At 35.6% G+C, this 72,089-nt stretch overlaps 1 pseudogene; it reads right to left on the bottom strand.

The window, feature by feature from the left end:
* Window positions 1-43,676: 43,676 nt before the first annotated feature.
* LOC110658881 (PP2A regulatory subunit TAP46-like) lies at window positions 43,677-48,221 on the bottom strand (annotated as a pseudogene).
* Window positions 48,222-72,089: the final 23,868 nt, after the last annotated feature.

Genomic DNA, 72,089 nt, shown 5'->3' with positions numbered 1-72,089 from the left:
TTGGATATTTAATTTAGGAAAGTGAAGTTATAATTGATTATGATTATTATGGTTCTAGGAGAAATCTTGAAGAATAACAAGCTCAAGGTTGGTTTCAAAAAAGTTAGTGCTTATTTATGCATATATCTCTCTTATTCCATGTTAGGGACTTAAAATGAGTATGAAAGTGTAAATTAAATGAAATAAAACTTATGTGTATGTACACCATGGAATTCGGCAGCCCTATGGAAGGGATAAGGTTGATTGTTTTGATGGGCTTAGAATGGACTAGAGATGATGTTTAAAGTATATATATATGGATAATGAATTAGTGTGTTTAACTAAGGTATGTTGTGTGAATTTGAAATGGGGAATTAGGGTTTTGGAGAGAAACTTAGACTTTGCTTATGTAATGGTGAATTAATATTCTAATGGTCAATTAGTGACCATTTGAGGTAAGTTGACCATAATTTGGAGTGAATTATAGCATGATAAACTGATTTGGTATGCTACTTAGTGAGAGCAGCAGGTGTGGCTGTGAGTCCAGCCTGTTTGGACAGCCATAACTTTGGCTGTGTAGGTTCAATTGGTGTTTGGCCAATTGGACATGAAACTAGACACATAATGGCACAACTTTGGTGAAGAAACCATGCCCATAAGACCAAACCAAGTGGACCAAAAACTTGCCTCAATCCGGATGTCCTGCAACCAGTTTCTGCAGAATGACCAAATGAACAGTGATTGTTCATTTGGCCATAACTCAGTGTAGAATGGCCCAATTGACCTGAAATTTTACCAGAAACAAGCTGAGATATAGACCAACAACTTTCATGAAGGAACCTACCCCAAATTATGACCAGAACCTATTCAACAAGAGAGTGGAAGTTACTGTTTACTGCACTGTAGATATGGTCAGTTCTGAAATTTTTCAATCCGGCCAGTTGTGGTTTTTGGACCATAACTTGAGCTACAAAACTCCAAATGGAGTGATTCAAAAAAAGAAATTCAACTAGACAAAATAAGGAACAACTTTCATGTTTATCATTTTCCCAAATTCCCACTGCAACAGCAACTAATGGAACAGTAAATTTGGGTATAAAAACTGAAAATTTTGCTCCATAAATTTTAAGCTTAGAAATGATATTGTTAACCAATACCAACAAATTTTGAATGCGAAATGTGGTATGTTGGGAGTATTAAAACCAATGTACCTATTGTCTATGCAAAAGTCAACATTTTAGTTGACTAATGAAATGAATAGTAATATTCAAACTTGAAATTCAAAAATTGTGAAACTTAAAAGTGCAAAATGCCCTAGTAGGCCTAATGTGATTGGTTTGGATAGGTTGGCATGCCAATAGGGTTTTGATAGCAGTACTGCGTATGATGTATGGCTTCATTGCCATTCTGTGATGTGATAGCCTATGGCTATACTGATTATGATGTTTTACTTGAATTTATGCCTTATTGCTCTTATGGCTTATTAGCCATTCTGTTTGCACACCGAGAGACACATTGTGACCGATGGTGTGACAGCCCGAGGTACCTGGTACCCAGTACTAGTTTACCCGTTTATCCAGTCCGGTCAATTTGTATAGGTTACTTGGACATGAAAAAGTATAACTGTAATTGAACTGATTATTAAAGAAAATACGAAAATTAAATATCAGGAATGATTACAATAAAATACAAAGAAGCTCAAGATCATGAAGAAAATAATTAACAAAATGCATGAAGAAGTTAATATCATAAAACATAATTAGCCCTCGACTAAACAATAAGTTAGTAATTATTCATTTCTTATGAACACAATAGCTAGGAAATTATTATTTTTATTTGCATATTATATTTTCTTGTATTATTGGCACCACTAAGCTTTATGCTTAGCGCGTCGCTTTTGCAACGCGTAGGTACTGAAGATTTGGACAGAGGGCCCAGTAGACCACAGATTGGGTAAGGCCGTTCACAGTTCTGCATAGTGTCCGTGTCACCTCACAGACTACAGTGCATTGGTAGGACACTAGGTCCCATTTTGTACTTTTTGATTTTTGTAAATTTTGTAATTAAACTCTTATTTTATCATGTGTATTTGAAACAAATGTAATATAATTTTGTATTAATGTAAGTACTTATAATTTGTGATTATAAATAACATATGAGAATTTATTTATGATTTGAGTCTAATGATAATGTGAAATGAATGAATGACAAATAGAGGAATTGTTAAGAAATTATTGTAAATTGATGTGATACAAATGGAGCTTGTGAATGATTGGAAATTATTGGAAGTGTTTTTAAACAGGTTCAGAAGAACTGTTTTTCCAATTTACAGCCGGCACTCTGCCGGATTTTCTATAAAAATTACGTAAAAATTTAGATTTATCCAAAAAAATTGTAAACAAATGATTTAAAAGGGATAAATTGTAATAGAACTATGAATTGGTGCTCCGGCACACTGAGTGGCATAACTTGCTCGGCTACACTGTAGTCGGGTAAGGGGTGTCACAAGTTATGGTAAAATGGCCATAACTTGAGCTACAAAACTCCAAATAGAGTGATTCAAAAATAGAATTAAAGAAGACACATAAAAGAACAACTTTGATTAAGAACATTTGACAAAATTCTCACTGTAGAATTGCCTAATGGAACAGTGAACTCTAGCACTCAAAACTGAAAATTTTGGTTTATTTCCTATTGGTTTTAAGTATTGATTGGCAACCAATGCCAACACTTTTGTGAACCAAAATATGTTATCTTAGTGAACTTAGGTTTAAAAAATCTATTATAAATTAAAAAGTGAAGTTTTGAGTGGAAATAATCAAGTGAATAGTGACCTCTACATTACAAAAATAAATAATTAAATCATGAACTATGTAAAATGCCCTAGTATGCCTAGAATGATTGGTTTGGATAGGTTGGCATGCCAATAGGGTTCTGTTAGCAATACTGCATATGGCTTCATGCCATTCTGTGTTTCATGGCCTTACGTGCTATTCTGTGATATAATAGCCTTTGGCTATTTGGATTGAAATTACTATACTTGGTTTCATGCCTAATAATTATTACAGCTTATTAGCTGTTCTGTTGCACAACAGGAGACACATTGTGACCGATGGTGTGATGGCTTGAGGTACTTGGTACCTAGTGCCAGTTTACCCATTTATCTAGTCCAGTCGACTAATATAGGTTACTTGGGCAATCAAAATAAATCTTACCAAATTTTAATCAAATAATTAACATAAAATGTATTAGATTACCACAAATAATTGCCAGAAACTCAGTCTGCATAAAAATGTCAAAATACACTCTTTATGTTTATTTCATTCTAGTTACTTTTATTTTATTATTGGCACCACTAAGCAGTATTGATTAGCGCATTGCATTTGCTATGCGTAGGTATAGGAGACACGGAGCGTGAGCTCAATAGATCTTAGACTGGGTGAGAGTCAGATCTGCCAGTGTCTTGTGTCACTTCTCATCTGCAGTGTATTTTGGTAGGGCACTAGGATTCTCTTTTGTACTTTTGTAAATTGTATTTTGTATTTAGATCTTTATGTTATCATGTAAATTATAAAAACTTGTATTATTTTGTATTGTAAATTAAGGAAATTAAGTATTATCTTCATAAATTTGAGTTCGAATTGAACGAATGAAAACAGTTGAGAAATTATTGAGAAATGTTGAGATGATATTAACTATTTGGAGTTGAGAATGATTGGAAAAATATTTGAAAGTGTTTTTCACAGGTTTCGAAGAACTGTTTTATCCATTTTTAGTCGGCACTCTGTCGGATTTTTTGAAAAATTTTCCGAACCTCAAATTTATTTAAAATTTCAGTAAATGATGTAAATGATAGTAATTTCATAATTTTCACTTAGTTACCCATAAATAAATAAATTTTAAAATGATAAATATCAATGAGTAAAGATCTGGTGTTCCGACACACTGCGTGGCATATCTTACTTGGCTACACTGTAAACGGGTAGGGGGTGTCACAAATCTACTCCTATTTTTATTCGAGCACCAACAAAGGTTTAAGTAACCCACCATGTACTTGATGCTTGGCCTTGATCTGCTAGCACACTAAACACTTGGAAACAAATTCTGCAATGTCCCTCTTTATCCCTTTCCACCAGTAGTTCTCCTTCAGATTTTGATATATTTTAGTACTACCGAGATGCATGGAGAAAGTAGAGATATGGGCTTCCTTCAAAATTTTCTCTTTCAATTTTGGAACATTAAGGACACATATTCTACCTTGGTACTCAATTACTCCATCCTCCCTTAGAGAGTAGTCAGATTCTTCCCTATTTTGCAAATTAAGCAAAATATTCATTAACTGGTCATCTTTCTTCTATGCCTCTGCCACTTCATCAATTAAAAGTGGCTTTAGAGTCAATTGTGCTAGAATGGAACCGTTGTTTTGTAACTCCAATCGTGCCTTAAGTGCTTTCAACTCAAGTAGCAAGGGTAATGAAAAAGTCGACATCACTGCCATGGACTTTTGACTCAAAGTGTCTGCAACCACATTAGCCTTACCCGATTGGTAATCTATGGTGCAGTCATAATCCTTAATAAGCTTTAAACATCTCCTCTGGCTCAAGTTAAGTTCTTTCTGTGTCCCCAGATACTTCGATCTCTTATGATTTTTAAACATGGGACATTTCTCACCATAAAGGTAGTGCCTCCAAATTTTAAGTGCGAACACTATTGCTGCAAGCTCTAAGTCATGAGCGGAATAATTAAGCTCATATGGCTTGAGCTTCCTAGAGGCATATGCTATTACCCTGCCATCTTGCAAGAGTACACACCCAAGCCCATTGTGTGAAGCATCATTGTATACTATATAATCTACTCCTTCCATGGGCAATGCAAGAATAGGAGCTTCAGTCAACAAAGCCTTTAACCTTTCAAAACTCTCCTGATATTTATCATTCCACACAAATTTTGCATTCTTCCTAAGCAATTTAGTGAGGGGTGAAGCGATGATTGAAAACCCCTTCACAAATTGCTTATAATTTCTCCCTAATCCCAAAAAGCTTCTGACCCCTGTTACATTCTTAGGTATCTTCCACTATAATATTGCATTTATTTTGTTAGGATCCACTCTTATTCCCTCATGTCACACCCTACCCCTCTGTAAGGCATAACATGATCCCATAGTATACCTAATGAATTACCAACTCTGTCTACTGATAACCCATTAAATACACTACAAGGGATTTTAAAAACTTTTCTTACTTCTTTTACAGTGGTGAGCACTATTTACAGGTGTTAAAAACCTTTTTGAACTGAAGTGATAGAACTAACACATTTGAATTATTTGGAATTTCTATAAAAATTTTGGCAGAGTGCCATCTGTATTTTGAATAAAACAGTTCTTCAGAAAACCTGTAAAAAGCACTTCAATATATATTTCCAAATCTCAACTCCAACATGTTTCGCAACATAACATATTTCTCAACTCAAATCCATAGTAATTTTTCAAAGACTGAGATAAAAGAAATATAATATAAATTTTACAAGTCAAAATATCTCATAATTTACTTTACAACTTCAATGCACAAATTTAATTTACAACTGCTCAAAACCAAAAACAATATATACATACAGTGGTTATACATTACAGTACAAAATGCAAAATGGGGTATACTCGTTATACCCGATAATCTCTCGCTGGATGTACTAGCAGCCTAGTCTGCTGCCCTGTCTGTCTGTCTACCTGCGACAGCAATAAAAAGCTATCGCTGAGACAATGTCTCAGTGGTGCACAACATTAACCAAATACAATTTTAAATCTCAATTCATAAGTTAAATAAATGATGGATACTTAAAACCATAGATAAATTCAAGACAATAATGTCATAAAGAATTTAACACAATATCACAATAAATCTCAGTAATCAAAATATAGTTAAATTCAAAAGACAGTGAATGTCAATAAGAATTTAAACTCCATTTCAAAATCTTACAATACGTATCAATAAATCACACACAGCTTGAAATCATGTTTCAAAGTTCAATTCATCCCAAAAGCCGATGGCTAATGAGGTATTCAATTCGTTCCAAAAGCCGATGGCTAATGAGGTATAACATAGCTAGCTAGCAAAATTATGAGTACTCATTCTATTCGTCCTCAACAGGCACACACCTCAACACTTCAGCCAGAGAGGGAATTCAATTCATCCCACTAGACAAGCTATCGAGGAATACAATCAATGTACATGATAGCTGTGGTTTCAAACTATTTACAGTGCTTTTCAATAAATAAGTATCCATCAAATATCATTCAAACAATTTTTCACAGTTTCACAATTTAAAACAATAATATACAAATAGTCATAATTTATTTCAATTGAAAATAATTCAAAAGAAATAGCTGTTGTGCACAAACCTCTGATAACTGTCTCCTGGTCTGGACTCAGTGTTTCCTTCCCTTTTCCTGAGTTTTTGCTAACTGAGAAACACAATTTGAAGTGTTTCAGTATTCACTTAAAATGTCTCTAACGATAATGCTTGATAAGTAATTCACTGAATTCTAATATTTGCCTAGTCAACCTAATATGTCGACCCTTGATACATTCTAGGTAAATTAGGTTTTAATATTATTAATATGTCATATTCGATAGTATTTTAGGGTTGGTACATGTTACCAAATTCATTTCCGTGTATACTGCATTTTCTTGTAATTTGCAGGATTTTGGGATATTAGTTTGACCTAGCCGGACGACCTAGTTCCCTCATTTTTCGAGTTTCGGTCAAAACTACAAACTTGTAGATATATGTCTTATGGAACACGGGGCAAAATTTCAGGTCATTTTGAGTTATGTAGACCAAGTTATGGTCATTTTACTATTTCTGCTCAAATTGCACCAAAATTGGTCATTTTAGGTCACTTTAGGTCATTTTAGGTTCGGCCAGTTTTTGGATCCGAACTTGTGCAAGCTTTTTGACTTGCTTATGGTCATTTATGGGCTCTGGTGTCTTCATAAGACTTGTAGATATGGGTCTTAACTATTCATGGTTAAAATTTCAGGTCAATTGCACCTGTTTTGAGTGAGTTAAGGCCTAAACACTAACTGCTGCCCAAATGGTCAGTTTTCAGGCCTTATTTGCACTTAATCCGGATTTGGTCATTTTTCAAGCTACCTTGCAAGCAGAATTTTGGTATGCTCCCTTCATAAAAGTTGGCACATTTTGTGCTTAGTTTCACTTCCAATTGGTCTCATACCAATTGGAGCCACACACTTAAAGTTATAGGCCTAAAACACAAACTGCCTTATTGAAATTCTTGCATACACATCAAGCATCACTTTTAACACTCACCAAAATTAACATTCAAACCAATTCTGGTTGTACCACAACCTAAACATAATTTATAACATATTATAGGTCATTTTGGAAGCTTGCAATTACATTCAATGTGCACCAACAAGTGCAGAATTTGTCCAACTCAATTTACAACAATTCAATCTCCAATTCATGTTCATTTACATGTCCCACTTCACACCACCATACATACACTCAAACTGCCATAACAACCAACACATTTTAACATCATTATTCCATAAACCAAGCATGAATTCCAGCATTCCTCAAGAGTTAGCAAACTGCCACAATGGTACACTTACATTCCATTACTTTCCATGCTTTAAATTTCATTTTACATTTACATATACTAAGTGTACATTACCCAAACAATTTCCTACACAATATACATTTAATCAATCATTTAATTCACAATTTACAAGCACAAATAAACTGCCTTCAAGGTGTTTCCATGGCTGCCAAAAGTACATATTCCCATTCAACATCGAACTTAAAAAATTTCTTCATAAATCAAACATCCATAACATCCTTACAAACTTAATGAAGCAATAACCCAAAAATGCAAACTTACCACTTTGGAAATTCTTCAAAACCTCTCCAAAACTTGGTTTTCTTGTTGCCTATCTACTGCCCATGGTGTGAGGATTAACTTTAATGAAGGAAGGTGCATGGAAAGTGGCTTAGATCAAGCTTGCATGAAGCTTCAACCCATGCATCCATGGAGGAAATCCATTCTTGGTTTCGGCTGCCCTTTTGAAAGGTTGAAGAAGATGAAATATTCTGCCCATTTTAGCTCTTAAGTGTCCTACATAATATTTATTTAATCCCCATAGTGCTCCACTTACATAAAATCAATTATTTTATATGTTTAAATTTGTTAATTACCTAATTTGAACTCCATTTTTGCTATTTATATTAGGTACCCCTAAATTAATTTTTCATTATATTTTTCAAGTGTAATATTATTTATTTTTAATGGATATTTAAGTCAAAAGACAACTCGGGGTGTCAAATGACCGCAATGCCCCAGTTCGGATTGCATTCCCGATTTTTCGGTAACACCGGGTTTTGTCCGTTTTTCGATTTCCCACTTTTCTTTGTACTAATTATTTAATTTTTATTTAATATTTCTAATGATATTTATACTTCAATAGGGGTCTATTTAATTCCTAAAAATATTTTTCAGGGTTCCCCGCGGTCCAGGGCTAGTCAACGGTCCACGCCGTGACTTCCCGGTGCGGTCACCCATCGCTAGGGTTCTCGGCTCGCTTAACTTGGTTACATTTCTTTGCTATTATTTTTCCTTTGTTTTTCTTGTATTTTCTTTTCTTGCATTTCATTATTTTATGTCTCCTCACTCATATCGAAGTGTAGTTCTAGGCATCCTAGCTGTTCGGACAACACTGGTCACCGGAACAGTAGAACGCACTACCGAACATAGGGGTGTTACAATTCTCCCCCCCTTTAATAAATTTCGTCTCAAAATTTTACCTGGCATTAGTCTCTGAACAGTTGTGGGTATTGTCTCCTCATATCCTCTTCACGTTCCCAAGTAGCTTCCTGGCCTGAATGATGGTTCCACAGCACTTTAACCAAGTGTATCTATTTGTTCCTCAGCTGCTTCACCTCATAAGCCAGAATTTTTATGGGTTCTTCCTCATATGAGAGGTCTGGATTTACTTCAATCTCTTAAACTGATAGTACATGAGATGGGTCAAATCTGTACCTCCTTAACATGGATACATGGAAGACATTGTGTATCCTTGCTAACTCTGGAGGTAATGCCAACCGATATGCCAAAGGACCCACTCTTTCCAGAACCTCATATGGTCCGATGAAACGAGGACTTAGTTTCCCCTTTCTGCCAAATCTCACAATCCTCTTCCAAGGAGAAACTTTGAGGAATACCTTATCACCCACTGCATATTCAATATCTCTTCTCTTCAGATCAACATAGGGCTTCTGACGATCTGATGCAGCCTTGAGTCTATCTCTGATCAATCTGATCTTTTCCTCTGTCTGCTGAACAATTTCTGGCCCAATCATCTTCCTTTCACCTACTTCATCCCAACATAAGGGAGTTCTGCACTTCCTGCCATACAAAGCTTCATATGGAGGCATTCTAATGCTTGATTGGTAGCTGTTGTTATAAGCAAACTCAATCAAAGGCAAGTGTGTATCCCAACTACGTTCAAATTCAATCACACAAGCCCGTAGCATATCCTCCAATATCTGAATAACCCTCTCGGGTCGCCATGCACGTGGGTGGAATCTTTGTCTGAAGTTCAATCTAGTTCCTAGGGCTCTCTAAAGACTACCCCAGAATCTAGAAGTGAACCTAGGATCTCTGTCAGACACAATTGATACTGGCACTCCATGCAGTTTTACAATCTCATATATGTATAATTTGGCCAATCTTTCCAGGCTATAGTCCATCCGCACTAGCAAAAAGTGAGCAAACTTGGTCAATCTATCAACTATAATCCATACTGCATCATGACTACTCTGTGTCCTTGGAAGTCCTATAACAAAATCCATAGTTATTCGTTCCCATTTCCACTCTGGTACTGACAAAGGATGTAACAAACCAGCTGGAACTTGATGTTCTGCCTTTACTTGCTGACAAGTTAGGCATTTGGAAACAAATTCAGCTATATCTCTCTTCATACCCATCCACCAGTAATGCTCTTTCTGTGACACCCCTTACCCGACTACAGTGTAGCCGAGCAAGTTATGCCACTCAGTGTGCCGAGCACTCTATTTTATCTTAATTCATTTTTATTCTTCCTTTTGAATATAACTTGTGAAATATAATTTATTTAAGCCATTTATCAAAAGTATTATTTATTTAAGGTTCCGAAAATTTAAAGAAAATCCGGCGGAGTACCGGCTAAAAATGGAGAAAACAGTTCTTCGGAACCTGTGAAAAACACTTCCAATATTCATATATTCGTATTCAATTACTCTCAAACTCCAATAATCATCATCTCAACATTTGTCAACCATTCATTTCTCAATTTCAATTCTTCTCATGTGATAATCATGTACAAGTCACAGTTATGTATTCACTTTTCCTTTCACAAACACAATTTTCTTAACAATTCCTCTATTTGTCATTCATTCATTTCACATCATCATTAGACTCAAATCATAAATAGATTCTCACATGTGATTTATAATCACAAATTACAAGTACTTACATTAATACAAAATTATATTACATTTGTTTCAAATACACATGATAAAATAAGAGTTTAATTACAAAATTTACAAAAATCTCAAAATACAAAATGGGACCTAGTGTCCTACCAATGCACTGTGGATGGTGAGGTGACACGGACACTATGCAGAACTGTGAACTGCCTTTCCGAATCTGTGGTCTACTAGGCCCTCTGTCCAAATCTTCAGTACCTACGCGTTGCAAAAGCGACGCGCTAAGCATAAAGCTTAGTGGTGCCAATAATACAAGAAAATACAATATGCAAATAAAAATAATAATTTCCTTGCTATTGTGTTCATAAGAAATGAATAATTACCAACTTAATGTTTAGTCGAGGGCTAATTACGTTTTATGATATTAACTTCTTCATGCATTTTGTTAATTATTTTCTTCATGATCTTGAATTTCTTTGTATTCTATCATAATCATTCCTGATATTTAATTTTCGTATTTTCTTTAACAATCAGTTCAATTACAGTTATACTTTTACATGCCCAAGTAACCTATACTGAATGACTGGACTGGATAACGGATAGTTGGCACTGGACACCGCGGTGCCTCGGGCCGTCATACCATGGGACGCAGAACGTCAACCACGTATGCAGTCAGTATGGCTAAAAAGCCATGATATCACATAATTGGCATAAAAGCCATGAATACAGGCATAAAAGCCATGAATACGGGCATAAAGCCATGAATACAGGCATAAAGCCTTTCGCAGTACTGCTAAAACAATACCCTATTGGCATGCCAATCTATCCAAACCAATCACATTAGGCCTACTAGGGCATTTTGCACTTTTAAGTTTCACAATTTTTGAATTTCAAGTTTTCATGTCACTATTCATTTCATTAGTCAACTAAAATGTTGACTTTTGCATAAACAATAGGTACATTGGTTTTAGTACTCCCAACATACCACATTTTGTATTCAAAACTTGTTGGTTTTGGTCACCTTCTCATAGCTTAGGTTATTTTGGAAAAATTGCCAATTTTTGGTTTTAGTGTCACTATTCACCTCATTGGTCAACAAAAATATTGACTTTTGGATAGAAAATAGGTGTATTGGTCTTAACACCTCAAACATACCATATTTTGTGTTTAAAACTTGTTGGCAATCAGTGTTAATACCATTCCAAAGTGTAACTCAACACAAGCAGAATTTTCAGTTTTGGTGAGTCAACTTCACTGTTCCATTGGACACTGTTACTATGGGAATTTGAAGAAATGTAAAACATGAAAGTTGTTCCTTATTTTGTCTAGTTGAATTTCGTTTTTTGAATCACTCCATTTGGAGTTTTGTAGCTCCATATATGGTCCAAAAACCACAGCTGGCCGGATTTGCATTCTGCAGAAAATACCATATCTATAGTAGCATGAACAGTGACTGCCATAGCCATTTGGGTTAGGTTCTGGCCATAATTTGGGGTAGGTTCCTTCATGAAAGTTGTTTGTCTATGTCTTAACTTGTTGCTGTAAAAATTTCAGGTCAATTGACCAAATCTACAGTGAGTTATGACCAAATGAACAGTTACTGTTCATTTGGTCATTCTGCAGGGGCTGTTTGCAGGGTATCCGGATTGGGGCCAACTTTTGGTCCACTTGCTTTGGTCTTTTGGGCATGGTTTCTTCAGCAAAAATGTGCCATTATAAGCCTAGTTTCATGTCCGATTGGCCAAACACCAATTGGACCTACACAGCCAAAGTTATGGCTGTGTAAATGGACTGAATTTTCAGTCACCATTCTGCACCCTCTAGGCAGTACACACCTTCCCTTTGCCATGCTTTATTCCAGTCCCAATTAAGGTCAAATTCCTTCAAATGGTCACTAATTGACCATTAGGATGTACTTTAACAATTTCATAAGCCAAGCTAATTTTTACTCCCCAAAACCCTAGTTTTCATATTCATTTCATGCAACCAATACTTTATCAACCCATCCATCACATATATACATATCTCATACCATCTCTAGGTAAGTTTAATATCAATTAAACTCATCATACCCTTATACATCAAAGCTGCCAAAATTCATGCACACTCCCACAGATATGTTTTGTTCAATTTTTTCATCAATTTCTCATTCAATTTAACTTCCTAACAAAATTTAAGAAAGGAAGATAAGTATATGCACTAACCTTTTTGAAACCAACCTTGAGCTTGTTATTCTTCAAGATTTCTCCTAGAACCATAATAATCATAATCAATTATAACTTCACTTTCCTAAATTAAATATCCAATAAAAATTCAATAGCATTTCCCCTTAAATTAGACTAAACTCCCATCATAAATCTTAAATCCACAACCCATTAATACCCAATCTGGCAGCTTGTGCATTCAAATTTATATATAATGATCTAACCGTTAGATAAATCCCAAATTTATACCATATATTCAAGACATCCCTATACAATATCAGTAAAACTTTCAGCATCAAATCATCTCTATATCATGAGATATCAAAACATTCATTCAACCCTTCACAATCTGAATTTTTGCAGAAATCAGTCTTACTCAGACAGCTCATGCAAAACAATTTATATCTCATAAACCACAAGTCTAAAATTCACCAAATTTTAACACAGCAGCCTCAACATCCCAAATATCATTTGTACCAAATTTCATAATTTTATAAGCATCCTAACTATTTATTTTTCTCAAATTTCAGTAGCCAAAATTCAGAATTCAACCTACAGACAGCCTGTGTTCAACAATATGTTTCTCCAAATCCAACCGTTGAACAATCACCAAATTTTTACCATAACTTCCACACATACATAGCTTAAAAATATCCAAAAATCAGCCTTAGATGTTGGGCCAAACTCACCTGGACGGAAAAGAAATATGCTGCCCTGCTGAACCCCTATTTCTGCTACTTCTCCTTCTCCTTCTTCCTTTCTTTCTTTCTTTCTTTTCCTTTTCTCTCTCTTTCTCTCTTATTCCAGCCCGTATGAAGAAGGAAACTGCTGGTTCTTTTGTTTTTTTATCTCATTTTAAGTTCATTTTATCTCTTTTTATTAGTTTTGTCAAGTGGTGATTGGGTGGGAGTAAGTGAGTGACATCATGTGATGTCATTATTTGCTTAATTTTTTATTTTTCTTTTCTTTTCTTTTCTACCACATTTCAATTTAATTTTTAGCAATATTTATTCATATTTAAGATCATAATAATTATTTACTTAACTGGACAAGTCGGCCAAAAATCACCTCTGAAGGCGAAATGACCAAAATGCCCTCCGTTTGGCTTAACGGGTCAAAATTGTCTGTACCGATTGAAAAATTTTTCTAAATATTTTCTTGGCATTCTAATGCCATAGGAACCTCAATGACCCTTCTCTGAAGTCCCAAAAATTATTTTATGAATTTTTCCCCGGGTCTAGGGCTCCTCGTTGCGAGAACCGCAACTTCCCTCTGGGTTACCCCTCGCTAGGGCACCGGCTCGTTTAACTTATTTGTATTTTATTTCTAAAATTTTTACTAAGTGTTTCTTATTAATATTTGAGTTAATTATGATTCCTGACTTTAGTTTAAATATTTTTCCAGAAGGCCTAGCTGTCCAGACCGACACTGGTCACTGGAACAGTAGAATGTACAGAATTGCTACCGGGAGGATGTTACACTTTCAGCCCTTTGTATATTTTAGTTCCACCAGGGTGCATAGCAAATGGAGACTCATGTGCTTCCTTCATAATGATTTGTCTCAATTCCACATCACTAGGAACACACATTCTGCCCTGATGTAGCAATAAACCATCATCTCTCATAGAAAATTCAGGTTTCTTGCCCTGCTGGACTTCTTTCAGTAGCTTCTGATATTTTTCATCACTTTGAGCAGCCATTCTGATCTGATCAATCAACACTGGTTGTACATGCCATGCAACTCATCTGCATTCCTCATCATCAATCTCTAAACTGGCATGCTGTGCTTTCAATTCATATACCATGGACAAAGGAGAAACTCTGAGACTTGCCATAGTCTTGCGACTTAAGGCGTCAGCCACCACATTTGCTTTTCCTGGCTGATAGTCTATTAAGCAATCATAGTCTTTAATGAGTTCTAACCATCTCCTCAGCCTCAAATTCAATTCCTTCTGGGTGCCCAAATACTTCAAGCTCTTGTGATCTGTGTAAATGTAGCATTTCTCTCCATACAAATAGTGTCTCCAGATCTTCAGAGCAAAAACAATAGCTGCTAGCTCCAGATCATGTGTTGGGTAGTTCCTCTCATGCGGTTTCAGCTGGCGTGATGCATAAGCAATAACATTTCGATCTTGCATCAGTACACAGCCTAACCCATTGTGAGAAGCATCACTATAAACTGTGTATTCTTTACCCGGAGTAGGTAAAGTGAGGACTGGAGCTTCAGTCAAACAACTCTTCAACTCATCAAAACTCTGCTGGCATTTATCTGTCCACTGAAATTTTACATCTTTCCGAAGCAGCTTAGTCAGTGGAGAAGATAACATAGAAAATCCTTTCACAAACCGATGGTAATATCCAATAAACCTAAAATCGCAAATTTACGTGATGTTCTGGCGGCTTCCAATTAAGGATAGCTTCTACCTTGCTGGAATCTACCTTAATCCCTTCAACTGACACAACATGTCCCAAAAAGGAGATTTCTTTTAGCCAAAATTCACACTTCGACAATTTGGCGTATAGCTGTTTCTCCCTTAAAGTCTGCAGTACAATCCGCAGATGTCTATCATGCTCCTCTACATTCCTCGAATATATCAAAATGTCATCAATAAACACCACCACAAATTGATCGAGATATGGTCTGAAGATAGTGTTCATCAGATCCATAAAAGCAGCTGGAGCATTCGTTAACCCGAATGGCATTACTAGAAACTCATAGTGGCCATATCGAGTTCTGAAAGCAGTTTTTGGAATACTCTGCTCTTGCACCTTCAACTGATAATAACCATATCGCAAATCAATTTTGGAGAATACAGCTGCACCCTTCAATTGGTCAAACAGATCATCAATGCGAGGCAATGGATATCTGTTCTTTATTGTCACCTTATTCAACTGCCGGTAGTCAATGCATAAGCGGAGAGTACCATCCTTCTTCTTAATAAACAACACTGGTGCTCCCCAATGTGACACACTAGGGCAGATGAAGCCCTTTTCAAGTAATTCTTGCAACTGTATCTTCAACTCCTTCAACTCTGCTGGTGCCATTCTGTATGGCGTTATGGAGATTGGATCCACACCAGACATAACATTAATTTCAAACTGCACCTCTCTTTCCAGAGGTAATCCTGGCAATTCATCAGGAAACACATCTGGAAAGTCATGTACCGTAGGGATGTCCTTCAATGCTGGACTCCCCACTTGGGTGTCTACCACATGTGCCAAGTAGGCTTCACACCCCTTTCTGATCATTTTTCTGGCTAGTGCAGCCGAAATGATGTTTGATGGCAATAATTGCCTCTCCCCATGTATTACCACATCAGCATCGAGGAGACCAAAAGTGACTGTCTTCAGCCTACAGTCAATCATGGCATGATGCCTAGCTAACTAATCCATGCCCAAGATGATATCATAATCTCTGAAGGGCATTTCAATGAAATCAGACACAAAAGTGTGTCCTTGGATCACCAAAGGACAATCTCTATACATTCTATTAACCCTGACTTCCTGTCCTAGTGGACTTATTACTAGCACCTCAAAGTCCATTTTTGTACATGGAACAGCAATGCAATCAATGATGCTAGCACTCACATAAGAATGGGTAGAACCCGGATCAAATAACACAAACACATTCTGATTAAAAGTTGAGAAGGTACCAGCCACAACATCAGATGTCTCGGCCTCTTCTCTCTGTCTCATTGCATAGATTCTGACTGGAGCACTGTCTTGCTCTGATTGTTTCACTGTGCCTTGGCTGCCTGCTGGGCTACCTCTACCCCTGCCTCTACCTCTGCTGGGTGGTTGTGAACTTCTAGTGATAGGGCTCTGAACCAGATAGTGGAGGTCTCTGTCTTGAATATCTTCCCCTACCAGACTTCTTGCCACCTCTGCCATGTCCCCCATGATTCTTCCTCTTTCCAGTAGGACCACTGGAACTCTATTCTATTGATTTTCCCTCTTTCTTTGTCTTCTCTGATTTCTTTTTCTCAGGAGCTGCTTCAGACTCAATTCTTTCCAACTCTAGGGCTTGAGAAATAAGTTCAGAGAAGTTAGTGTGTTTGAATCCGACTACTTGTAGTCTGATACTGAGCTTCAAGCCGGTTTCAAACCTCTTGCATCTCTCCCTGCTAGTAGAAAGTAGACTCACTGCATAATGGCTCAGGCGGGAAAATTCTCTTTCATACTCAGCCACTGATCTGTTCCCCTGTTTCAGACTTAGGAATTCTTGTAACTTCTGGTCTACATAAGCATTAGGGACATACTTTTGTCTGAATTCCCTGAGAAAGTCATTCCATGTTAGCATTGCAGGTTCTACCAGACTGTGGGAAATGGTTTTCCACCAGTCATAAGCATCCCCCTGTAGCAAAGATACTAAGTATTCAAATCTGAGTTCCTCCGTGCAATGCAGTTTCTTGAATACCCTATCCATCCTCTCTAACCACTGTTCAGCCTCTAGAGGATCTACTGTCCCCTTGAACTCTGTAGCCCATACTTCATCAATTTGTCATACTGCCTAGTAGGAGACTGTGGTTGTACCACTGGTGGCTGTATTGGGACTTGAGTAGGCACATTACCAGCCATTTGTTGGAACATTGCAGCCATCTGCTGAGCGAACTGAGCAGGAAACTGCGGTACTGCAGGGGCTGGTGCTGCTGAACCACTGACATTGTGTAGGCCTGGGGCATCCCCTTGCACCTCAGCCTCAATAGATTGATCAACTGAACGACCACCCTCTTCCATAGTCAATGCTAGGATTTTAGATCTCCTAAACAAACAACACAAGGAGATTTCCTCCCGTTAGTGCATATTTATAATGTAATGTACTGTATGTATCAAACAATGATGTTGAGCAGTTGTACTATGAAGAAAGAATATTCAAATAACATGTGAAAACAGAATTTAAAAACTAGCTCTGATACCACTAAAACATGTCACACCCTACCCCTCTGTAAGGCATAACATGATCCCATAGTATACCTAATGAATTACCAACTCCGTCTACTGATAACCCATTAAATACACTACAAGGGATTTTAAAAACTTTTCTTACTTCTTTTACAGTGGTGAGCACTATTTACAAGTGTTAAAAACCTTTTTGAACTGAAGCGATAGAACTAACACATTTGAATTATTTGGAATTTCTGTAAAAATTTTGGCAGAGTGCCATCTGTATTTTGGATAAAACAGTTCTTCAGAAAAACCTGTAAAAAGCACTTCAATATATATTTTCAAATCTCAACTCCAACATGTTTCTCAACACAACATATTTCTCAACTCAAATCCATAGTAATTTTTCAAAGACTGAGAAAAAAGAAATATAATACAAATTTTACAAGTCAAAATATCTCAACTTCAATGCACAATTTAATTTACAACTGCTCAAAACCAAAAACAATATATACATACAGTGGTTATACATTACAGTACAAAATGCAAAATGGGGTATACTCGTTATACCCGATAATCTCTCGCTGGATGTACTAGCAGCCTAATCTGCTTCCCTGTCTATCTGTCTACTTGAGACAGCAATAAAAAAACTATCGCTGAGACAATGTCTCAGTGGTGCACAACATTAACCAAATACAACTTTAAATCTCAATTCATAAGTTAAATAAATAATGGATACTAAAAACCATAGATAAATTCAAGACAATAATGTCATAAGGAATTTAACACAATATCACAATAAATCTCAATAATCAAAACATAGTTAAATTCAAAAGACAGTGAATGTCAATAAGAATTTAAACTCCATTTCAAAATCTTACAATACGTATCAATAAATCACACACAGCTTGAAATCATGTTTCAAAGTTCAATTCATCCCAAAAGCCGATGGCTAATGAGGTATTCAATTCGTCCCAAAAGCCGATGGCTAATGAGGTATAACATAGCTAGCTAGCAAAATTATGAGTACTCATTCTATTCGTCCTCAACAGACACACCTCAACACTTCAGCCAGAGAGGGAATTCAATTCATCCCACTAGAAAAGCTAGCGAGGAATACAATCAATGTACATGATAGCTGTGGTTTCAAACCATTTACAGTGCTTTTCAATCAATAAGTATCCATCAAATATCATTCAAACAATTTTTCACAGTTTCACAATTTAAAACAATAATATACAAATAGTCATAATTTATTTCAATTCAAAATAATTCAAAAGAAATAGCTGTTGTGCACAAACCTCGGATAACTGTCTCCTGGTCTGGACTCAGTGTTTCCTTCCCTTTTCCTGAGTCTTTGCTAACTGAGAAACACAATTTGAAGTGTTTGAGTATTTACTTAAAATGTCTCTAACGATAATGCTTGATAAGTAATTCACTGAATTCTAATATTTGCTTAGTCAACCTAATATGTCGACCCTCGATGCATTATAGGTAAATTAGGTTTTAATGTTATTAATATGTCATATTCGATAGTATTTTAGGGTTGGTACATGTTACCAAGTTCATTTCTGTGTATACTGCATTTTCTTGCAATTTGCAGGATTCCGGGATACTAGTTTGACCTAGCCGGACGACCTAGTTCCCTCGGTTTTCGGGTTTCGGTCAAAACTACAAACTTGTCGCGGGGCAAAATTTCAGATCATTCTGAGTTATGTAGACCAAGTTATGGTCATTTTACTATTGCTGGTCAAATTGCACCAAAATTGGTCATTTTAGGTCACTTTAGGTCATTTTAGGTTCGGCCAGTTTTTGGACCAGAACTTGTGCAAGCTGTTTGACTTGCTTATAGTCATTTCTGGGCTTTGGTGTCTGCATAAGACTTGTAGATATGGGTCTTAACTATTCATGGTTAAAATTTCAGGTCAATTGCACCTGTTTTGAGTGAGTTATGGCCTAAACACTAACTGCTGCCCAAATGGTCAGTTTTCAGGCCTTATTTGCACTTAATCCGGATTTGGTCATTTTTCAAGCTACCTTGCAAGCAGAATTTTGGTATGCTCCCTTCATGAAAGTTGGCACATTTTGTACTTAGTTTCACCTCCAATTGGTCTCATACCAATTGGAGCCACACACTTAAAGTTATAGGCCTAAAACAAAAACTGTCTTATTGAAATTCTTGCATACACATCAAGCATCACTTTTAACACTCACCAAAATTAACATTCAAATCAATTCTGATTGTACCACAACCTAAACATAATTTATAACATATTATAGGTCATTTTGGCAGCTTGCAATTACATTCAATGTGCACCAACAAGTGCAGAATTTGTCCAACTCAATTTACAACAATTCAATCACCAATTCATGCTCATTTACATGTCCCACTTCACACCACCATACATACACTCAAACTGCCATAACAACCAACACATTTTAACATCATTATTCCATAAACCAAGCATGAATTCCAGCATTCCTCAAGAGTTAGCAAACTGCCACAATGGTACACTTACATTCCATTACTTTCCATGCTTTAAATTTCATTTTACATTTACATATACTAAGTGTACATTACCCAAACAATTTCATACACAATATACATTTAATCAATCATTTAATTCACCATTTACAAGCACAAATAAACTGCCTTCAAGGTGTTTCCATGGCTGCCAAAAGTACATATTCCCATTCAGCATCAAACTTCAAAAATTTCTTCATAAATCAAACATCCATAACATCCTTACAAACTTAATGAAGCAATAACCCAAAAATGCAAACTTACCACTTTGAAAATTCTTCAAAACCTCTCCAAAACTTGGTTTTCTTGTTGCCTATCTACTGTCCATGGTGTGAGGATTAACTTTAATGAAGGAAGGTGCATGGAAAGTGGCTTAGATCAAGCTTGCATGAAGCTTCAACCCATGCATCCATGGAGGAACTCCATTCTTGGTTTCGGCTGCCCTTTTGAAAGGTTGAAGAAGATGAAATATTCTGCCCATTTTAGCTCTTAAGTGTCCCACATAATATTTATTTAATCCCCATAGTGCTCCACTTACATAAAATCAATTATTTTATATGTTTAAATATGTTAATTACCTAATTTGAACTCCATTTTTGCTATTTAAATTAGGTACCCCTAAATTAATTTTTCATTATATTTTCCAAGTGTAATATTATTTATTTTTAATGGACATTTAAGTCAAAAGATAACTCGGAGTGTCAAATGACCGCAATGCCCCAGTTTGGGTTACATTCCCGATTTTTCGGTAACACCGGGTTTTGTCCGTTTTTCGATTTCCCACTTTTCTTTGTACTAATTATTTAATTTTTATTTAATATTTCTAATGATATTTATACTTCAATAGGGGTCTATTTAATTCCTAAAAATATTTTCCAGGATTCCCCGCGGTCCAGGGCTAGTCAACGGTCGACGCCGTGACTTCCCGGTGCGGTCACCCATCGCTAGGGTTCTCGGCTCGCTTAACTTGGTTACATTTCTTTGCTATTATTTTTCCTTTGTTTTTCTTGTATTTTCTTTTCTTGCATTTCATTATTTTATGTCTCCTCACTCATATGGAAGTGTAGTTCTAGGCATCCTAGCTGTTCGGACAACACTGGTCACCGGAACAGTAGAATGCACTACCGAACATAGGGGTGTTACACCTCAGCTGATATAATATGCCCAAGGAATGCCACTTTCTTAAGCTAAAATTCACATTTGGAGAATTTGGCATAAAGCTTCTTCTCTCTCAAGGTTTGCAAAACAATTCTCAAATGTTGATCATGCTCCTCCTCAGACTTAGAATATACAAGAATGTCATCAATAAACACCACCACAAATGAATCCAAGTAGGGTTGGTTTCCTATTCATCAAGTCCATAGATGCAGCAGGTGTATTAGTCAACCCAAACGGTATGACAAGGAATTCGTAGTGACCATATGAAGTCCTGAAAGCAATCTTCACCACATCTAGATCTTTCACTCTCAACTGATAATACATCGACCTTAGATTAATTTTGGAGAAAACACTAGCACCCCTGAGTTGATCAAATAGATCATTAATTCAAGGCAATAGATACCTATTCTTAATTGTGACTTTATTCAGCTATCGGTAGTCAATGCATAATCTGAGACTACCATCTTTCTTTTTAACAAAAGAATGAGTGTTCCCTAAGGAGAGGAGTTAGGCCTAATAAAGCCTTTATTAAATAGCTCTTGTAATTGCACATTCAATTACTTTAGTTCTGCTGGTGCTATTCTATATGGTGTTATAGAAATAGGATTTGTCCCAGGTAGAACTTCTATCCCAAATTCTCCTTCTCGCTCTAGCGATAGCCCAGGCAAGTCTTCTGGGAATGTAACACCCTTACATTAGGTAGTTCCATACATTCTACTGTTCCGACAACTAATGTATGTTCGGATAGCTAGAATGTGTGGAGACATACTTAAATCATAAAGAAAAGCCATAAATTAAATTAATAAATATCAAATGAGATTGGAGGAAAATAAGAGAAATGGAGTATAAATCGGTTAAATGAGCTTAAGTTCCCGAAAGCGACTGTGAGTTTAGTTGCTACCTTAAATTCATGTAGAACTCTATAGAATCCTTAATTAAAGATTAATTGAGGAATTATTGGAAATTAAGAAATCAAAGAAATAAAAAGGAAATAAGCATAAATAAGTGAATCAAAACCTAAGAACTCATCGGGTATTATAGAAAAAGATAGATTATAACCCAATGAAGGGCATTTTGTTCAATTCACTTCAAGAGTTGACTTTTGACCTAATGGTCCATTAAAATGAGTGAGATTAAAATATTAGAATGGAATTAAATTAATGAAGAGGCGTATGAAAATTAACTGGGACATAGAGGTAATTAACTAAATTGTTATAATTATAATAATTATAATTATAATTAATTAATTTATATATATGCATGATAATTGAAAAAGAAGAGAAAATACATTTAATGAGTTCAACTCCTTCATCTTCCTCTCTCTCATTGCTGTCCCACGTCTCCCTTTTCTCCACCATTGTTGGTCCATTTCTAAGCTTTGAAACCCCATTTTCTTCCATAATTTCCATACTAAATTAGTAAGAAACTTTGAATTTACCCTAGATTGGAAGAAAGGAAGCAAGGAGATTGAAAGAAATTGGAAGAATTGGAACATTGGAAAATCACCATTTGAGGTAAGTTGTCTTCCAAGCTTAAATAGTTTTATATTCCATGAATTTGAGTTAAATTAGGTAAAAATTACTAAGGAAATGAATGAAATCTTGCATGAATGGGGAGAGGGATATTCGGCTCAGTTAGGGAGAGATGGGGTTTTGGTGTTTTGGTTTGATTGAACTTAATTTCTAGAGTTGAATAAGGTGTATACATGAATTATGTGTTTGAATTTGCTTAGAATTGGGAGGTGAGTAATTAGGGTTTTGAGAAACTAGGTTTTTGTGGTATGAAACTCAACTAGTGTTCTTGATGTTATATTATGACCAATTGGTGTGTATTTAATGAGAAATGATGTTGGTTTGGTGAAAGAATTAATGGAAATTGAAGTTGTGTTTAATGTGCCATAAATGTTGAATCTAGAAAGCTTGAGTCTAGTAGGTTTAGATGCTCATAAGTTGAGCTACATAGCTCCAATTGGTGTGAAACCAATGGGAGATGAAACCTAAGCAAAATGATAAAACTTTCATGTTGGACACTTGCCCAGAAAATGACCATAGGATACCTCAATTAGGGCTTGAATCTGGAATACCAATTCTGGACCTGGAAAAATTGACTAAATAAATAATACACACTTAATTAGGCATAACTCACTTTAGGAAACTCCAAATTGGGTAATTCTTGAACCTGTGTAATCTTGAGACATAGGAGAACAATTCATATGAAGACCATGAAGCCAAATTATGATCCTAACTTACACAAATTGCTTAAATAAAGTGAGTCCAGAAATCTGCCCTGATTCTGGACTGGGCCTGAATTCTGGGAAAATTTAGGCATCCGACCAGTTTGAGTAAAATGACCATAACTTAACCTATACAACAGTAAATTGAATGATTACAAAGCCAAAATACTCATAAGACATAGAACTATAAATTTCATATTTTGACCTAGACCCAGTTCTTAGGGCAAAGTACGGGAAATGTCAGAGTAAGTTAGGAATTCAAAATCTGGAATTCCTACACTTCATCAATTTTTCCTTGTGACCTTCGAGTAGTAATCAGGGCATAACTTCCTTTACATAGCTCTAATTTAAGTGATTCAAAGTGTTTTGAAAACTTAAGAAAATGGCCTAAAACTTTGTTTTAGGGACCTAGTTCAAATTCTAAGCATAAGGTGCTCGGACATTGAATGTAAAATTTGGTGAAAATCTGGAAAACTAAAAAAATGTAGGGTTAAGTACCCAAGAGCAGTACCTAGTGTTTTTGCCATAACTAAAGATCCAAAACTTCAAATTGAGTGATTCAAAAGGGTAATTAAATCTAAGACATAGGGGAACAACTTCCATTAAGATTACCTTATCAAATTTTGACTAGAACTAGGTTAAAATTTGAGTTCTAAGGTTAAGTCCCAAATCTGCCCTGAAGCCAAAATTGGTTAAATTGCATAGTAACTTAGGAATTTGTTTGATTAGCTATTGGTGAAGGTTAAAATGAGTATTGAGACTTTGTAATTGTGCAATTTCAGTGGAAAAGGAGACTTCTAAGGAAGGGAAGAACTAAGATAAGAAGAGATAATTGAAAGAAGGTTTGTGGACAACTGGATTTTATTTTTGTTCTAAAATTTGTAAATGATGTGAATGAATTTTTACAAGCCAAATATGGTTTTTCTCTTGCATTTATGAATTGATTATACTATCTTGAGAATTCTTGAATCTTTAAATGAATTTATAATTGTGGAAAAGGCAGATGTTGGCTACTTAATTTCATTATAGCAAGGGGGTGAGCCAATTTGAATGTATTTAGAAGTGTTTTGAGAACTTGATGTGGTGCCAACCCTATATGGGGATTATAATGAATGAAATGTGATTATTTGATTTGTAATTGTGATTATTTGATTGGAAAATTATTTTGAGATTGTTTTGAAACCACAGTTAACATGATAGACCCTTATGGTATTCCCCATTATTAACAGCTAATTAGGGTTTGATATGTGATTATGTTACCTCCCTCTCTGGCTTGCCAATTGAGGTTAAGTTCGGATGAGTACTCATATTGCTAGCTAGCCACCTACCTCATTAATAATGGTTAGTGAGGTTGAGATTGCTTTATCGTGGTATACAACGCGGCATTAATTGAAAATTTTGTGTCATGGTCTAAACTGTGTGAGAATTGGCAACACTTGTGATTTGTGATTGCTTAAATAAAATGTGATTGAAAATAAATGATTTGGTGTTGATTTAAAATATATTGTGTTGTTTTCATGGTTCATCGAAAATATGAACTTTGCAAATACTTTATTATGATTTGGTAAAAATGCTTGTATTGTGTTTTAAAATTTATAGTTGTGCACCACTGAGTATTATTACTCAGCGATAGTTATTTTATACTGTCACTGGTAAAGGAAAGGATAAAACAGTTGATTGAGCTTCCTTGAAGCCGTGTTGGTTTATCTTTGAGTATATTCTAAGTATACCCTTGTAAATTTCATTATGATGTAAATTAGAGCTATATGTATGTAACAGTGTTCGAGCAGTTGTACAAAAATTTTATAATATTATTTTTGTGACTTCAAATCATATGTAAATTTGATAACAGTGAACTCTTCATTTATTATGAATGAAATTTGTAAATGTTTAATTCCCTTTTTGATTGTGAATGGAGAAATGCTTCTTTTATGATTAAATTGATTTAAATTCATGTATATATTATTTATCATAGGTGATTTTGTAACAAGTTTAAAGATTTGGTTTTATGAATTTATAGCCTTCACCATGTTATTTTTTCAAAAAATAAAATGAAATAAAATTCCTTAATTTATAAAACACTTATCTCATTTCTTAACTATTTTCTCATCCTTTCAGCAATAATTTAACTTAAAAATAAATTTGATTCATTTAAAATCCCTTGTAGTATGTTTAATGAGTTATCGGTAGGCAGATTTTGGTAATTTATTAGGCATATTACGGGATCATGTTATACCTTACGGAAGGGTAGGGTATGACAGGGAAGACATCCTCAAAATCACACACAGTGGGAATATCCTTGATGCTAGGACTCTCCACCCGTGTATCAACTATATGAGCCAAGTAAGCCATACATCCACTCCTCATCATCTGTCTAGCTTTAGCTATGAAGATTACATTAGATGGCATACTATGCCTCTGACCTTGAACCATAATATGAACACATTTTGGGGTTTTGGAGGTCACCTACTTTAATCTACAATCTACTGCCACATAATGCCTATGCAGCTAGTCCATTCCAATGATCACATCAAAATCTTGGAATGGCATTTCAATCAAATCAGTGGGAAACTCTACCCCTTGGATAACTAAAGGACAGTTTTAAAATATTTTATTAACCACAAAATTTTGCCCCATAAGGCTAAAAACAAGCACATCATAACTCATGTGAATTGGCTCCATATTAGCATGACAAGACAATGCAGCACTAACATATGAGTGTCTGGATCTAAGATCAAACAGCACAAATGCATCTGAGTTAAAGAGAAAAAATGTACCGACAACCACATCCAATGCATCAGCCTCATCCCTCTGATAGATAGCTTAAACCCTCACAGGTGTACCAGAATCTCCTGGTTGATCAATGGTGACTGATGAGGATGTTTGTGAACTACCCCCTCTACCCCTCCTCGATCCATGAGTGGTAGGAGTCTGTGATCTCCTTGTGGACCCTTCTATCTGAATTGGGACCATAGTAGGTCTGAAATTTGGGCACTCTCTAGCAATATGGCCCATCTAACCACATGAGTAATATCCCCCAGTAACACTCCTATAGACCCCTCTATAAAGTCTTCCACAGATATTCCATATGGAGATATGGAAGGTCTACTCTAGTTAGTAGCAGGAGAATTAGCATAAGAGTAGATAGGCTAGCTAAACTGTCTCTGTGGTGGTGGTGGAGGTCTAAAACTCCTTGACCTCTAATGATAGGAGGTAGCTTGGAACTTTTCTTTCTTACTAAATAAACCACCATGCTCAAAAGTGGTCCTTGCCTTCTAATCATCCATCCTGCTATCAATCCCTTCCAATTCCTTTGCATGGTTCACTATTTCAATAAAGTTAGCATTCCTTCCTGCAGCTACCAATTTCTGTAACTTCTTATCCAACTTATCTCAAACCTCTTCATGCACTTCTCTTCTGTGTCAATTAGACTCCCTCCATACCTGATTAATCTGAGGAAATCCTGCTCATACTTAATCACTGAGCATCGCCTCTGCTTTAGGTCAATGAACTCCTTCAGTTTAGCATCCATATATACTAAAGACACATACTTTGCATTGAATGCATTGAGGAAATCAATCCATGTGAGGTGGCAGTCTTGTACTGCTATTGGGGATCGTCTTCTACTAATCGTATGCATCCCCATGAAGCAAATATATAGAAAAATCAAACTTCTTCTTGTCATCACAGTGCATGATGTCAAACACCCTCTCTAATCTCTTAAGCCACCACTCGCCCTCCTGAGGATTTATCGTGACATGAAATTCTGGCACTACATGCTACTTAAACCCCTTATAATCCCTCCCATTGCGATTCTTAATATAAGTAGCAACCCTCCTTAAAAGCTCTACAACTGGATTAGCCAGAACTTCTTGTTGGCCCTGGTTGCCAACCTTAGGATACGGAGGTGCCACACTCCCCACTTCATTGCTTATCTCATTCTGACTATTAGCAGCCATCACATTTGCTCAAGTACCTTTATTAGGAGAAGATCATACTCATTAGGTTCATTTAACCATGGATGAGTAAACATGGATGTAACAAGTCTTTCAATTTCAATATCAAATATTCAAATAATTTTACAAGTATACAATTCGATATTAGTAATTACAACCAAATCTATTCTCAAGACATCTCCACATGTCTTACCCTATGACTCTTTAATCTAAACTCTGATACCACTTTTAGCATGTAACACCCAAACCCTATCAACAGCTAGAGTAGTGTGCATATGCCCCCGAGACACACCCAAGAGTATATCTCAAGGGTTAATAATCCCTCTGACAAATCTTGATTTTCTGATTTCTAATTATGCTTCATTTTAGGAAAATGCAGTGTTAGATTTAAAAATTTCAAATTTATTTAAGTCATAAGGAAACTAAATTTATAAGTTTCCCATCTATCTAGAATTTCTCAAATAATGAAATTTATTTTCAAATTTAAGGCAGAAATCTGACGGAGTTTTCCTTAAAATTTTGAGTAACTTGTTAAAATACCTATCAACATTTATTATATTACTCCAAGACACATATGAAACCTATGTGGTTTCATTCATAACCCATCTCACAATAATCATAATTTATACAACCATCTCATCAATTAAGATAAATTTACATACTTGGAAATTTACAATATATACACATATGAAAGCATTTACAAAATATAAGACTTGTTTTAGCATCCATATAGTTTATAGAATGTAAATTGTTACACATTAAAGGATTATATTTCATAACATAATTGCCTAATACAATGTAATCTCCTAATGTGTATACAATAATATGGTGTCTTCTCAAGTCTTGAGCAAAACGTCACCCATTCACCTTCACTCCCATGCCAGCTCTTTATCCTTACTTTTATTACCTACAGAGAGTACAAACAACCCTCCATTAAGCAAATTTGTTTAGTGGTGCTATAACTTAATGATGTTATGTCATGCAATATGTATGTGAGCCAATCATGCATAATCTCATGGGACATGTTTTAAACAATTTTATTTCAATAGTACAATGTGCAATCCTACACAATTTACTATGACATGGTATAGCTTTTAATTACACAAATTTTTGCATGTTCAGGTTAAATGCATTTATAATCAAAGTGCATAGCATTCATGAATAACCTTTTTTCACATACCCCTTTTTATTTATTTTCTTAGCCCAAGTACAATGTCTAGACAACTTAAGTGACAAGTATCCTCATGGTTTATGTAGCCAAGTATCATCCTCATGGATTTTAAAGCCAAGCATAATACTTATGGCAAGAAACTAAGCATAATCCTCATGGCATGGAGCCAAGCATCCTCCTCATGGCATAAAGCCAAGTATCCTCGTCATGGCATAAGCCAAGTATCCTCATTATGGCATAAGCCAAGTTATTGTGGACAATTTCAGTTATTGACTAGTCAATTTCCTCATGCCACCTATTTCTAGACTTGTAATGGCCATACACACTATCAATATTACATATAATTTATTCAATCAAGACATGCTTACTAATTTTCCCTTTTTTTCACAACTCATTCATAATCAATATCATTAATATCACACAATTATATTTTTCAGTCAATTTAGATAAACAGGTGCAGCAAATTTAAAATTCTACCAAAAATCATAGAAATAGGGTTTTATTGTCATATTTTCCAAAATTCAACTTTCATATGTCTATTTAAATCTCCAATTTGAATCATATCAAAATTAGGTCTACATTTCAAGTTATGAATAAAAATGTGCAACCTGTTTTAGATTTCAATCACATTCATAGCAGTAATAGGAAATGTAAAACTATCACAATGCAACCAGTAAAATCAATTCCCAGCCATAACTACAAAGTTTTAGGGCACTCATTAAGCTTTCTAACGGTTTAAGAATCACCTTATTTCAAGTTTTGTAGCACAAGATATAAATTTTTAAAGCTAATTGCTATGCTTCTAGAAATCATCAGGTCAGTTTCTAGATTTAAGCAGTAAAAAGTTTTACCTTCAAACACCACCTTAACAAGGGAATTAGGTCTAGAATAAAACTACAAGGCTTTAAGGCATTCATTAAAGTTCTCATAGACATAAAGATCACAGGAATCCAACATTCCTAGTTCAAGTTATGAATTTTTAAACGTGACTGATCCTACAGCCTACTGGCAATTCCAAACTTCTAATATACACACAAGCTATTATTTTTATTACTTTGTATTTCTTCCTTATCCCTAATGGAGTCCCTACTCAAACATGATAAAAAAAATATAGGTTATAGCACTAACATTATTTGAGTATCAGCTGCTACTCCTCTTCCTTCAAATCTCCACTAAACCCTTCAAGAAATTTGGTTTCTTCAAACTTGAATCACCAAGTCTTCTTGCTCCCTTTGCTTAGGCCTCTGAAGTGGTATGTTCTAGGGTTTTTGCTGGGTGTCTCTTCTTCTAATTTAAGAGAAATTGGCTACTGAAAGAAGAAAGAAATGGGATGAATGGCCGGCTGCCATGGAGGAGAAAGTAAAGTGAATTTGTTAGTTTTTACCAATTGGCTCTTCACCTTTACCCATTGGTCCATGATGTGCTTTCTATTTCTTATTGGTTATTCATTTTTTTTTTATATTATTATTATTATTTCTAATTTTTCCCCTCAACTTAGTAGTTAATTCAAGTTAGCCCTCTAATATCTTGCTTGTCCCTTAATTTATTAATTAATTCAATTTGGTCCTCTAACCTTGGTGACCGAATTTCTAGGTATGAATAGAGGTAATTTCGTAGACAATTAATTTTGCAATTTATATGAATACCTGTTAGAGTAAATTTGAGGATATTACAAAAAGAGTGGTTATGCAATTGGTTTAAATCAATTGAGCCTTGGAACCCATCCGTTCTTTATTTTAAGCGCCTTACTTGGCTGTGTTGTGAAGGAATCCCTTTACACATTTGGTCTCCAAGGTTTTTTTATCTCATTTCGTGTTCTTAGGGAAGTTTGGTCTCTCTTGATGAACAACATAAAGGAAGTTAAGGTTCAATTCTGCAATGATTCTAATTTCCACTTCGAAAAAGGGTTTTATTAGTGAAACCATCAAAGTTAAGGTCAATGATACTATTTTTCCTATTAGAGTGATTGAAGAACCTAGTTTGGGTATTCACTCATTTCTTGGTGTTGGACCTCCGAAAGCTATGACTTCCACTTCCTCTCTTAGTAATAATCACTATTCTTATAGTCCCATGCAGTGAGGGTTCTTTCAAGTACAATGATTGTGGAACCAACAAATCATCTCCGGTTGTTGTCCTGCATGAGGTGGTGAACATAAAAGCTGAAGTGTCAAGCCAAATTCAAATTGAACAAAAATAGTTAGCTTTGTCTCCTACAGCGGGTTGTTTGAAAATGGTGGGACCGTCAGACTCTAATATGGCCTTCACCATCTTGATGATAACAACTCAATTAATGAGTAAGAGATGCGAGATTTCGAGGCTGTGAATGAGCAGACGTTGCCTCTCCCTCCTCTAACTGGAAGCTCTCCCTGACAGACTCTTTTCAAGCCTCTCCTATTGTTGGACAATGGGCCATAATTCCATATTTTGGATTCTTGGTTCATACTTCTCGGGCCTCTATCAGTCCTTTTAAGCCCATTTCCCGACTAAGCATGGATGGACCTCAACTAGGCATCATTGAACTCGAAGATAAATTAGAAATGGTGGTCTAGCAGAAGAGGAATAAGAAACTTAAGAATAGGAGGAAGAAAACATGATTTTTGTGTGTTCTTGGGCCTATTGGCTCATTTAGCAGAAAGTTCCTAGCCTCAAAAAAGGTTTCAATCCCAAGTTCAAGTTGAAAAATGTCGATGTCTTCATCAGTAAAGAATGTGTCTGTTCCCTTCTAAATTCTCAAAAGCTCTCCTCAAGTTAATCAAGCTCTAAGGTAGACATATGAAACAGGAATAAGGTAATTTGTCAACAAGATGATAATGGCTCCGTGGGCACTTCCGAAGCCATGGAAACTCAAAATATTAGACAGAGGCTTGGTGTAAGAGTGGATGGCAACTCAGAGGAAGCGATTAATCTCTTGAATGATCTGGAGCATTAAAAATGTCTAATGGAAGAATTTGGCTCAAGGAGCTGGATTGTAAGGGGATATTCCATAGCATTAAGTGTCGATATTGTGTCTCATTAGGAGGTGATTTACTATACTGTGATTGTTTTATCTTGGAATATAAGAGCGCTAGGGTCGAAAGTAAAGCAGAGGGCAGTGAGTAGGTTGATTAGGAAGATGAATATTCTGCTGCTCTTTCAAGAATCTAAAATGGGCAATGTTATATCAAGTTTCCTTAAAGGTATGTGGCGCTCTACTAATTTTGATTTTCATTTTGTTGAATTTATTGGGAGATCGGGTGGAATCATTTCAAGCTAGGACACTCAATGTTTCTCTCTGAACAAAGAATTCTTGGATGGGAATTGGATTGCTATTGAAGGTACTATATGTGAAAAGAATGTGGAATGTGTTATCATTAATGTGTATGCCCCCTGTGACAAAGCTTCCCAATTAATGCTATGGAATGATTTGTCTGCTTTCATTAGCTAAAGAAAGGGGTCATGTATGTTGATAGGTAATTTTAATGTAATTTTGGATGTTAATGATCGTTTTCCCCCCTGCTATAATTTCCCTTACTAACAAAATGTTTAAATCTTTAGTGGAGCACTGTGGTTTGTTTGACTTGCCTCTCATAGGTAGAAAATTTTCTTGGGGAAATAATGTGAACATGACTAGAATCAACTGTTGCTTAGTTGATGGCTCTTGGCTGAGTTTCTTCCCAGATTCTAAACTTAAGGGTTTGGCTAAAGGGTGATCTGATCATTACTCCTTATTCCTGGAAACGGTGAATGTCAATTGGGGTCCTCGTCCTTTCAAGTTTTTGAATTGTTGGATGCTTTAGCCTAGATTTATCAACATGATTGAAGATTAGTGGAAGTTCATGATTGCTGCAAGAGGTAATGTTGCTAAAAAGTTGAAGCTTCTTAAGAAAAAGTTAATCAAATAGAACAAGGAACAATTCGGTCATCTTGATTCCAGTATTGCATTGCTTGAAACTGATATGGATAACATTGACAAATCATTGGAGTCTTTAACTTCTAATTCATCCTTAAGGGCATCCCTTTTATCCAAAAGAAGTCTTGTGTGGAATTATTTGTAGAAAAAATACAGAATGAAGGAATCACTATGGAAGCAAAAAGCAAGACAACAATAGATTAAATATGGAGATAAAAATTCAAAATTTTTTCACTTGATAGCATCAAAACATAAACGTAAGAACTTCATCGATTTTCTTCAAACTAATTCTGGAATGGTTAAAGATTTACAAAGTATTAGGAGAGAGACTACGCATTTCTTCCACCTGTTGTGCAACAAAGCTCACACCTTCTGTTCTGCACTTGTTTTGAAAAATATTTCTAAACTTTTTGCCTCAGCTAGTTCTTCTTTGGAACCCCTTTTCACCTACAAAGAAGGAAAGGATGCAGTCTGGTCTTGTGGGGCAGACAAAGCGCCTGGACTTGATGGTTTTAACTTTACCTTCTTCAAAGCTAGTTGGGGTTTCTTATGGTAAGATATTATACAGATAGTTGAGGTATTTTATATTTTCGGTCATCTCCCTACTAGAATTAATTCCTCTTTTGTCACTCTTATACCTAAAGTTGAAGGTTCTATGTTGCTCAAAGACTGTAGGCCTATAAGCCTTATTGGTTCTCTTTACAAAATTATTGCTAAACTATTAGCTAATCATCTTTGTGGTGTTATAGGTGAGGTGGTGAGTGTAAGTCAATCAGCTTTCATAAAAGGCAAACAAATCCTTGATGGTATTCTTATTGCCAGCGAGCTAGTACATTCCTTAAAGAAGGAGAAGAGAAGTGGAGTTCTTTTCAAAATTGATTTTGATAAAGCTTTTGACTTAGTGAATTGGAGGTATCTTATGCTAATTATGGAGCAAATGAACTTTGGCTCTATATGGCATGGATGGATTTGGGAATGCATGTCTATTGCCAGGTTTTCTATATTGGTGAACGGTTCTCCTTCTAATGAAATCTCTCTGGGCAAAGGTCTCAGACAAGACGATCCACTTTCGCCTTTCCTATTCATAATTGCTGTGGAAGGTTTATCTTACTTATTCCAAAGGGCTAAAGAGCTTAATCTCATTACCGGAATTCCCCTTACTAACACGAGCGAATGTATCACTGACTTATAATATGCAGATGCACTTTGGTCCTTTGTAAAGCTAATGAGATCGAATTCATCATTGTAAAGAGAATTCTTCATTACTTTGCACTTATCTCTATGCTGAATACTAATTTTCATAAAAGTTCTTTGATTGGTGTTAATGTGGCCTCTTCTTGGGCGGTTGCTATGCTGGAAAAGTCGAGATGCCCTCTCCAACAAATCCCTTTTACTTATCTTGGTCTTTTTATTGGTGCTAGCCCATGTTCAACAACCTTTTGGAACCCTACCATTACTCGTTTGGGGAAGAAATTGGCTCTTTGGAAATGCAGAGATATATATATATATATATATATATATATATATATATATATATATATATATATATATATATATATATATATATATATATATCTTTGGGTGGGCATTTAACATTCATCAAGTCGTCATTAGCTAACCTGCCTGTTTACTACCTCTCTCTCTTCAAGCCTCCATTGGGTGTGGCAAAAGAGATCATCTCTATCCAATGAAAGTTTTTCTGATTCAGCATTTCTGATAAGAAGAAGGTTAATGACTGTAAAATGGGACTTGATTTAGTTACCGAAGAAAATGGGTGGCCTTGGAATTGGCTTCTTACTCCATCAAAATAAAGCTCTATTATTTAAGTGGATTTGGTGTCTTGTGAGTGGGGGAAAGAGCTCGTGGAGTGATGTCATTTGTGAAAAATACAGAATTGGCAGTAATTCAGAAGAATTATCGGGTCAATTTAATGGAAGCTCTGGAATTTGGAATGATATTATCGCTCTCATATTTATTTTTCCTTTTTGTGAAGGGACAAGGATCGGATTAGGTAATGGAGAGTTTTACAAATTTCAAAAAGATCTTTGGTTTACTAATTCTTTATTTCAAATGCTGTTTCCATCTCTTTTTTTAGGGTGTCCTTGGATTAAGAGGCATCAGTCAGTGAAATGGGTGTTTGGGATGGTGCAAATTGGCACTGGTGCTTTTGTTAGTGCGGGAATCTTAGGGAGTGGGAACTATTACAAAAAGATCAACTACTTCTCTTAATCAAGCAGGTGGTAAGACAGAGTAATTTGGAAATTTGATCCGAAAGGTCATTGCTCAGTGAAATCAGTTTGCTTGGTGCTTCTTCACTCTCAAACATACCCATCTCTTGACTTCATTATTAGTATTTGGAAGGGTCTAATCCCTCCTAAAGTGGAAGTTTTCTCTTGGTTGGCCTTCTTCGTGATCATCATGGACATTTTTTGTGTGTTTTCTTAGCTCCATGTGGTATCCAAGATTCTAATGACATAGAAGTTTAGGCAATTCAGAAAGCGTTATAACTTTTTTAGCTTTTTTACAAGTCTCTCATTTCAAGGGTATGCTTTTAGAATTGGATTCCTCTAGGTCAAATCTACAAATGAATATAGGCCTTAGAGGCTGCAGAATGTGTTTAATGATATTGATAACATAAAGTGTTCCTTTCCTAATTTTTCCATTCACCATGTTCGAAGGGAAGGCAATTTGGTGGCTGGCTACTTGCTAAAGTTGGGGTTTTAAGATCTGATGAGTTTGTTGCTTGGTTTTAATGCTCCATCTGGTTTTTTATTGCAAACTTTGCACTCCTTTCTTCGATTTTGTGTCTGTGCATCTTGTTTAAGTTTGCTAGATACTAGTATCTGTTAGTTAGTAGCAGCCTTTGGCTTCTTTTGATTTGTGCTTGTTGGTCTTATGTACTCTCTAGATTTTTTTCACTTAACATTATAGGCCTAGGTTGGGAATTTTGGGTTGGTTTCTTGACCAAGGTTGTAAGATGGCTTATTTTGTTAAGTTTTTGTTGGATTTTAATAATAATAAAAATTTGATTTATAAAAAAAAAAAAGAATAAATTACCTTTTAGTTCCTAAGGTATGTCAAAATTAATACACATGTACCTCAACATTCAAAAATAAATGGTTTCGTCCCTAGGTTTTCCTTTTGTCCAACTCAAAATAGTCCCTTAATTTGACAAACAGATCCCATTTAATTTAAAAATTTTAAATAAATTATAATTATTAAAAATATGAATTAATTACTTTAAGGTCCTAAATTACAAAATCATCCATATATTTAACTACTTGAACCCTAAATATTACAACTATTTAAAAATTAATCCTTATATACTTATTAATTACAAATTCAACCTCTGTTATCTTTCTAGTTCTCCCTCTCTCCCACTATTGTCTCTCTCCGTCTACCCCTCTCTCTTTCTTGTCGATGAGTCCTTCTACGATATTAAGGCATGCAATCGGCTTACGGCCAATGTCAAATCTAAATACTCATGCAAAAATAAAAAAAAAAATGGTGCATCAAACAGAAAATTATAAATTGTCCATACATTTCTTCAAAAAAAAAAAAAGAAAAATCATCCATACATAATTGAAAACCTTATGCATAATAGAAAACAAATCCAATGATACAAACAAAAGACAAAAAGCAAATCCCAACAGAAGAAGCAAAACCCAACAAAAAAGCAAATCCCAGCAAAAAAGAAATCACAAAACAGCACAACATATTCGATTTCAAAGGACTTGATGTCCTTAGGAGGTATAGCTCTTGGAGTCAGCATCCTGGATTAGGTGGGAGAAGAGAAAGGGGGGGGGGGGGGTGTGGAAGAAGAGAATAGTAGATATGTTGGTGGGTGAAAGTGTGTGTGGCACCGTCATGAGTGGATGAGAAGAAAAAGAAGAAAACAAAAATTAATAACAGAAGTAGAAGAAGAGTCCACATGCAAAGTCAGCAGCAAAAATAGAAGAAGTGAAAGAAGAAATCAAAGCAATCAAAGAAGAAGATTGAAGAAGAACAAGAAGAAATTGAAGGAATTAAAGAACAAAATTGAATAAGAAGAAGAAAAGGCGGTCAGTTGCTATGAGTTTAAGAGGAGGAGTGCTGGACGACTGCGTTATCTTTGAGAGGAAAGGCCAAAAAAAGGAGCTAGATTAGGTTTAATTAATTTTTGTTTTTGGTTAGTTTGTTTTTGGGACTTTTTTTTTGTTGAATTTTTGTTAAAATTAGTTGAAATATTATTGTGGATTTGTTGAAATGTGGATTGAATATTGTTGTGTTAATTATAAGGGTTTATTTGTAAACAACTATACTATTTAAGGATCAATATGCAAAAATATAGGAAGAAGCTGTGTGCGTCTGGGTTTGTGGCTATGTGGGTTTATGTGGGTGAAGAAAAGGATAAATGTGTTAATTTTAACATTATTCAAGGATAGAAAAGTAATTTACTCTTAAGGATATTTTAGTCATTTCATAGACAATTAATGATAAATTGACAAAAACACACTCTCTTTACATTTTATGGATTCAAAACTTAAGGACAAAACTATTGACTTTTAAAAACTTAGGGACATAAATATTAATTTTAATATATCTCAAGGACTAAAATAATTTACCAAAAAATTTAATATTATAAGTCTTATACCTTATTTAATTTATATTATTTTTCCTTTCAAGAAAAACTTTTATTTTTCCTTTTTAAAAATTTATCAATAAGATGATCAATTTTTTATTTTTTTAAGTTAAGATGATAATAATTTTTTTTTTTATATGATAGGTGATTAAGAGAGTGATTTGAACCTGACGCTTATCAAGTGAACAATATACCTTTAACTATTAGACTAAGTTAGGCTAGCAATAAGATGATAAGTTTAAGTAATAGTAAATCAATATTGTTGATTTAGTTTAATGTGATTTGTTGGTCAAAACCAAATATATAAATTTTGGTAAATAACAATCTTTTTAAGCTTGTTTGAAATGACTTGAAATAACAAATTATACATAATTAACAATGACGCTTCCAATTCTTAAAATAATAATAATAATAATAATAATAATAATAATAATAATAATAATAATAATAATAGCACTTCCAATTACGTAGGGGCATGCAATTGGTTGTTTCAATTCTGAACTTAATCGGAAAAAAATTAAAATTGAATTTCACAAAAATTTAGACTCAACTAAATTGATTTTCAATTAAAATGCTAATCGAACTAAACCAATTAATTTGAAAATCGAATTAATTGTACCAAATTGATTTAATTCAATTTGATAATTCGATTTAAAATGAAATCTACTCATACCTACAATTATATCCAATCTAATACAACCACAACGCGTTCTTAGAAGTAAGAATTAATCATCTTGATAAAATTAACAATCAATTAGTGTGCATGCCTTTTGAGAAAATAGAAAACATTTACAATAAACTTTGTCTAAGATATTAAATTGAAATCTCAATTAAAAGTAAGTAAATAAAAAATAAGTTTAAATTTTATTATAAATAAAAAATGATTAAACTACAAAGAATTGACCGAATCCAATTTTAGGTATTTATTATTGTTTGCTATGAAAATAATTTGGCATATACTATCAACTCTAGGATTGTGCTTTCTAACTTTTGAATCAAATGATCGTGAGAATCGGTTACACTGAATGCAACTTCACCTTTAAATGTAATATGAGTGTAAAAGATAATTGGAATTGAAAAGTATGATTGTATTGATTACTGAAAGAAAATACAAGACTTTTGAAAAGTAAAGTGCAATAATTTAAAAATTAAAAATTGATTGGAATTAAAATTGACAATAAATGTAAGGGACAAATCAACTGATGAAGTCTTAGATTGATTCGACTGCTAAAATCATTTGATTATTATTGATTTATTGATTGATTGGATTGGTTGTTTGGTTGAGTTATTGGGTTAATGGAGGCTTCTTACATTGTTGTATATCTCATATTTATAACATTCCCTGTAACTACTTGGAATAATATGAAACACCCACTTATTTTAGTGCAAACAATTATATTAATAATTTGTAAATTATTTATCCATTTTAATTTTAAATTGTATTAAACCTATTTTGATATTAAATTTTTGCATCATTAATAAGTCGTGAATCGTTAACCAAATCCAGTTTTAACTAACAGGCTTTAGGCCCCGCCTGCAGTCATGCCTAATCTACAAGGAATTGCAAAAAGAACGGGTCCTCGTAATACAAAATAAAACTTTACAAGTATTTTTATAAATATCACTAAATTTTAATTTATTTTATAAAATATATTATCCTTTAATTTGATTTCATTTTATAAAATTCATTGGAGAAAAAAATTAAAGATTTTTAAATTAACTTATTGACCTATCAATTATTTTACAAATAAAATTATTTAATTAATTGTTACCGATGAAAAAAAACGAAGAAAAATGAAAAATTTAATAACGATGAGAGTAACTGGATACATTTTATATATTTTATTTTTTTTAAATAATAAATAAAATAATTTTATTTATAAAATAGCTAATAGGTTAGCCTATTAATTGAAAACATTTAATTCTCAATTATAGTGACTTTTATGAAATTGAATTAAAGTTTAATAAATTTTATGGAAAAAAAATTAAAATTCAATAACTTTTATAAAAACACTTATACAGTTGAATGATCACATTAAATACGTACCCTACCTAAGGTTGTGCAATGAACTTGTTCAATTTAGAAATAATCAAATTGACAAAACCGAAATATGAAAATTCATGTTTTGAGATATGAATTGAACTAAAATAAAAAATAAACCAAACCAAATCAAACTAAAATAAATCAATTCGTTAACGTTCTGTTCAATTCTAGAATCAATTGTTCAACACTCAAATCCATATTCTTCTTTTAATTACAGTAAATCCCAAAAGCAAAATCCAAAATGCAAGAACAAATGCGAAAACACATGTATAAGAAATCACATAAACAAAACAAATTACAAAAATCCACAATTAGAGAACTGAAACCACAAATCCACAAATCCAATATCCACAGTCACGAATCCATTTATCCTTTCAATTAGAACCACAAATCCACAACAAAAATCAATTACAACACAAACCCATAAATAGATAATGCCTAGCGCCTGGCGTCAGAAGCAGTGGAGTAAGACAAAAGTGAACTTCAATGGTAGAGACTGCGATGGTGAGATGGAAAGTGGAAATGACCAGTGGAAGACTTCTTTTAGAGGGCAAAAGCATAAGCAATGAAGCAGCGGAGAAGGAGCAAGAGGGAGGGGAACATGCAAGAGGAGTAAAGCCTCTATGAAGAAGAAGAAAAAGGAGGAGCCATGGAGGAGCAGGAAGAAAGGGGCAACGACAAGAAGAAAAAGGAGGCAACGGAGAGGCAAAACAGCATCAGTGATAAGAAGAAGAAGAAGAAAAATAAGGGAAAATTATGCGAGCGAAGGGATTTTGACTCATATACATGGCTAATAGGTGTAGCATTTAGGTAAGGGAGAAAATCAGATTGGTTTGGCTAATTTATTTTTTGACTGAATTAACCGAGCTAGATCAAAAAATAAAAATCTTAAACTATTAACTAACACCAAACTCAACTCAACTAAGCCTTTATCCCAAAAATTTTAGGTCAGCTATAGGGATTCGCTTTCTCCACTCTAAACGATTTTGGATTAAATCTTCAGATATGTGTAATGCTTCTAGGTCATGTTGTATTACTCTCCTCCAAGTCAATTTAGGTCTACCCCTTTTTTTCTTTCTATCCTCTAACCTAATGTGCTCTATTTGTCTAACTGGAGTCTCCGTATGTCTACACTTTACATGACCGAACCACCTCAATCTCCCTTCTCTCAATTTATCTTCAATTGGCACCACTCCTACCTTTTCTCTAATACTCTCATTACGGACTTTATCTAATCTAGTATGGTCACTCATTCACCTTAACATTTCATCTCTGCAACTCTTATCTTAGATGCATATGACTCTTTCAGTGCTCAACACGCACTACCATACAACATAGCCAGTCGTATGGCTGTACGGTAAAATTTTCCTTTCAACTTATTGGGAATCTTACGATCACATAAAACTCTCGTGGCACGTCTCCACTTCAACCATCCGACTTTAATCCTATGACTAACATCCTCTTCACATCCCCCATCTACTTGAAAGACTGAGCCTAGATATTTAAAATGATTACTTTGGGACAGTACCACTCCATTCAAACTAACTCATTCCCTATTACCAGTTTGGCCTTCACTGAACTTGCAATGCATGTATTCTGTCTTCGTTCTACTTAACTTAAAACCCTTTGACTCTAGAGTACTTCTCCAAAGCTCTAGCCTATTGACTCCTTCTCGTGTCTCATCTATCAGAACAATATCATCCGCAAACATCATGCACCAAGGAATACTCTCTTGTATATGTTTCATCAATTCATCTAAAACTAATGTAAAAAGGTAAGGGCTTATGACTGATCCTTAGTGTAATCCAATTGAGATCGGAAAATCTCTTGTGTCCCCTCCCACTATGCGCACAATAGTAGTTGCTCCTTCATACATATCTTTCAACACTTGTATGTATCTAATAGACACTCTCTTTTGTTCTAACACATTTCATAAGACACTTCTTGGAACACTATCATAAGCCTTCTCCAAATCAATAAAAACCATATGTAGATCTTTCTTCACATCTCTATATTTCTCCATCAAGCTTCTAATGAGAAAGATCGCTTCCGTGGTTGAACGACCGGGCATGAAACCAAATTGATTGAGAGAGATAGAAGTATCATGACATAGTCGATGCTCCACAACTCTCTCCTACAACTTCATAGTATGGCTCATGAGTTTAATTCCCCTATAGTTTGAGCAACTCTGTATGTCTCCCTTATTTTTAAAAATAGGTATTAAAATACTCCTCCTCCATTCATCAGGCATTTTCTTTGAGTTTAAAATCTTATTAAATAATTTAGTTAACCATGCTACTCCCATATCTCCCAAACACTTCCATACTTCAATTAGTATTTCATCGGGTCCACAGGCTTTACCCACTTTCATTCTCTTAAGTGCTTTCTTTACTTCTAAAGATCTAATCCTTCTAGTATAATTCACATTCTTTTCTATTGTTCTATAATCTATATTCACGCTATTACCAGTTTGACTATTATTAAAGAGATCATTAAAATAATTTCTCCATCTTTCTTTAATATCCTCATCTTTCACCAACACTTTTCCTTCTTTATCCTTAATGCATCCAACTTGATTGAGATCTTGACATTTCCTTTCTCTCCTCCTTGCTAATCTATAAATATTTCTCTCCTTCTTTAGTTTCAAGTTTCTCATATAACTTTTCAAAGGCCTGTGCTCTTACTTGGCTAACTGCCTTTTTTGCCTCTTTCTTTGCTATCTTGTACTGTTCATATGCCTCATTATTATTACATTTAGGTAATTTCTTATACGATTCTCTTTTTCTCTTCACTGCCTTTTGCACTTCCTCATTCCACCACCATCTCTCTTTTGAGGGTGGTCCATGTCCTTTAGACTCTCAAAGTACTTTTCTAGCTACTTCTCTAATCTTTGATGCCATTTGTATCCACATATCATTTGCCTCCATATCCAGCTTCCATACTTCGGACTCGAGAAGCTCATTTTTGAACTTCACTTGCTTTACTCCTTTGAACTCTCACCACTTTGTTCGAGCTACACTATTTCTTCTGACCTTACTTGAATTGTTTCTAAACTTGACATCCAAGACCACCAACCAATGTTGACTTGTTAAAGCCTCTCCTGGAATGACCTTGCAATCCTTGCATAGAGCTCTATTTGTCTTCCTGGTTAAGAGAAAGTTGATTTGGCTTCTATGTTGCCCACTTTTGAAAGTCACTAAACGTGACTCTCTTTTTATAAAGTAGGTATTTGCTAGTATTAGATCGTATGCTATAGCAAAATCCAGGATACTTTTTCCCTCCTCATTTCGACTGCCAAAACTAAAACCTCCATGAACATTCTCATAACCTTGTTTATGATTTCCTACATGTTCATTGAAATCTCCACCAATGAAAACATTCTCTTCATTCGGTATGTTTTGCATTAAATCATCAATATCTTCCCAAAACATTTATTTACTCTCACTGTCTAGTCCTATTTATGGAGCATAAGCACTAAATATATTTATTATTTCTCCTTCTAGTACTAGCTTTACTAGTATAATTCTATCTCCTACTCTTTTCACAGCTATTACTGCGTCTTTCAATGTCCTGTCTATGATTATGCCCACTCCGTTCTTATTTCTCTCCTTTCTGGTAAACCACAGTTTGTACCCTGAATTACCCACTTCCTTACTTTTCTCTCCTACCCATTTAGTCTTCTGAATGCAAGCAATATTCACCCTTCTCCTTTCCAAGGTATTCACAAGCTCCATTAATTTTCCTGTAAGTGATCCAACATTTCAAGTACCAAGCCTGATCCTCCTCCTATCCTGCTCCTTCCTAATTGATCTTCTTCTATGATATCTTCTATTATTTTCTATGTCTATCTTGTGTTTTGTTCCACTATCTGTTCTACTATCTGACTAACTTCTTTACCCACACCCGTCCATGATGTGGGAACCCTTGCTCACTTAACACCACACTCGGGCGCCGGCATGGCGCGTTGCTTTCGGTGAACGCCCTACACCCTTTCATATTTCTCACTACACCCGGGCTCCGATGTAGCTCGTCGTTAGTAGAGAACGCCCTAACGTTTATATCATTTGAATCCATATCATAAGGTGGTGTGACAAAATTTTTACGCTGGTTGTCACCTACAACAACCCTCCTCCTTCATCCGGGCTTGGGACCGGCTAAGCGCAAACTACTTAGACGGAGTTATTTAACTAACACCAAAGCGCAAAATAAAAAATCTAACCGAAAAATCGAAACCAATTGATTCAGTTTGATTTATGGGTTAAAACTGCAAACTGCATAACCCTACTTTCTACCTTCGGCAACCTAACCACCATTTTCCCGTTTATACAAGATAAGCAATAAACAAGTATTTAATTGGTGAGTCTAATCTCTAGACCTTACAAGATGATATAACAATTCACACAATCTCTCTCCAACTATGAATTGGAATTCATTGTGATAATTGAGTAATGCTAGAGAAAAGGACATGGAACAACCAAATCCAGTGAAGTATATAAACAAAATATACAGCAATGAGTTAATGATGTTGATCTTACGGTTAATATTTCCCGTACATGCGAGAACATGCCCATAAAATTAGTGCCCAAAAAAATAATTCATGGTATCAACTGTTCAAGGATTAAGGCAACACTTGGACAGACAGACATTGAACCAAAATTTTGTAGAACCAACATCTCAGAAGCCAGAAATTAAATGAATGCAAAAATCAGTTTTAACCATGCAAACACAGCACCTGCCACCTTTAACCACAGGGGGTGAGCTACTTATTACCTAGGTTGCACGGAAACGGGAGGCGGGAGCGTTTTCCCGTTCCGGAAACGTTTCCTTGCCGGAAACGTTAGGACACGGCGAGGAAACGTCTCCGGGCCGTTTCCGTAATTCCTTGAAATCGGAAACGCGTTTCCTTCGCCGGACACGCGTTTCTTTAAAAAAAAAACAAAAAAAGTCGCACCTCCGAGAAGAAAGGAGAAGGCAAAGAAAAAAGAAGAAGAAGAAGAAGAAGAAGAAGAACAGGAAGAGCAGAAGTAGGAGGAGTACCTGGTGGTGCAGCAGCGTGCCGGCGTCGGCGATGGGAGGTGACTGGTCTCTGAAGAAGAAGAAGAAGAGGAAGAAGAACAGGAAGAGCAGAAGGAGGAGGAGTACCTGGTGGTGCAGCAGCGTGCCGGCGTCGGCGATGGGAGGTGACTGGTCTCTGCTTCCTTCCCCATCCGATGCTGCTCTGCCAATCAGCCTCCCTTGCTGGCGCTGCTCCTTCTTCATGTCTCTGCTCCTTGCCCGAATCTCCTGTTTGATTTTTTTTTAATCATTTTTTTTTTCAATTTTCACTATATTAAAACTCTCAACCTTTTATTTTCAGCATTTTAATATTAATTTTATTATTCTATATATTTATTATTTCAATTATTTATAATTATAAATATATAAATAATCTAATTAATTAATTTCATTATTTTTTTCTTATTTTAATATTTAAATTTGTTATAACTAAAACTTTCAAATATATATATATATATATATATATATATATATATATATATATATATTATTTATAAATATATCCCTATATTTTTTATATTTACGCGTTTCCCCCACGTTTTCGTTTCCTATATTTTTTAAAATGCCGTTTCCCCGTGTCCGTTTCCGCGTTTCCCCGTGTCCGCGTTTCCGTTTCCGTGCTACATAGCTTATTACCAGCAACCCTAGGACTATCGTCTTTCCAGTCATCCCATGCCCTTGCCTTCTGTACAACTGCATCGTCATCTTCATCTTCATCTTCATCTTATTTTACCTCTTGATCATCCTTGTACCATGCAGAGTTGGCTTCTGCCATGAGTTTAGCATTGTTTCTCTTGCCATGAATTCATAATCTCCATCTCCCTCAACCCAGCTTCTTCTATACTCATGGTTGGCAAACTTCTGCAGGACATTCAACATAGCAAATCAAAATAAGAATCTATCAAGGCAAAAGAAATCATATTGAAGAGGGATTGGACAAACAAAATCTCCTTGCTCAATGAAAGAAGGGTAAGTAGCTATGTTTGGGTGGGACAATGGAAACAAGAGAATGTATTTTGCCAGTTGCCATTTATATTAAAATGGGAAGAAAGGCCAGAAACATTTCCCTCTTACTTTCCTTGCATCCAACCAAACATAGCATACCTTGAGTAAATGATAACCAATACCCAGCATTTCTTCTATGTACAATAAACATTAATAAATCAGTCATGGAAATATAACTATGGCTAGGTTGGAATATTTGCGCTGCAATCCTATTCCTTTCACTTGTTAGACTTCCACGTACAAGACTAGCTGGTCCAAATATCATTGGCTGGTGCTTGTGATCATGTGCCTGTGAAACATTTACTCTCCCTTCTAGAACATCTTGAGCAAAAGTAGCACAGGTGATAGGTAGTGCTGGCTTGGTGTATTGTGCTCGAGTAGCAACATCATGATGCCAAGCTTCTGCTTTTTTTGTCTGCTTATCAAGACTAGATTGAGAAAATTCTTCGTCTCCTTCCTAAAACGTAGAGCAAATGATAAATACTAAGCTCCATGTTGACATGATAAACTGATTTACATGGAGCAGATGAATCAAGTAGGGATGAAAACTAGGTATTATAATTATGCAATGACGCTGAACCATAATGGCAACTCATGATAGAATATAATATTTCAAGAAATTCTAATTTTGGCCCTGTCAACATGGCATTAGAAAACCTGAATACTGCAAAAATTTATGGAATAATGACAACCTGGTGATGATTCATAATCACATGCGGTTCAAACTTATAGCACCATTTATTTATTTATTTTGCATAAAAAATTCTATAGTAAAATGACCAATATATGGAATATTAGCAGATTGTAATCTTGAATATCTTTTTCTAGTGCTTAAATACACCAAAATTCAGTATGAAGGGATAGGTTACCCATTGCTGATGGATTTGTTTCATCAAAACACACTTCAAATAATGACAACCCACAGGAAAGAGATACATATAAAATGACATGGGCCATTAAGTGCAAAAATACCTTTTTAGTTGTCTTTACTTTACAGATGGTTTGGCCATTTAAGTGCAGAAATACCTTTAGCTGTCTTTACTTCATAGCCAAAAGCATTTGTTCCTCCTTTAATATTTAGAGCAGATCGAATGCCTGTAGTGTGGTCACATGGCAAAAGAGTGTTGTCAAGATGGATAAAATATTAATAGGTTTTGGAAACTTGTACTTGCCAAATTACAAGGAAAATGTATGACTAACCTTACAGATGGCCAAAGCGATTGTAGTAAGCCAAGTCTGTACAAAAAGAGCATTGTGATTTCAGACAGGCACAAAGTTTTGAAAAATGATCGAAGTTACAAATTACATATCTATTTATTAGGAAGTACATGCATCATCTACTCCGAAGATCCAGTCAAATATTTAACATCCAGCTTGTAGAGTTTTAATTCATAGAATAGGTTGTTTCAAACAAAGAGAAACCATACTACATCCTGCTATAAAGTGAAAACATTATTATGCTAAAACATCTCAAGGAAAATGTAATAAAAATGATCAACACAGTGAAAACCAAAATTGAAGGAAGATGATTGTTCTTCAAGATCTTGTTACGCACATAGAATAGATGATGAGAAAAATTATTATGCCACAACTGCAGTTTGCTGACAACATCATCTTCTTTCTGCCTAATGATACATATAGCTTCTTCAATGTAGTTTTTAGAAAAATAAATGATATGAATGTGAAAAAATGATAAGTATAACTGTAAAATACCATAGGTACTTTTCAAAACAATCTTCTTATCATAGTCATCACAGCCCTCAAGTTTCATAAAGTTACTATATAGATAACAATAAACCTCCTATTCTTCTCCATTGTCATCCAATACATCTTCTTTCTGCTCCTTTATTTCCAGCAGCTTTGCTTGAGCAGCTCTTTGGCTATTGAATAGTGCAATCTATACATAAGCATGGAAGTTATATATTATAAAAGACACTCAACAAGGCTTGACATGATACAGAGAAATACCTCAAAACACATACAAACTCACAAAGGGAGTGTTAAGGCTACCTTTTGGGCTCTTCTTTCAGCAAAAGAATTTGAACCAGCTTGAGAAGATGTACGCAATTCCTCCTCAGGTACAAGTTCCATTGTCTCACAGAAAGAAAAGAATTCCTAGAACATGTTGCCCCTTCAATAATGCCAATAATATAATAACAAAATTTTTAGATCAACCAAGTGAACATATCAACCGGAAAAAAATGAAAAACTTAGCAATACATATGCCTAAAAAGTTCTGCAATGTCAACATTAAGGTTCGGACAATATACTTAAGGTCCAGAACAACATTGGATTACATATTTAAATAATGGCATTCACCTTTAACTTTGCCTGGGAAGCCTTAAGAATTTGTATCCAATCATATTGTGCTATTTTTTTCAGTCAGCTCAGCAAGATAATATGGAACCCACAAGTAAAGATCCCTACCTATCAACAAACAATCAATTATTAGACATATTCAATAAATGAAATAGACCCATAGAATCCACAAATGAAAAAACCGAAAATTTCTATGAAAAATGATGATTAAAGATAAACCCAGAAACAAAATTACCAGAATATATTTAAGATTGGTAGTGCTGATATCATCCTTGTTTTCATTAGTTGAGAACAACGCAAGTTTGTTAATCATTTCCTCACATTTCTCCAGTGCCTTGCGTCCCTTGTTCACCATCTCCTATCAAACCTGAAACACAGAACCAAATGTTAACAAGAAATCCGAGAAAGGGGAACACCGTAATTAAACAGAGAGCGTACCTGATCAGCAGTGGACCCCATAGCCGTTAAATGGATCGTCCGAGCTTGCTCCAATAGAGATGGTAGAGACGTGTCCTCCATTTCCATTCACCCATGGGTGAGCCTATCCAAACCCTCTAAAACACAAAATTGAAGGATTACAGGGAAAAATGGTAATTTTTGCAGGAATTTGAATTTCCAAGAAAGCTCTAAGGGTAGTATTTTAGAATGGTTTCTAGGATATCAATTGCTCCAGAACTGATCTGACCTGCTCCGTCCATTGTATATCATGCAGCGCAGTAAGGTCAATAATACATTGTATTTTTTTATTAAAAATAATTTATTTTTATATATTTACGTTCTTAAATATTATAATTCTATTAATAATATATGTATATTATTAAGATTATATTTAATATTTATATTTTTAATAAATAATTTATTTTTTAATAAATAAATTAATGTTATATAATGATAAAAAATAAAAAGAAGTCCATGCCCTCACTCACTAGCTGTCATAGCTAACGGTTTTCTACAAAGATTACACGGTGAAAATTATTATTTACTCTCTTATTGAAATATTATTTTGGTTTCTATTTTTAAAAATACATTAATTAGTTTGATTTTTTTTTCATTTATTCTTTAATTTTTAAAGACATTTTAAGAGATAATAATCTCTCTAATTTAAAAAACATAATTAATAAATTATTTAATATTTAGAACAATAACATTGCTCCTTTAAAAATAATAACTAATAGAAAACTTAAATTTAAATTGGATGGATGACTAAAAGGTTGATAGAATAAAATATAGAAATTAACTAATATAATTCTTAAAATATGAGATAATTAATATTGTTAAAACGGAAGAATTAAATTTTTCCTATTTTTTTGTTTATAAGGTGCAAGATTATGTTGGACGTACACATCTTCAAATCCTCATTATGGATATCTATAAGGTTATACAAAGAAGCTGCCATCAAATCATCCCGAATAAATTTAAATCAAAATTAATAGTTTTATATATTTAAATATTGATTATAGTTTAAAAATAATTATAAACTAAATTTTCGATATAAATTTAACGTAATAAAAATTCAATTCAAATCAAATATATATATATATATATATACCAACGACACCCACAGAGCGAGAGGGGGAATCGCTAATAGCAAAGAAACTATTTCTCTAAATCTTGAAAAATAAATAAATAAACAAAAGTAAAAGAAAGAACAGAAATAAATAGAAATCAAATCAAATATATGAAAATTATATATATATATATATATATATATATATATATATATATATATATATATATATATATTAAAAGTTTATAAAATTTCAAAGTAAGTTTCTTCGAAATCTCTTTACAAAAATTACAAACATTTATGTATATTTATATTTATGCAGAATAGGCAGTATAACTGGCCATAACCATGCAATGAAATAAATGTTCATAATTTTTGTAAAGAGATTTCGAAAAAACTTACTTTGAAATTTTATAAACTTTTAAAAGTTTTATACAATAAAGTTTTAGATATGTAATTCCTAGTAGGTATTAAAAGGGTTGCTCAACACATGAGCTGCCTAGTATCTACTACAAAGAAATTACAAAGGTTTTATAGAGAGGCAAAGGTTAGGGAAGATGGGTGATCTTCTTGGTTGAGGATGACCTTCTTGCTCCTTCGTCGCCTCTGGTTTGTAAGAGAGCTTGGATGAAGGATGGAGAATTGCCAAGCTAGAGAGGTTGTGTGAATGAGAAAGATACCTAAGCTTGGAAGATGCCCCCTTGATGAATGAGAGCCTCCTTAAATAGAAGTAGCGGATGGCATCTTTTATAATTTTGGAGTCTTTGAATAATGTCTGTCACTTGCTTTCTTCACATGTGAATAGTGATTCTTGTCTCCCTTCACATGTGAACAGTAAAAGTGAACAGTACAAAAGGTGACAGGTAAGCAGTATCTTGACGAGTTTTGAAAAGTAAAATAAAACAAAAAAAAATAGTACAAAAGTAGAAAATTAAAAAGTAAAAGTAAAAATGAAGAACGAAATGAATAGTTTTGTTGCCATAAATTTCTTTTGCTAGTCTTTTTAATACTTCCTTTTTTCTTTCTCTTTTTTTTTTTGAAATTGGAGTGGAGCAGGGACCACTCCTTTTTATCCCTCCATCATATTTTGTAAATTGTACCATGTCTTATCGTCCTTGCTCATCTCATTTTCTGACGAGTCGAATGGGAAGTCATCATCCTTTTCATATTGAATTATGTATTTTTCATGTTGTGTTTCAATAAGAAATGGCTGTGGAGCTAGCAAATGTTCATAATGAATATATATCCGTGAATATGTATCTGTATGGATTGGTATATGTTCTGGATAGCGATATCTGTGCCAGTTGTTGATGACCATTCGTGCTCGCCATTTGTTAAGTTGAGTAAGGTGACCTTCATGTTTGCATGGCCACTTTGGGGGATGATAGAGAGACAAAGTTTTTGGTATCTAGATAGAAGCAATAGATTGCCTGTTATAGCTCTTCATTTGCTAATACTTTTTGAAGTGTTGAAATGATTTGTATATTAACTGGTTTTTGAGAAAATAGTAGTCTTTTTACTTCTTGGAGGACTTTGTTTCCTAAAAACCTAGCCTCTTCATAATTAAATTTTGTAACTCGGATTCTAGCTAGCATTCCCAACCTGAATAGTTATTTTGGATCAAGATATTGGATTCCTGATAGCCAAGATGCTGTGAAGAGAGGGATGCTAAAATCTAAGCTATGTTCACAATTTGGATAGGTGATAGAAATTCCATTAGGATGTTCCTGAGTACAATGAAAATGAGGTCTTGAATAGTACTCCCATTCCCATGACCATTCGTTGTGATTTTGCTAGTTGTGTTTTGTATAATTGAGGCAATTTTGAAATAGATCCAGTTGTTGGACTGGATGATATTTTGCAGGATCTTTTTCACGGATCTCTTGAAGAGGACCATTAAGAACCTATTGTCTGAATTTCTTCATAAGACACCGAGCTTGAAATTCTTCTAAGGACCTGTTTGCGCCAAGTGAAGTAAAAAGGACTTCACTATGGTAGTAATTTTTCTCATTGACCAGTGGGGCCAATGGTAATTTTACACTAGAATCCAGTGGGGATCTTAGGTCTTCAGTCCTTTGGTTTTGTATTCTTACACTAGACTCCAGTGGGGATCCTAGGCCTTTAATTACCTGTTTTTGTAATTCAAGGTGATGATTTTGATAACAGATGTATGGATCTAATGGATTAATTCTGAATGTATGAGTATTTTTGAAATTTTGTTTTTGTAAAAACTCAATGAATGATTGAGCTACTAGAATATGATCCTTATGATTTTTAATTTCGCTAATGAGGTCAGCCACATATTTATCGGTTTCTTCAAACTCAATACAAAGAGCGTTGAGAGTTGTTACTCCTAATCTTCTGTTTTGTATTAAAATTCAAAGATTATCTAATAAACATTGGTGCCTTTTCTGATGGAGTATATGCAGTTCTGGCTACATTAATTCTGAATTTCTGAGTAGGAGTTTTTGAAAGAACTATGGGTCCAAAGTGGACCAAATCTCCTCTATTTGAAGATTTTGCCATCTGCAAAAACTCACAGGGATTAGTTTGGAACAAGTAATAACCAGGAAATTGATCTTTGAAATCATTTTGTAAATAAATATCTTTTTGGAAATTCTGTCTTATTTTCTTTACCAAAACATTTATTTGATTATCATAAATAGAATAAGGTTTTATGATGTCCAAAATCTTTGTTTTGGGTTTTTCGATGAAAGGGAAAACAAGATTTTGGTTTCTTGTTTTAAAAGAAATACTATTATAGTCCACTTAATATGGAGTTATCAAATTAATAAATGGCGTCCCTAAAATAACACTATGATTTATATCTCTCACTAAAACAAATGAAGTTTTTAGAAGAAGATTCGAATTAGCTATCGAAGTTTCAGTTTTATATTTGATTCTTATTTTGGAATTATTTGTAGTTGATAATTTTTCTTTTGTTTCTTCATGGAAATGTTTTGGAACAATACATTCTTTAATACAGTTTAAATCTGCACCTGTATCAAATAAGACAATTGTGTCAATTTTGAAATTTTTTGAAAAAACTATTATAATTTTTATCAAATATTTTCTAAAAGTGATCTCATTAAGAATAAAAAGAAAATCTTTTGGAGCTTTTTTAAGATTTTGAATTTCCAAACTATTTTCTTCATCTTTTTCAGATTCTTCTTTGGTTTGTTTTGAAAGCAGAATTTGAAGGGTTTTGGAATCTTCAATTTGTTTTTCTTTGAACCATTTCAATTCAACCTTTATTGTTTTTATTTCTTCTTGGAGGTTTTAGACTAAAACTGTGGATTGTTTTGGAGTCTTCTTTCTCCCTAATATGGCCGTAAGGTCATATGTGTTTTTACTAGCAGAAGGTAGAATAGAAGGGTTTTGTACTGGTTTTTCTTAAAAAGATTTTAAAATTTTTTCTAGAAATTCTTTTTGCAGTTGAGGATCTTCCACTTGTGCAAGAATTCCTAGGAGTAGCTTTTGATCTTTTGAAAGAATATTTATCTTTAATTTTGTAGGTTGTTCATCTTCTGTATCAGAATTTGAACTGGGTGATGAAATTGTAATTAGTTCATCAATTTGTAAGGCTTCTTCACTGTTTATGGGTTTAGAAAAGCTGGATTCACCTTCAGTTTCAACTAGAAGAGTAGTTATCTTATTAATAACTTCTTCCTCCAGTTGTAATTCATTAAGTTTTCTATTTAACTTGCAATAGTTTGAAGTATGACCTTTTTTCTCACACTTATAGCAAGTAAAATTTTTGAGATTTGTTTTGGATTTGGAACTAGATTTACTAGTCTTTTTTGAATTTTTTTATAATAAGGATCCTTTTCAGGTTTTATAAAGGTTTTGTATTTTTAGGATGACTTTTTGTAAAGTTTTCTGCTACAACTTCCTCCACAATCTGGAGTAAAATTGCTTGTTGCTATTTCAAATTGTTTGTAGAAAAATCCTAATTCTTGGCTAGTTTTCTTCATTTCCCATTTTAGATATTTTTGTAACTTCAAATTCTGACAAATCTTTAAACCTTTTTTTTGAGTGAGACTAACGAGTTTACCATAGGTTAATTAATTATATGGGATTTGATTTCCAAATGCTTCCTTGATCTTATTCCTAACCTTTTCTCCTAAATGGGTTGGAAGTCCTGCAAGGAACTTTTCTTTCCAAAAGGGTTGATTAGAATCTTCTCTAAGCATTACCCTAGTAAGAAAAGTATTTTTATAATATTGAAAATCACTTAGTTTTTTACACATAATGTTTGAAAGGAGTTTGGTATTTTTATCCTTAAGATGAGACAAATCGCTTACGAAATGTAAGGAAATTGTTACAATCAAGGTGGCTACCGTATTTGGGATTAATTAACCTAACTCATTAAGAATAGGTGCACCATCTTCTTGAGTTTGTATGGAATTTAGAATCTTAAATTTTTATAGGTTTGTAAGATGATAATCTCGCCATCCTTTGAGCTGTCTTGAGAATCCTGCAATGAGGAGTTTTGCAATAGCTCGATCTGGGGTTCCAGTTTGGGTTTTGTAAGCATTTGCTACCATAGTCATTTGCTGGAGCAAATTCAAGATGTTGTATTCAGACATACTATCTATGTTTTATTCATAGACAGTAGAGGCTTTGAATTTAGATTGAGTTAAGATTTGAGGTCTATTTTCTATACCTAAGTCTGGAGCCATTATTAGAAGGGGCGATACTACCCGAGGCCAACAAAGCCTGTTGATTTGTAAATTTGTTGGAGATTGGATTTCCTCATTTTGTACGGACTGGTGTTCTTGGCTTTGAGCATCTGAATCTTCCTTTATTATATTGACACTTCTTTGAGAAGGTTGAGGTGTATCAAGTGCTACTGGAGTAGAAGTCAAAGCTTCTAGCCTATATTGCATGTCTTTTAAGGCTTTTATAAATTCAGATTGATTGTTGTTTTGTAAATCTTTCTAACTATTTTTGGAGACTTAGAAAGGTTTGAAGACTGGAATTTTTAATTTTGTATCAGGCTTAGTTTCAATGTGAGAAACTGTAGCCTGTTGGGCTTGTTCAACTTTTTGTAATTGCTTACCTATGTAATGCAAATGAGCATTTATAAAATTATTCTGTTCTATTCACAGAAGCTGCCTCTACAGATTAGTCTAAATGGAGAATTTTTATCTTTCTAAGAGGAGGATGTTCAGATTGTATTTTCCTACCATCTGAAATTTTTCATTCAGGAGTTTTATTCCTAATTGTAAGAGGGTTTATAGATTTTTTGGTATCTAACCTTCTTAGCTGAGCTTTAATAGCCTCAATGAACTCAGTTTGGTTGTTTTGTAATTGTTATTGGCTAGATTTTGAAATCTAAGAAGGTTCAAAAACTGGAGTTGTTGATTTTGTAGATTTTTTGGACTTTTTGGAAAATGGAAATGAAATATTATTTTTAGAAGCATACATTTCAAACCAATCAAAAAATAAAATATGAACTTTGTATTGGTATACAAATTCATAAAATTTTTCTTGTATTTCTTTTCTTTGCTCCAAAAATTTTTTGAAAAACCATAGCCTCTTTTTTTGGTTGTGGGGAGCATAAAGTCGTCATGTAAATATTTTTTTTATCAACTTCAAATTCTTTTTTCAAGCACATTTAGTTCATTTGCAATATTTTCTATAATGGCCGAAAAAGTAAGAGAAGTTGGTTCTGATTCTGATTGAGTTTCAACCTGAATAGATTCATTTTATAGGTTTGTATAAATTGGATGAGAAACATTTATAGAGTAATTTACTTTTTGTAAGGTAGAGCTAGGTATTTCTGAAGTAGAAAACCTAGAAGAGTTAGGTAAGTCCGAAATAGAATACTTAAGCTGGATTGTTGGAATGAAACTTAGTTTTGCAACAGGAAAATTTATGATCGAGGGTAATTGAGAAATTCTTCGTATGTCAATTGTACTAGATGTTGAAGAATCATCTGAGGTATTAAAGCTTCTATTAAAGCTAAGGCTAACTCTTCCATCTTCGTACTAGGTTATTTGTCTTAATTGAACATTTGGTTTAACTATTTTTGTAGATTTTAGATGGACTATGCCTTCTAAGACCCATTCTTCTGGTAGAGTTATGTTTTTCTATTGAATAGATCTAGGAATTACAATGTTGGATTTTGTAAGATCAGTTTATAAAAGTAATGTTTCTCCTTTTTTGCTTTGAAACTTATGTTTTGTAGCAAAAGTATAAATCATGGCTTTGTAATGTATTTTGTAAATCAATGCAAGAGGGATAGACCCATCTATCATTTTGTAGTCGTGTGTTTTGATTTGTAAAATAAGTAATTTTGTAATGTTGCTATCATTTAAAGAAACAGTAAAATTTGGATAGCAATCAAAAGAGATTGGTCCACTACACAAACTAGATTCTATTGAACTAAGCAACGAGTCCTGAAAGTTTATGAACCTAGTGTCTCTAAGAACTTTTAGGATCGAGGTGTTCAATCCTTCTTTTGTAAGAGGCTTAATTCCTATTTGAACTAGACCTATGTGAATGTATTTGTATTGTTTGTCCTTATGCTTTTGTGAAGATTTTTTAGAGAGAAGGAAAATAGTCTCAAAAGGTTTTGAAATTTAAAGATCTCTCTCTTTGATTATAATCTCTTCACTATTAACTATCTTTCTCAACTCGGAAGACAAGGCAGAGTTTGAGGAAGAAATAGTCCTACAGAAAATATGATTCATATTTAAAAAAGTTTCTTAGGTTGATGTTTTGAGTTAAGAGGCTAACACCAAAGGATTCACTGCTCTAACTCGCCTTTCCACACGGCCTTAAAAGGGGACTTGCTACCCAGGTCTGTTGAATAATCTTATTTTATTTTTTATTCTTATTTATTTTTATTAAATAATATATTTTAAATTAATATTTATTTTTCAATTAGTACATAATAATATGTCTATAAAAAAAGGTTTAATAAGAATTGAATTATAAAAGTTTATAAAGTGTTAAAAGAAGTAAAAATCTCCCAAACAGAACCCAATCTATTTAATTTAAAAATCGAACATATATTGTTTTGAAATTTAATTTGTTGGTTTCAATTTGACTACTATCAAAACTGACTTTGTTGATTTGGTTTGGCAAAATAAGGTGAACCTACCCAAACCAACATATTTACAGCCTTAGATATCTTCACCCAAACTCACCACGTCCACAAAAATTATTTTATTATTATTATTAGGGTAAATTTAATTTAGTCCTTAAGATTTTATTTTATTAAACAATTTAGTCCTTCTATTATTAAAATATGGATTCCATTAAATTAAAAATTTTAAATTTAAATTATAATTATTAAAAATATAGATTAATTACTTTAAGGTCTTTAAAAGTATTAGCTAATTACAAAATTATTCATATATTTTACAATTTGATCCTTAAATATTATAATTATTTACAAATAAGCCAGTAAAATTCTATTTGTCATTATTATTTTAGGAATATATATATATATATATATATATATATATATATATCAATTTATAATATTTTCATATATTATATTATATTATTGTATATAAAGAAAGGAAAAAAATTTTAAATATGAATCTGGATGCAAAAATAAAACTTAGGAACTAAATTATTTTCAGCTGAAAATAGAGTTGAAGGCACTTTCGTCATTTTTACTAAATTTAATGGTAAATTAATGGTGATTCTAAGTAAGGATTAACTTATAGATTTATTAAAATGTCAATGACTAAATTGCTTGATTTTTAAACTATAGGGACTAAATTACTTGATTTTAAAACTATAAGGACTAAATTAAATTTTTTGGTTTTAAAACAATAGGGATTAAGTTGTAAGTTTAATCAAACCTTAGGAACTAAATTATAATTTTAATTTCATTTACAAATGAATTCCTTGATAGAATTCATTTACAAATGAGTTCCTTTGTTTGGTATATTTTATACTAAATATGAAATTTATTTTAAATGATATGAATTTTATGTTTGGTATGAATGAAGAATTTAATTCAAATGTTATTTTAAAAAAAAAATACCTTACATATCTATTATTGGACACATCTTCTTCTTTCTTTTTTTTTAATTAAAAGTGTGAATATTTAAAATAATTATGATGTCGTCTGTATGTGTATGTGTCCATTTGTCTATGTCTATGTTTGTGTTCATTTGTGTCTATATTTGTATTTGTCTATCTATATCTATACATGTCTGTGTCAATATCTATACATGTCTGTGTCAATATATATATATAAACAAAGATAGATAGATACAAATACAAATATAGACATAGACATAGATATAAACATAAATAGACAGACACAAAAAAACAAATACAAATATAGATATAAATACAGATAGATATAAAAGTAGATAATAAATAGATATCTATCTACTTTTATATCTATCTGTATTTATATCTATATTTGTATTTGTTTTTTTGTGTCTGTCTATTTATGTTTATATCTATGTCTATGTCTATATTTGTATTTGTATCTATCTATCTTTGTTTATATATATATATATATATATATATATATATATATATATATATATATATATATATATATGTTTGTCTACATCTGTATATATTTGTGTTTATTTATATTTGTGTCTATATCTGTATTTATGTCTATCCATATTTGTCTCTTTATGTTTATATTTGTCTGTGTTTATGCTAGTCTGTCTATATTTATATTTATATGTCTATGTCTGTTTCTTTTTATTTATGTTCTTGGAATTGTTTGTGTTTGTCATTATATATGTCTATCTATGCCAACCTTTGTGCTTGTCACTATTTGTATATGTGTTTGTCTACATATATTTGTGTCTATCTATATCTACATTTATGTTTGTTTGTCTCTATTTGTACGAGTTCGCCTTTGTATCTATCTACGTTTATCTTTTTATCTATGTTTGCACTTGTTTGTCTTTGTTCTTATTTGTGCCTGTGTTTACTTATTTGTGTCGATATTTGTGCCTATCTATGTATGTAAGTTGTCAATTGTCGACACCATATTTTGGTCGATCCCTGAAATCAATAGACTCTGAAATTGATCCCCAACGCCAAGTAATTCGCTTCTGATCTCTCTTCATAGAGATCAAACCGACGCCAAGTCTCCATATCGCTCAAAGCCTCACAGATCTCTCAAACCAATTGTCATATCTCCCGGCCGGTTAATCACATTTCCGATCTCTCTTATCAAACGAAATTGGACCAACATTAACTCTTCATGCCATCCGATTCCCCATTCATAAATATTGTGGATAGCTGTTCAATAAAGTTAAAGTTTTAATCCAGCTTAACGGTGCTTCCGATCTTAAGTGTTCAGATCAGGTTTCCAATTTTAATAATCTTAAGTTTCGTTCAGTGTTTGTTCTCGATTTAGGCCGATCTCATGTCTACAAAGTTTTACCGATCTCTCATACATAGGTTAATAATTGCTTTCAAGTTGTTCTAATATGTTCAGACAATCAGGCGCTCATGCAACTTAGATACTTTCCGATCTCATTCAGTCATTAAAAAAAAAAAAAGGGGAACTTCATTTCATTTCAAATTAAAAATTTATGCAAGTCATTCGGCTGGAGGATTACCCCCAGCCTGTTCTACATTTTGTTCACCCCCTCTATCACCTTCGGCCTCCTCCTCGCTATCCTCTTCGTCTTGCGGAGCCAGGTCTATCATCCAGGAAAAGTCCTCTTCGGGATAACACTTCTTGAGCTCGGCCAAGAGATCCCTATGGGCGTTCATATAAGCACCGGCCTCCCTTGTCATCGCCTCTTCTTCTTTTGCCTTGAGTTCGTCAGTGAGGCGAGCAACATTGGCGGCTCGGAGCGCCCGAACCTCTTCAAGAACATGGGCTTGCTCGGTCAGCTTATCCTCGTAGAACTTCATCCGCCCTTTAATTTCAGCTATATAGTTTTGGGCGGATGAAAGTTGGGATCGGAGGGAAGCTGCTTCATGACCCACCTTCTCGATCTATTGCCTCATATGGTGAGCCTTCTCCCAGACAATATGTTGGTTCACCAAACTCTCCACACTCAGGCTCATAGTCTGGGTCAGGATATCATCGAGATCGTTCGGAGTTAGCCTATCCCGATCCTCTCGAAGGCAGATGGAAGACCCCAAGACCTTAGCAAAGCCCGGATTCTCTTGAACCGTCCGGTTCTTCTTCAGCGAGTGGATCAGGATTTGAGCGCCGTGGGAAAGGGTCCTCACAAGTGGTTGGGAAGGACCCCCTTCCGCACTTGAAGCAACCGGAGGAGGTGGTGGCGGCTCTTCTTGACGAGGAGGAGACCGAACCACTTCGACTTCAGGGATCGGTGGTCCTAAAGGTCGGGACGAACCTCCCTGTACCTCACTTGGATCATGAAGCGATTCTTCCAATTCTTCAGGGAGGAGGGCAGATCGGTAAAAAGCCCACAATGTGGCTTCACCTGGAAGAACCAATACTCGTCGTCCTTTCGACGAGTTAGCCTATGTAGTTCGGCAAACACCTTAGCTGTAGGATTGAGTCCTTTGGCTCGGCAAAGGCCTCTGAAGGCTACTAGGATCCGCCATGAGTTCCGGTGAACTTGGGCTATGCACACTTGGTGAAATTTTAGAACTTCCTTGAAAAAGTCGTCGAGAAGGAACCGCAGCCCGGCTTTTAATTGCTCTTCGTATACCATGATCATATCATTCTCTTCGAAGAAGTGATCGGCTCGAAGATCGCCGTGACACTTAATGAATTCGTATGAATCGGGCTGAATGTTATACTCTTGGCTGAACGACTGCAGGTCGATTTCTTGAAGAATTGATGGCAGCTCGTCCATGGGGAGGTTTTCTCTCCCTGAAGAATGTGTTTGCCTCGAGGGTGCTGCTTGACTGTAGGCTGGAATAGAGGTCCTAGGAGGTTCAGATTGCCCGTTTGTTCCGACTACTTTTGCCTCATCTGATGACCACGAGATCTGAACGGAAGGAGGGCTTGCCGCTCTCTAACCCTCGACGCCGCTCATTTTCAAAAAAAAAAGAGAAAATTTAAACTGAAAGAAAGATCAAAATCCTTACCGGAGTGTGATCGGTGTCGGAAGAACTTGAAAAAACGAGAGGATTTTGGAATCACTCACGAAAGGCTGAAAATGACATAAAGGGACAACTGGCGGACTCATCCCCTATTTATACTAGTCTGAGCATTTAATGCTCACGGTGTCCCAAGCGGCGCATCAGTTAGCGGGATTGGCCAGCTTTTTCTGACACGTCTCACGAATATTCCAGAAATTCCATAATAAGGAGAGATCGGCTAGTTAGAGATCGGTGAATTAAGGCGGATGTTTGGAAGTGCGGATCGGTTAAGGGCTGTTCATTTAGGAACCGGATCGGATAAACACATCAGAGTTCAGAAAATAATCAATGTAATAATAATAAAATGATAGTTGTCAAAATAAAATTTTATTTCCGAAAAGTCGGATTACATCATTTGGGCGATCTCTAGAGATTGGATTACATTAAAAGTCGGATTACATCATTTGGGCTATCTCTTGAGATCGGATTACATTAAAGGTCTGATTACGTTATAGGGGCGATCTTTAGAGATCGGTGGAACATCCTATCTAATAAAGGCCTATGTCAAAGCCTAGTCTCGTGGCTGAATCAAAAGATTTGTCCAGCCATAAACAGCGGATAGACGTACAGCTCAGATGGGGGGATTATGACTCTCATGAGGATGGAGAGTCATCTCCACTGTCATCGACCAGAACTGAGCTGTAGTCGGGACACCCAATGTGGTGAGGAGCCAAATGAACTTCAAGGGGCAGTCACCGATGTTAAGAGGAATATTAGCAGTCTTTTCGCCAGAAATCAGTTCACCGATTATATCGGTCGAACGATTCGAGATCGACACAATCGAGGTCCTCGATCCAGGTCGGTAAATTAATCCGGTTCTCTCACTGTCATCAAATGAGGTTATCATAAATCTCCGATCACCGGGATCGTAAATTTTCAATCGAGGAATAAAGAGGACAATCGAAAAAAGATCAAAAGCAACTATCATGGCCGGGATTATTGCCGGAGTAGTTAGAACAGGAAAAGTGAGAAAGAAGAGAAAATCAAATGCGGAGGGGTTTCCCGTTGAAGGTATATATATATAGGGAAAGTCTGAGCATTTATTGCGAGCAAAAAACGAAGCGGATGCCTCAAAAATCGAAGGAATAAATGCTTTGACTGAATCGGACCGGATAAAGGAGAAAACCGAAGTAGGAGAGGTCGGAAGAGGGGAGCCCGGCATGAGAGATCGGAAAAGGATCGTGTTAGAAAGATCGGAAGGGAGGGGAGGTCGGAAAACAAAGAGAATAAGACAACTTCCGCTAACTATCGTCATAATCAGAGCCGAGGTAGTTAAAGTGTTACAGTCGAAATCTCCACCGCATGCCTCAGAATCGCCCACATTACTGACAGGTGCCAGAGTATGTCATGACAGTGCTGTACATCCCAATCTCCACCGTTGATCTTACTTGTAAGGACAAGTCCAGTGCCCTTGGATCAAAGAACAAGACGACAAGACCGGTGCTCTTTATTCTCAGCCTTCGGATCACCCTTGACAAGAAAATTCTGAGCCGTCAGATTAGAAAAGAGAAAGGACAAATATGCAGAAAAGGATCTCGATCGTTCGTTTTGATTCTCTTTAATTCCCAACTATCAGATCGTGCCCTTTAAAATCCAAACCTTCCATTTCCCTCAAAGGGAATTTTGACCCTTCATTAGGAACATCCATTCCCTATAAATACTTGCATGAAAACTATTGATAGGAGGACGAAGAAAAAGGGTGGTGATTATAGTGGAAAGGCTCTAAAAATTAATTCAGTTTTGCTACTCTGCTATTTTTAAGCTAGAAAGACTTTAGAAACCAGTTTTCTAAAGTATTTTCTTTAAAGAAGTGTTGGACACTGGAACTCCTGATTTTCAGTTTGTTCATTGCTCTGTGATACCCTTTCTTAAGTTTCAGTTCTGTTTTCACCACCTTTATATCCACTTCTATTTTTTGAGTTCAATCTCATTCATTATCATTCCGGTTCGATTACATGCTAACTAGGCATTTGTCATTTCAAGGCAAGCATTAGTCCCCAGACTATTAGCCCGAAACTCTGCAACATTCGTGACTCCATAGTTAGTTCAATAGGTTCAACTTCCTGCAGGTGAGTGTTTGAACCGTTGCCTTGTCCAATGTTCATTTTTATTTTCTTTTTACGCTCGTAATTTTCGTTAAAGTTTGTTTTATGTTAGAAGGTCCCACGTGGGTGGTTTTTCTCGAGTTTATCTTTGATATCAGTTCATGTTATTTATTTGTTCTTGGTCTTTTATTATCTCCTAATGTAGGTGTTCTGTTTACGGGTAACGTACAAGTAGTTTGATAAAACGTTGGTAACAGTGTCTTAACATAAGAGTTTTTTTTTCAAATAAACGTTCGGATAATAAATCAGAGAGTTATGAAGTCGAACCACTAGACTAGGTCAAGAATATGATTGGGTAAAGGTGGGGGAGGTCGGAGTAAAATTGAGTTTCGGAATAGCAAATGAAATAGAGCAAATGTTGCCTGCCGAAAGGTATTGGTAAGGTGATCACATGGGAGGTCGGTAAAATTCATTCTGGTATCCCCTATCTAGTCACGAGGTACCAATGAGTTAAAAGAAGCCTTATTCAGGTCCCCGGCATCTTTGAATGCTAGAACCCTTAGTCTTGGACTCTTATGATGTGTAGATGTAATCAGATTTCAAGAGGTCGGAAAAAGTCCTTATCTGACTCCCATTCAAGTAAAAGAGATCGGATGAGAGTTCTTATCCGATTCTTAATCTAAAAAACTTTAATAAATACTTAAAAGAGATCGGAGGAGAGTTCTTATCCGATTCTCAATCCAAAAAAACTTTAATAAATATTTAAAAGAGATCGGAGGAGAGTTCTTATCCGATTCTCAACCAAAATTTTAATAAATACGTAAAAGAGATCGAAGGAGAGTTCCTAACCGATTCTCAATCCAAAAACTTTAATAAATATTTAAAAGAGATCAGAGGAGAGTCCTTATCCGATTCTCAATAAAAAATTCTCATAAATATCTAAAAGAGATCGGAGGAGAGTTCTTATCCGATCTCCAATCGAAATTTTAATCTAAAAAGAGATCGAAGGAGAGTTCTTATCCGATTCTCAAATCGAATTTTAACAAATATGCAAAATAACCCCTTAAACAAAACTGATACGCAACAGCAACTCACTAAGGGTCGTCTCATTTATTTATGTATCTGGGTAACCCAAATTAGTAAAAAATCAAATATTCCCTTTTACCAAAGGATTAACATCTCCGTTCGAACCTCCTAACTATTGATTTTAATTTATAAAGAGCTTAAAGTTAAATCTGCTCACCCTCATTGAGGGACGAGGTGGGGTGCCTAACACCTTCTCCACCCGTTTACGGACCCCAAACCTAGAATCTCTGTTTTTGAAGTGGTTTCATTTTAATTTATTTTCACAAATGGTTTTCTTTAATTTCCCTCAAAATTAAAGTGGCGACTCCTCACTCTTTTCCTCTTCGGTGAGTATTCGTCCAGGCGACTGCAAAACACCTTGCGACAGCTTGGCGACTCCATTGGGGAACGTCATCTTTCCTTCAACCCCGGCCCAGAGGTCCAAAAGCATATTTAATTTTATGCTCCTATAAACTAGAATTATAGTTAGATAGGTTCAATTTACGAAATTCGAAAACCTTAATCTATTGATGTTTGTTATTTCCGCTAACCGCTTTGTTTATTTTTGTTTTATATCCTACAACATTTTTCATCTAAAAAAACTCCCCCATATTGGGAAGAGGTAAAGGTGTCCCTTCACACACTGAACACTTACACGATGTCTTCACACACTCCAATCTTATACCCGGGCTTTCTTACCTTTTTAAGAAGTAGGAGGGAGTCATGTAGCGGTACCCGTGGGTTTTACCCGTTAGTATACGTGAAGGCTTCTGCTCAGATTGAAACTCGTTCTATTTACTGTGATACCCGTGGAACTTTTCCGACAGTATCATGGGGGATAGAATGGGGCTCTACTGTTTACAGTAGGGGCAATTTGGGAACCTGTGGCTTTTAGAAAAATAGACCTTGAGCTAAACTATCACGATAGCTGAAAGCCGTAGCAAGCTACCTTATAAGATAGAACTATCCAATTAGGTAGCACCTAGCCGGTACTAGGACTCTCCTTATTTTAGGCCAAAAGGGGCATACTTACTCTTACTCTATTCTGCTTTGTGTTTTATTTTGTTCTTATTTTTTAGGGTAATCTTGAATCATACTGTTAAGAAAACCTACACACTTTCCTACTTTGATAAATGTGTAGGTGTCACTCTGCCAACAGTATAATTCAAGACTACTTGAATTTATCCTGTTAACAAGTTTTTCCCGCTGGCATCACCAAATTAAGGTTTGTAAAAGGATAAGCATCATTTTTAACATGGCATCCTCGAGTCAGTCGGCAGAAGAAGTTCTTAGACCATAACAGAATGCTAAACCATGGCCCAAACCGCCTCATAGTTCAGTGCCCCCACAAAGTGATACTAGCTTATTACCTCCATTGGACCTGAGCAAAGTTGAGGTCAGAATGAACAGTCTCGAGGGTCTATCTAATGGTTGGAGGTCATTTCCCGATCAGGTCAAGGCACGATTTGAGGAGAAATATGGGAGGATTGCAACCTTGATACGAGTCAAAGTCCAAGTCCCTGCATTAAAGGCCATGCTGTCAGTTTGGAATCCTAAGTATGGGGTGTTCTCTTTCAACGATATCGATACTGCTCCCACTATGGAAGAATATTAGGCATTACTAGAAATTTCTTATGCAGTGCAGAATCGGATCTACCTACACCTTGAGCATAGGCAGACCTGGAAACGGTTCGCACATATGTTGGGAATTCCCCCAAAAGAAGCAAAGGCAAGAGAAACAGTCAAAGGAAACACGCATGGATGGTATTGGACTTACCTCAAGAAGTGGTTAGATCAATACATCCATAATGAACAATGGGAGCAAGCTTCATTAGCACTTGCTTTGGGGATTTATGGCTTGATATTATTCCCTGGGCCCCCAGGAATTATAACCTGCAACGTTGTGGAAATATTCTAGGTAGTAGAAAAATAGAAAGTCAACCTGATATCAGCAATTCTTGCAGAGACTTTGTTGACCCTTACTTACTGCAGACAATAAGGCAAGGGATCCATTAAGTGCTGTTCTCAATTGTTGCACCTCTGGATCATCAGTCATATGTGTCCTGTGGAGACGAAGGGGTTAACATGGTATCTTGACCAGCCTCTCATCGAGAAGATGACCAGATTAGTAATCAGCCCAAAGGATGAGCCGCAGTGACAAGAACAGATTTTGAGCTTCAATAGCCATGACTACTGTGGGAGGAAATTGTGGACGTCGGGTCAATCCATTTTGGTCAGCACGGGGGTTAATCAATCAGTATCCCTAATCGGAGTGACTGGATACACAAGTTACACTCCGGCATTAGTAATGAGACAGTTCGGCTCATCATAGTTCAGAATCAACATTGAAGAATACCATCGAGGTCATTTCTACCATGAGATCAATGATGAGGAAGGATTGAAAATAGCTCACAGATTCTGGGAAAACATCACTATGATGGAAAGGTCGCCTAAAGGTCCAAGTATCACGAGCGATTATCTTAAATGGAGGGTTGGCAGGGATCAAGGACACCTAACTACGGATCCAACCAAATTCGAAGGCAGCGACCTCCATCAAGACATCTTTTCAAAAGAAGCTAGCACTCGTTTGGCCAACTCCCTACAAAAGGCAAACACTGAAAACTCGCAATTACAAGAGCAAATAAAACAATTAGAGGACCAACAGCAGATCCTCAAAAGAAAAGTGAGAAGGCTCTGGGAAGAGGTGAAGACCGAAAAGATAGGGTTTGAAGAGCAAGAAATACGATGGGAAAGGGAAAAGGGCTCTCTCCAGGCTACAGTGAAAGAAGTAGAAGTACAGAATAGCAAGCTTCAGGAGAAAATGAAATATCAGGAGATACTCATGGAAGAGTATAAATATGAAAGCAAAAAGAAGAAGCTTGAACTGAAGGAGCAGACACAGCTTATCAACGATATTCTGAAAGAATGTGCTAAAGAAAGAAAGGAAAAAGAAAGACAAGCCGCTCTCTATCAATAGCTAAAAGAGAATGTTAACCAACTGGAGAGAATGATAGCACAAGGGAAATAAGAACTCTTACCTGAATCCGAATATGCCCTGAAAATGTTCGACCCCGCCAGACAAGAAGAAAGGCTCTATGAATTTCTCAGGAAGTGTTATTACATTATAAAGAACCTTCCTGAGCCTAGGCCAATGTAAAGTATGCCATGTATGAATTATTCAATTAATGGAACAACTTTGGGCCATTGTTTAGCAAAATTGTGAATGAATAGTATGACTCCTGTAGGAACTCCCTCGCTAGGGTTATGCGAAAAATTGGATGCGCCATATGGACAAGTACCATAAATGTGCATTCAATCCAGTCATTCACCGTCGGACTATCGAACGATGCTATGATAAAACTGATGCAATTATTCTTCTGCAAATTTCACTCTTGGCTCTCAGATGCCACCGTATCCTTTGTCCACACTAGGACCCTTTTACTTCACTCTTGGCTCCCTCGCTTGCTTTTTTTACTTCCTGCAGAAAATCAATATTGCTTCAAACAAAGCAAGCCTGACCAGACACGCAGTTTAACCCAGACGAGTGTACTTAACAAGATCACGAACAAGAAGGCTAATGGAAGACCAGGAACAAGTTCAGAACTTACAAGGATAGGTTTCCGAATTGAAAGACCAAGTCTCGGAGCTCATGAGACTAATGAGGGAAATGTCCCATAATAAGCCTGCTTCAGAGCCTAACTTACCACTACCTCCTCCACCTCCTACAATGATTGATTCTCATCATGCTTCAACCTCTTTCACCTTCCAGCCATCGATCCCTGATCCGACAATCACCGTCAATCCAGCCCCACTGAATAATGACCCACCTTTCTCCTATTATCCGGCTATCTCGAATGCCGAACCATACCCTCCAGTCCTGATCCCTCCAATTCATTCCACCCCTCATTTCCCAACTGGGGGAGTATCTCTTGCAGTGGGAGGAAAAAATAAGACGAGAGAAAATGAGAAGCTATCCGCTCTAGACGAGAGACTAAGAGCAATAGAGGGACTGAACATGTATGGTTCAGTTGATGTGGCGTTACTGAGATTGGTGCCTGATGTGATAGTGCTGCCTAAGTTTAAGGTCTCGGACTTCGACAAGTACACCGGGAACTCAGACCCTCGCATTCACTTGGCCACTTATATTGCCAAAATGTCCGCCTTGACAGAGGACGATCGACTCCTGGTTCACTTCTTTCATGAGAGTCTCTCCGGGGCCGCCCTGAGATGGTGTATTCAGTTGGACAGGAGCAAATTGCGCTCCTGGAAAGATTTGGCAGATGCTTTCCTGAAGCAATACAAGTTCAACTGCGACGTGGCCCCCACAAGGAGAGATCTCCAAAACTTGGTGCAGAGGGATAGGGAAAGCTTCAAAGAATATGCCCAGAGATGGAGAGAGAAAGCGGCAGAAGTATATCCTCCGGTTACTGATAACGAGCTTTGCTCCCTGTTCATTGAGACATTGAAGGCTCCATACTTCAATCTGATGATTGGAAACACTTCCAATAGTTTCTCGGACATCATCCAAGCTGGTGAGAGAATAGAAGCCAACTTAAGAATGGGAGGACTGCAGGAGTTGACTGAGAACCCTGCCAAGAAAAATGCCAGATTTGGCAAAAAGAAGGAGGATGATGTGCATTCAATCACCCAGCAGAACAATCACTCCCCACTTCCTCAGAATAACTACCGGCCATATCCTCCCCCTCATGGCCAAATCATTGCAAACATTCCACCCCCTTTCCCAAATTATCCTCACCCACGCCCACAGTATCCACCTCCTCCACCTACTCAACCCAAACCACCTCAAAATAATCCGAGACCACCAAGAAATCCTGATCCACCTCTTCCCCTGCCACTTAGCGAAATATACCGATACCTTATCGGTATAAACCAAATAGTGCCAATTTCCCTTGACCCAATTTAGCCACCATACCTCAGGTGGTATGATGCCACTGCTCGGTGTGAGTATTATGAAGGGGCACAGGGACACTCGACCGGCAATTGCGGGGTACTCAAAGGGAGAGTGCACGCCCTAATCAGGAATGAGTGGTTGAAGATTGAAGGGAATGGTTCCCTCCCCAATGTTACCTCAAACCCATTGACCAATCATGGTACGGGCAATGGTGTGAACATGATAGAGTCAGAAGGAGAAGGGTCAACCCCGGCGGTAGATGAATTGATTCCTCGCTTTGAGGAAATTTTTAGAATGGCAGTGAAGGAAGGTTACCTCTACCCTCAAGCACCAGAACCTAAGGATAAGGCGGAATGCCCCTATCATAGAAGGGCAGTTAACCACGAGCTGCAAAATTATGAAGAATTTAAGCAAGAGGTTTAGAAATTACTATCCCTCAAAGTCTTAAGATGCCAAATGAGGTCGAAGTAAACACAGCCCGATTCAGCCAAAATTGTCATGACCCAACCTATGGGCCGGACCGGCACTAGGACCTGGGCTAGCCTAAAGCCCCCGAGGCCCGTAGTAAGCCTAACTATTCATTAACCCAACTCTATAGCCCATTTGGGCCCAATTTCAAGAAATCAACCGGACAGAGTCCGGCCATAAAATGGACCTTTCAACGGGGAGTTTTTGACTCACCCGACCTGTAAACACAGTAAATACTCAATTGGGGAGCTCAGCTCACCCTCCACATACTCATATCATCATAAAAATATATGGGAGCTCAGCTCCCTCATCCAGTCCATCAAACATGCATATCATTATACGTTTACAGGTCCAACATGATAATAATATTACAGACCAAAATCAAATAAATACTTCTAACACATGCAGAAATTCTAGAAGTAAATAAAATTACACAAATATTGATAAACAACCTGCGAAGGAGAAAAGCAGGTTAACCACAATAAAATCCTCCTGTAGCCTGAAAAAATATTGAATAGGAGTAAGCGTTCGACTCAGAGAGTAAAATATCAATTTTAACCATAATCTCTATAACTATCTATAACTATCTAAAACTAATGCACCCTGTAGAGTGAAATGCAACAACAGTAATAATTTCACATCATAGCAGTAAAAAGGTAATTTGGAGCACTCACACACCCAGTAATATCAATCATAATATATGGGAGCTGATCCCCTATACAGCTCTCTTAAATCCAACCTGGTGCCAGCGAAGAACTCAAGCCGGACTTTCACTTAATAAAGCAAATCGGGGTCCCAGCGAAGAACTCAAGCCGTGACTACCCCCGAAGGATCGAGTCCCAGCGAAGATCTCAAGCCGTGACTACCCGTCCTATCCATAGTACACACCACATCACACGCACGCCAACGCACACACACTGCTCCAAATTACCGCAACAACATCCATGGCACTTTAACAGTTATGAATGCAACATAAAACGTGCCTAGAGTTTAACTACATAGATACATACATATAAGTGATGCATAGGCATGCTTAAACATATAATAATATCGAAATTACAATTAAAATTAATATTTTACTCACAGACTTGACAGCGATCACTATGGCAGCTGGGCGGAGGATAAAGGCTGTCCCGGCTCACCTGACAATTACATTACAATTATTTAATACAATTGACTCAATACAAATCAAGAAAAGACCAAATACGTCCTAAGTTGTGCCGAAAATCCGACAGAGTCTCCCCTATACCTAGGACCTACCCAACCTGCAAAAGGGCTCAAAACGCACTTCTATATTCACAATCCACGTATCCACAACTCAATCATCTCACACAGCCCCTCCTGGGCCCATCAAATCAGTCATCCATCACAATATATAAAATTTCAATTTAGTCCTTATAATTGATCATTTTTGTAAAAACTGCCCAAATAAGCTCTAAAAATTCTAAAACTTTGCCCCGCGGTCCTTAGCAATATTACTAGGCTATTTCAAAAAGAATCATAATTTTCTGAGCTACCACGAATATTTTATGAATTTTTAATCCTATTTAAGCACTAGAAAATTATGAAAAAAACAAGGTTCGGGTTTACCTTTGCCGATTCCGACTTCGGGAATGCGCTCGGGATGTCTGACAATGGTGGGGTAGCCAAAACCTCGATCCAATTCGGAGAATTTTCTGGTAGCGGGTCTGTCTGGCCAGAAATTCACAGACCTGGACAACTATCGAATTTCCGCGAATTGAGGATACCTACACGAAGCCCACAACACGGGGGTTAGTGTAAAATTTTTACGAAATTTTTTAAGCTCATTTAATGCTCGGAAAAATAGTGCGAAGTTTCGTGGGACCCACCGAAAAACAGTGTCGGAAAAATTTGAAATTTATATTGCTGCGAAGCTCTCGACGAGTGGAGCGCTCTAGTACTCTCTCGGTTTTCTCGTGGGGTTCACGGTTTGTGAGAAATTTAGCCCAAAAGTCAAAATGGGCTAAAACTTCCTGGGCAAAAATTGGACAAACCGCTCGATGGATTTCGGTGTTCTTGGTGTCTATGGAAAGCTCTCGACGAGTAGATGAGTTTAGACACAAGACCCGGTCTGATTGGTGGCTGAATCGGCCGAATTTCGGCATGAAAGACGAAGCAGCGTGCTTGCGCGTCGCATTGCTTCGAGAGCCGTTTTCCGACGTTCCATGCCATGGCTAGTGGGCTGGGACGGCTGGGGATGGGCACCGGCGAGCTGGGGTGGCAGGGGAGGCGGAGGCGCGGCAAGGGGAGGAGGGAGGAGAGAGAAAACGAGAGAGGAAGAGAGGAGGGTCGGGATGCGCGCAGAGAGAAGAAGGAAGAAAAATAAAAGGTCGGTCTAATTCGATTCGGCCGGTTAGATTCAGAATACAAAATTTTGAATTTTTACTCTGCCTTGGGACCGAAGACGAGGTCCAAAAATTTCGAAAAAATTCTAAAAAACTCAGAAAAATTTATAAACTCCAAATATATTTTTAGTTTTGCCACGTGGTCTTTAAATAAATTTTTAAAAATCATCAAAGTTTATATTTTCGGAAAATCGAACCCGATTTTTAAAATCCGAAAAATCTCAAATAATTTCTTAAAATGAAAATATCAATATCACTCATAAAATAATGAATTTAAAATTTTTGGGGTGTTACAAAAATGCCTCCACCTCTAAACACAGAATCACCTTCTCAGCCCCAGCTTCGTCACCACCAGTAACAATCATCCGAACCCCTCCTCAGCTCCCCATGCCATACCTTGGAACTATAATTTCCAAGTCTTCACTCAAGGAGCATCAAGCAGTACACCGGCTCCTAGCCTTGCCTCACCTTCAGTACCTCCTAAACCGTGTTTCGCTCCTCACGGGCACTTCAAGATGACCTATGCGGGACCTTCTGATAATACTACTCCCTCAATCTAACCCTCAGCCAGTCACTATCACAAAGTTCTCCCCACCTGAGCAAGAAGTTGAGTTTATAATCCAAAACGGGAGAGGAAGAGAGGAGGGTCGGGACGCACGCGGGGAGAAGAAAGAAGAAAAAGAAAAGGCCGGTCCGATTCGATCGGTCCGATTCGGTCTGATTCGATTATGTCGGTTCGATTCAGGATACAAAATTTTGAATTTTTACTCTGCCTTGGGACCGAAAACGAGATCCAAAAATTTTGAAAAAATTCTAGAAAACTCAGAAAAATTTATAAACTCCAAATATATTTTTAGTTTTGCCACGTGGTCTTTAAATAAATTTTTAAAAATCATCAAAGTTTATATTTTCGGAAAATCGAACCCGATTTTTAAAATCCGAAAAATCTCAAATAATTTCTTAAAATTAAAATATCAATATCACTCATAAAATAATAAATTTAAAATTTTTGGAGTGTTACAAAAATGCCTCCACCTCTAAACACAGAATCACCTTCTCAGCCCCAGCTTCGTCACCACCAGTAATAATCATCCGAACCCCGCCTCAGCTCCCCGTCACAAACACCCAT

The sequence above is a fragment of the Hevea brasiliensis genome, chromosome 8, assembly GCF_030052815.1.
Source record: "Hevea brasiliensis isolate MT/VB/25A 57/8 chromosome 8, ASM3005281v1, whole genome shotgun sequence".
Classification (NCBI taxonomy): domain Eukaryota; kingdom Viridiplantae; phylum Streptophyta; class Magnoliopsida; order Malpighiales; family Euphorbiaceae; genus Hevea; species Hevea brasiliensis.
The sequence above is the reverse complement of the archived record's forward strand: the minus strand, read 5'-3'. Positions and strand labels throughout refer to the sequence as shown.